Below are 72,089 nucleotides of genomic sequence, written 5' to 3' on the forward strand. Positions count from 1 at the left end.
CTCTTGTAGACCGTTTGGTTCAGGCATTCCCAGCACACCACGGCGTTGATGGTTCTTCTAACACGAGGCTTAGTGGGCAACATGGCAGAGGTGTTAGAGGTGCACAAATCCGAAGTGGCGTTGGACAGAAGGGTTTTATGACCAGGTTGTTGACATGACAGGTACTGCTGCATCGATTCAAACTGACAGGAGACAGCATTTGTCCAGTATGGTTACAAACTACTTTTCCGCCCTTATCGATGTACTCCCTCACAGGTCATTCCCCTTTGATTACTGGGCATCTAAAATAGACACCTGGCCTGAATTGGCAGAATATGCATTACAACAGGAGCTCGCTTGCCCTGCTGCTAGTGTGCTATCCGAAAGAGTCTTCAGTGCGGCTGGTTCAATACTGACCAAAAAAAGGACACGTCTGGCTACCCAAAATGTCGATGATCTAACCTTCATTAAAATGAACCAATCATGGATTTACAATTATTTGGCCCCACCTTCCCCTGCTGACACGTAGCTTGCCTGAGAAATGTCTTGCTTTTGGCCTCCTCTTACTGACTGCTCTAATTCCTCCATTTGCAGCTGCTGAATGTCCACCATAGGCCATTTTTATACCTCCCTTATTGGGCTGACTCCCCCCACAGGGCCGTGGTCACCACCTGGCGCAAGCACCCGTGCGAGTGCCGTTTGCCTGGACAGGTGGGTGTGCCCACTTTGGGCGACGGCACTGGCACAGGGTCCCTCATAGTACAATGAAGTGTCTCTGACGGTGGTGGTGCACAACTAACGTCAGACACACTGTCATAATATGAGGGGCCCTGCGCCAGTACCGCCGCCCACGAGAGAGTGCACCCCCTGGTCGAACAGTGCTCTACCATTTGCAATACTTACCTTTCCCTGCTCCACCACAGTGTAGTCTGTGCAGATAAATCCTTCAATGGCACTGCCAATACAAATTTGTGGAAATAATAGATGATAGTTAAAATATACAGGGGCCCTGGCCTCCATTTAGACCATTTAATACTTTGCGCCTACTACCACTGTCTGCTACTCAGCAGAGGAGCCCACCCTTGTACCTAGGTATGCCACCTGTTTACTTATGACCAATTTTTTGGCTGACATCTAGCCCACTTTATTGTTTGAGCCTACTAACTTAGTCTGCTATTCCTTACAATTGTCCTCCGCTGATCAAAGCAATGCCACCAGTTTAGTCCTGTTACCAATTTTGAACTGCATTTAGCCTACTTACTGATTTGGGCCTACTCACTGTGTCTGCCTCTCATTACAGTTGTCCTTCACTGCACAAAGCTATGCATCCTGTTTAGTCCTATTACCAGTTTTGAACTGCATTTAGCCAACTTATTTAGGCCTACTAACTGTGTCTGCCTCCCATTACAGTTGCCCTCCTCCGCTGAACAAAGCAATGCCGCCAGTTTAGTCCTGTTACCTATTTTGAACTGCATTTAGCCTACTTACTTTTTTTGTGCCTACTAACTGTGTCAGCCTCTCATTACAGTTGTCCTCCTCCACTGAACACAGCAATGCCGCCTGTTTAGTCCTGTTACCAATTTTGAACTGCATTTAGCCTACTTATTTTTTGGGGCCTACTAACTGTGTCAGCCTCTGATTAGAGTTGTCCTCCTCCGCTGAACAAAGCAATGCCACCTGTTAGTCCTGTTACCAGTTTTGAACTGCATTTAACCTACTTACTGATTTGGGCCTACTCACTGTGTCTGCCTCTCATTACAGTTGTTCTCCACTGCACAATGCTATGCCACCTGATTAGGCCTTTTACCAGTTTTGAACTGCATTTAGCCAACTTATTTAGGCCTACTCACTGTGTCTGCCTCTCATTACAGTTGTCCTCCACTGCACAAAGCTATGCCGCCTGTTTAGTCCTTTTACCAGTTTTGAACTGCATATAGCCAACTTATTTAGGCCTACAAACTGTGTCTGCCTCTCATTACAGTTGTCCTCCTCCGCTGAACAAAGCAATGCCACCTGTTAAGTCCTGTTACCTATTTTGAACTGCATTTCGCCTACTTACATTTTTGGGCCTACTAACTGTGTCAGCCTCTCATTACAGTTGTCCTCCTCCGCTGAACAAAGCAATGCTGCCTGTTTAGTCCTGTTACCAATTTTGAACTGCATTTAGCCTACTTACTGATTTGGGCCTACTCACTGTGTGAGCCTCCCATTACAGGTGTCCTCCACTGCACAAAGCTGTGCCGCCTGTTTAGTCCTTTTACCAGTTTTGAACTGCATATAGCCAACTTATTTAGGCCTACAAACTGTGTCTGCCTCTCATTACAGTTGTCCTCCTCCGCTGAACAAAGCAATACCACCTGTTAAGTCCTGTTACCTATTTTGAACTGCATTTCGCCTACTTACATTTTTGGGCCTACTAACTGTGTCAGCCTCTCATTACAGTTGTCCTCCTCCACAGAATACAGCAATGCCGCCTGTATAGTCCTGTTACCAATTTTGAACTGCATTTTGCCTACTTACATTATTGGGCCTACTAACTGTGTCAGCCTCTCATTACAGTTGTCCTCCTCCGCTGAACAAAGCAATGCCGCCAGTTTAGTCCTGTTACCTATTTTGAACTGCATTTAGCCTACTTACTTTTTTGGGCCTACTAACTGTGTCAGCCTCTCATTACAGTTGTCCTCCTCCACTGAACACAGCAATGCCACCTGTTTAGTCCTGTTACCAATTTTGAACTGCATTTAGCCTACTTACTTTATTGGGCCTACTAACTGTGTCAGCCTCTCATTACAGTTGTCCTCCTCGCTGAACAAAGCAATGCCGCCAGTTTAGTCCTGTTACCTATTGTGAACTGCATTTAGCCTACTTACTTTTTTGGGCCTTCTAAATGTGTCAGCCTCTCATTACAGTTGTCCTCCTCCACTGAACACAGCAATGCCGCCTGTTTAGTCCTGTTACCACTTTTGAACTGCATTTAGCCTAATTACTTTTTTGGGCTACTAACTGTGTCAGCCTCTCATTACAGTTGTCCTCCTCCACTGAACACAGCAATGCCGCCTGTTTAGTCCTGTTACCAATTTTGAACTGCATTTAGCCTACTTACTGATTTGGGCCTACTCACTGTGTCTGCCTCTCATTACAGTTGTCCTCCACTGCACAAAGCTATGCCGCCTGTTTAGTCCTTTTACCAGTTTTGAACTGCATTTAGCCTACTTACTTTATTGGGCCTACTAACTGTGTCAGCCTCTCATTACAGTTGTCCTCCTCCGCTGAAGAAAGCAATGCTGCCTGTTTAGTCCTGTTACCAATTTTGAACTGCATTTAGCCTACTTACTGATTTGGGCCTACTCACTGTGTGAGCCTCCCATCACAGTTGTCCTCCACTGCACAAAGCTGTGCCGCCTGTTTAGTCCTTTTACCAGTTTTGAACTGCATATAGCCAACTTATTTAGGCCTACAAACTGTGTCTGCCTCTCATTACAGTTGTCCTCCTCCGCTGAACAAAGCAATGCCACCTGTTAAGTCCTGTTACCTATTTTGAACTGCATTTAGCCTACTTACTTTTTTGGGCCTACTAACTGTGTCAGCCTCTCATTACAGTTGTCCTCCTCCACAGAATACAGCAATGCCGCCTGTTAAGTCCTGTTACCAATTTTGAACTGCATTTTGCCTACTTACTTTATTGGGCCTACTAACTGTGTCAGCCTCTCATTACAGTTGTCCTCCTCCACTGAACACAGCAATGCCGCCTGTTTAGTCCTGTTACCAATTTTGAACTGCATTTAGCCTACTTACTTTATTGGGCCTACTAACTGTGTCAGCCTCTCATTACAGTTGTCCTCCTCCGCTGAACAATGCAATGCCGCCAGTTTAGTCCTGTTACCAATTTTGAACTGCATTTAGCCTACTTACTGATTTGGGCCTACTCACTGTGTCTGCCTCTCATTACAGTTGTCCTCCACTGCACAAAGCTATGCCGCCTGTTTAGTCTTTTTACAGTTTTGAACTGCATTTAGCCTGCTTATTTAGGCCTACTAACTGTCTCTGCCTCTCATTACAGTTGTCCTCCACTGCACAAAGCTATGCCTCCTGTTTAGTCCTTTTACCAGTTTTGAACTGCATTTAGCCTACTTATTTTATTGGGCCTACTAACTGTGTCAGCCTCTCATTACAGTTGTCCTCCACTGCATAAAGCTATGCAGCCTGTTTAGTCCTTTTACCAGTTTTGAACTGCATTTAGCCAACTTACTTTATTGGGCCTACTAACTGTGTCAGCCTCTCATTACAGTTCTCCTCTTCCACTGAACACAGCAATGTCGCCTGTTTAGTCCTGTTACCAATTTTGAACTGCATTTTGCCTACTTACTTTATTGGGCCTACTAACTGTGTCAGCCTCTCATTTCAGTTGTCCTCCTCCGCTGAACAAATCAATGCCGCCAGTTTAGTCCTGTTACCTATTTTGAACTGCATTTAGCCTACTTACTTTTTTGGGCCTACTAACTGTGTCAGCCTCTCATTACAGTTGTTCTCCTCCACTGAACAAAGCTAAGCCACCAGTTTACTCCTGTCTCGAACATTAAACTGCATTTGGCCTACTTGTTTGGTTGGGCCTACTAACGGTGTCTGCCGCTGCTTGTTGTTCTCCTCCACTGAACAAAGCTGAGCCACCACTTTAGTCCTGTTTCGAATATTAAACTGCATTTGGCCTACTTGTTTGGTTGGTCCTACTAATGGTGTCTGCCGCTCCTTGCTTTTCTCCTCCACTGAACAAAGCTGAGCTGCTACTTTACTCCTGTTTCGAATATTAAACTGTATTTGGCCTACTTGTTTGGATGGGCCTACTAACGGTGGCTGCCGCTGCTTGTTGTTCTCTTCCACTGAACAAAGCTGAGCCGCCAGTTTACTCCTGTTTCGAATATTAAACTGCAATTGGCCGACTTGTTTGGTTGGGCCTACTAATGGTGTCTGCCGTTCCTTGCTTTTCTCCTCCACTGAACAAAGCTTAGCCGCCACTTTACTCCTGTTTCGAATATTAAACTGCATTTGGCCTACTTGTTTGGTTGGGCCTACTAATGGTGTCTGCCGCTCCTGTTCTCCTCCACTGAACAAAGCAGTGCCGCCTGTTTACTTCTGTTACCAATTTTGAACTGCATTTAGCCTACTTTATTATTTGGGCCTATATCTGTGTTTCCTCCTCATCATGCCCATTGCCCAGCCACTGCTAGATGAGTCTGCTGGTACATTGGCCCCAACCACTACATTCCCCTTGCACTCTACACAGCCAGAATCTGACCCTGCTGAAAGTCAGGTTCCCCTTCCCGCATACTATACCACCTTACACGGGGACAAAGAGGAAGGTGCAGATGAAAGTGCAGGTTCCTTCATCAGGTGGGGGGGCATACTCGTTGGCGACGTCAATGGCACAGGGCCCCTCATAGTACGCAAAAGTGTCTCTGCCGGTGGGAGGCGCCACCACTATCAAACACACCGCCGTACTTTGAGGGGCCCTGTGCCAGTGCCAATGCAAACGAGTGGGCCCCCCCCTGCTTGCTCAGGATCACAGCACTTGCAAAGTTTAAATACTTACCTCTCCCTGCTCCACTGCAGTGACGTAGTCCGCGTTTCCTGGGCCCACGAAAAACTTGAGGCAGCCCTATCCCCCCACAACTTTAGCCAAATGACCCCCAATTTTCAATGCCTTACTATTATTATTAGGTAAATTAAGATTGACAAGCTTAAGTAACAAGAATTGATGTTTTTTGGCATTAAAATGGGCACTGTAGGTGTTTTCCTGTCCTCCACTCACTGCCGACTTTGATTCCCCATTGACTTGCATTGGGTTTGGTGTTTCGGTCGGCCCCCGACTTTTCGCAATAATCGGCCGATTTCACCGAAACCCGACTCGATCCTAAAAAAGTATAAGTCGCTAAAATGTATCCCATTCAGTCATCAGTCAATTTTTACCATTAGTGTTTATCAGATCATAATTTTAAGAACTCCTAATGCAATTACAATTACAGTATGTCCTCAGTGTATATCTTCAGTGAAAAACAGTGAATCCTAAAGTAAAGTATGACTTGTCAACGATACTTGAATCCCAAATTTAAGAAACACAAATATATAGTATAAATATTCATACACTGAAATATACTTACACACAGTGGTGTAACTAGAGTCCGATGAGCCCGGTGCAAAATTTGGATGTGCCCCCTCCTTGCATGTTGGTCAGATGTATGGGCACTTGTAGCTTTCTAAATCCTTTAGAGACATACATGTCTCTCCCCCATAATGTAATAATTTCCCTCGTCTTGTACTAATGTTCCCCATTCTGGGCAACTAACTGGTATATTGTCCCCTATCCAGTAGTAAATGTCCTCATTCCCCATTCAATAGCATTATCCCCATTCTCCATCTAGTAGTAATGTCCTCATTCCTTATCCAAGGCCCATCCTGTAATATATGTCTACCATTCCGGGTTCATCCTGTAATATGTATCCTACATCCAGGGACCCATCCTGTAATATATCTTCCCCATCCAGGAACTCACCCTGTAATATATGTTCCCCATCCAGGGAGCCACCCTGTAATATTTGTTCGTCATCCAGAAATACATCCTATATGTCCTCCATCCAGGGCCTATCCTGTAATATATGTCCCCCATCCAGGGGCCCATTCTGTAACATATGCCCCCCATTCAGGGGCCCATTCTGTATTATGTCCCTCATCCAGAGGCCCATCCGGTTATATATGTCCTCCATCCAGGGCCCATCCCATAATATATGTCCCCCATCCAGGGGCCCATTCTGTAACATATGCCCCCCATTCAGGGGCCCATTCTGTAATATATGTCCCCTACGAAGAGGCCCACCCTGTAATATATGTCCCCCATCCAGAGGCCCATCCTGTAATATATCTCCCCCCATCCAGAGGCCCATCCTGTAATATGTCCCTCATCCAGAGGCCCATCCGGTTATATATGTCCCCCATCCAGGGCCCATCCTGTAATATATGTCCCCCATTCAGGGGCCCATTCTGTAATATATGTCCCCTATGAAGAGGCCCACCCTGTAATATATGTCCCCCATCCAGAGGCCCATCCTGTAATATATGTCCCCCATCCAGAGGCCCATCTTGTAATATGTCCCTCATCCAGAGGCCCATCAGGTTATATATGTTCCCCATCCAAAGGCCCATCCTGTAATGTATGTCCCTCATCCAGAGGCCCATCCTGTAATACATGTCCCTCCATCCAGGGGCCTATTCCAAAATATATGTCTCATATTCTGAGACCCATCCTGTAATATATGTCCCCCATTCAGAGGCTCATCCTGTTATATATGTCCCGCATCCAGAGGCCCATACTGTAATATATATGCTTCATCTAGGGCCCATCCTGTAATTTATGTCCCACATCGAGAGGCCCATCCTGTAATACATATCCCCCATCCAAGGGCCCATTTTGTATTATATATCCCGATTCCAGGGACCTATCATGTAATATATTTCTTGGCTTATTTCTTTAGACTTTCCCATGATGATACACAAATAAGCAGTGTGTTTCAGGTGTGTCCCTAATTAACTCAGATGTTGCAAAAAAAAATTAGAAGCTTCCAAAACACATTGCATCATCATATAGGCAGTCCAGAATTGTTTAAAGGCATAGTAGTAATCTTAGTGTATGTAAACTTTTGACTTTGCGGTAATAAAAATGCCTTAAAACATTCTCTTTCTCATTATTTTGGCATTTGGCAAATATTAATAATTATGGTAATCCTAACTGACCTAAAATGGGAAAGGTTTTTCTGATTTAATGTCAGACATTGAGAAAAACATGCATATGTGTCTTTTTTTGTATTGTGAGGGGTTGACACGCTTAGTTGCTTCTTCAAGTAGACAGAGGAAGACTTTGATAGTGAAACACCTGCTGGTTTATTAAAGTCAGTATAGACCAAGGCAGGGTTCAGAAAACATAAGCAGAGCCTTCCTGGGTAAATGGAAAACAAAACAAACAAAGTTCAACAGAATCCTTTTTCTCTGCACACCTCCCAACACACCACCCAGAATGTCTCTCTTGTTTAGGCACATGATCGTGACATCACCGCAGGTCCTGCTTAGTACACATGCCGGTGTCAGCTCTGGGATATGGTGAGCATTTTCCCTCCCAATACAGAAGCAAAAAGAAAAGAAGCCAGCACTGCTGAAGGTCAAAACGCAATTTCCAAAGTGCATATGCACATAATAAATTCTGACTGTATTTCAAATATGAGATATTTAGCAAATAATTGATCAATTCTTTGAGCTACCCCGCCACTTCACGGCAATCTCATAATGGGGCAGTCCTAACTCTACGTTTTTTATTACATTGTGCCATTACGGCCTCCTAAATGTATTGAGAGTGAGAAAAAAAAAAAAAAAAAAGGACAAGCCACATTATATAACATTACATGACAAACTGTACCTGGAGCATTGACAGAATCACTCCCTTAGTGCCAGGAAGGCGAGCGCGGATAGAGGCCGATCAGGTCCTGTGCTGACATATCAGATCTGGCCCCCACACTGCCAACCCAACACCAAAGTTAAAGGATGAAACTGGCTGAGGCACAGCTGCCTAATTAACTAGAGCCTGAGGCAGGGCAGGGCTGCTGTGTGTGTGTGTGCACAGCAGCCTATCAATCATAGTGAACCCAGACAGAATGGCGCATATGACCTAGCGTGCGCGGCAACAGTGGTGGTCAGCCACTATTATGTGCATATGCACTTTGGAAATTGCGTTTTGACCTTCAGCAGTGCTGGCTTCTTTTCTTTTTGCTTCTGTATTGGTATGTGGTTGACCACCACTGTTGCCGCGCACGCTAGGTCATATGCGCCATTCTGTCTGGGTTCACTATGATTGATAGGCTGCTGTGCACACACACACACAGCAGCCCTGCCCTGCCTCAGGCTCTAGTTAATTAGGCAGCTGTGCCTCAGCCAGTTTCATCCTTTAACTTTGGTGTTGGGTTGGCAGTGTGGGGGCCAGATCTGATATGTCAGCACAGGACCTGATCGGCCTCTATCCGCGCTCGCCTTCCTGGCACTAAGGGAGTGATTCTGTCAATGCTCCAGGTACAGTTTGTCATGTAATGTTATATAATGTGGCTTGTCCTTTTTTTTTTTTTTTTTTCTCACTCTCAATACATTTAGGAGGCCGTAATGGCACAATGTAATAAAAAACGTAGAGTTAGGACTGCCCCATTATGAGATTGCCGTGAAGTGGCGGGGTAGCTCAAAGAATTGATCAATTATTTGCTAAATATCTCATATTTGAAATACAGTCAGAATTTATTATGTGCATATGCACTTTGGAAATTGCGTTTTGACCTTCAGCAGTGCTGGCTTCTTTTCTTTTTGCTTCTGTATTGGTATGTGGTTGACCACCACTGTTGCCGCGCACGCTAGGTCATATGCGCCATTCTGTCTGGGTTCACTATGATTGATAGGCTGCTGTGCACACACACACACAGCAGCCCTGCCCTGCCTCAGGCTCTAGTTAATTAGGCAGCTGTGCCTCAGCCAGTTTCATCCTTTAACTTTGGTGTTGGGTTGGCAGTGTGGGGGCCAGATCTGATATGTCAGCACAGGACCTGATCGGCCTCTATCCGCGCTCGCCTTCCTGGCACTAAGGGAGTGATTCTGTCAATGCTCCAGGTACAGTTTGTCATGTAATGTTATATAATGTGGCTTGTCCTTTTTTTTTTTTTTTTTTCTCACTCTCAATACATTTAGGAGGCCGTAATGGCACAATGTAATAAAAAACGTAGAGTTAGGACTGCCCCATTATGAGATTGCCGTGAAGTGGCGGGGTAGCTCAAAGAATTGATCAATTATTTGCTAAATATCTCATATTTGAAATACAGTCAGAATTTATTATGTGCATATGCACTTTGGAAATTGCGTTTTGACCTTCAGCAGTGCTGGCTTCTTTTCTTTTTGCTTCTGTATTGGTATGTGGTTGACCACCACTGTTGCCGCGCACGCTAGGTCATATGCGCCATTCTGTCTGGGTTCACTATGATTGATAGGCTGCTGTGCACACACACACACAGCAGCCCTGCCCTGCCTCAGGCTCTAGTTAATTAGGCAGCTGTGCCTCAGCCAGTTTCATCCTTTAACTTTGGTGTTGGGTTGGCAGTGTGGGGGCCAGATCTGATATGTCAGCACAGGACCTGATCGGCCTCTATCCGCGCTCGCCTTCCTGGCACTAAGGGAGTGATTCTGTCAATGCTCCAGGTACAGTTTGTCATGTAATGTTATATAATGTGGCTTGTCCTTTTTTTTTTTTTTTTTTTCTCACTCTCAATACATTTAGGAGGCCGTAATGGCACAATGTAATAAAAAACGTAGAGTTAGGACTGCCCCATTATGAGATTGCCGTGAAGTGGCGGGGTAGCTCAAAGAATTGATCAATTATTTGCTAAATATCTCATATTTGAAATACAGTCAGAATTTATTATGTGCATATGCACTTTGGAAATTGCGTTTTGACCTTCAGCAGTGCTGGCTTCTTTTCTTTTTGCTTCTGTATTGGTATGTGGTTGACCACCACTGTTGCCGCGCACGCTAGGTCATATGCGCCATTCTGTCTGGGTTCACTATGATTGATAGGCTGCTGTGCACACACACACACAGCAGCCCTGCCCTGCCTCAGGCTCTAGTTAATTAGGCAGCTGTGCCTCAGCCAGTTTCATCCTTTAACTTTGGTGTTGGGTTGGCAGTGTGGGGGCCAGATCTGATATGTCAGCACAGGACCTGATCGGCCTCTATCCGCGCTCGCCTTCCTGGCACTAAGGGAGTGATTCTGTCAATGCTCCAGGTACAGTTTGTCATGTAATGTTATATAATGTGGCTTGTCCTTTTTTTTTTTTTTTTTTCCTCACTCTCAATACATTTAGGAGGCCGTAATGGCACAATGTAATAAAAAACGTAGAGTTAGGACTGCCCCATTATGAGATTGCCGTGAAGTGGCGGGGTAGCTCAAAGAATTGATCAATTATTTGCTAAATATCTCATATTTGAAATACAGTCAGAATTTATTATGTGCATATGCACTTTGGAAATTGCGTTTTGACCTTCAGCAGTGCTGGCTTCTTTTCTTTTTATTTTCCCTCCCACTCTATGGGCGATGAAAACTGAATCTCCGAGCTCTAAAAAATACTCGGAGGTCACCCGAGCGTGCTCGGGAAATCTCGAGTAAGGCTTCTTTCACACTTCAGTTGTTTGGTGTCAGTCAGCTCCGACATCGTGACGGATCGACGCATCCGTCACAATTGTTGGTAAAACGGTTCCAACGGATCCATTTTTCTGATGGATCAGTTATACTGATCCATCACAAAAATGGATCCACTGGAACCGTTGCGACCGTTTTTACATCCGTTGAAACCATTTTTTTGACGGATCCGTTTTTTAAAAAGGGAGGATCTCAATGTGATTGGCTACTGGAAACTACTGGAAAACTATATATACTGTGTATCTACACCACATCTTAGAAAGGTTGTAGAGAAAGTGGCAAAGATGGAAGGAGTACTGGCGAACATTGCGAAGATCTGTGCGGATTTTACTTTTGAGGCAAATCGGTTGGCAGTCATCGTTCGAGACAAGGAGGAAGAAAGAATGCGCATCCTGCGGCAGCGGCGGAAGAGAAGGCTGTGGTTCCATCCCATCACAGCCCAACGCATGACCCGTGGTGTTTATTCCACACTTTACATTGAATTGAGGGAAAACCCTCAGAAATTTTTCAACTATGTGAGAATGAAAGCCGAAAATTTTGAAATTGTATTGGGCCACGTGGAAGACTCTATACGAGACGAGACACCCAGATGCGCTTCTCCATATCATCAGCGGAGCATCTCATGGTGACTATTCAGTAAGTTATTTTTTTTTTAAATGATTCTCATTCATCAGACTTATAACTGTAATGTTGTTTTTTGAAGTTTTTATTAATTATTGTATTTTCCTTTTGTTAACAGATTCCTTGCAACTGGAGAGTCGTTCTCATCCCTACATTTTCAGTTTAGGCTTGGGATATCTACCATCTCAGGGATCATCAGAGATACCTGCCGGGCATTGTGGGAGTGCTTACAAGCAGAATATATTCCAGAGCCATCACAGGAGAGGTGGCTGGAGATTGCACAAAATTTTCAACAAATATGCCAGTTCCCAAATTGTGTCGGAGCAGTCGATGGGAAGCACATAAGGATCGTCAAACCTTCTGGCTCTGGATCAGAATTTTACAACTATAAGAAGTACTTTTCAATTGTATTGATGGCCATAGCCGACGCACACTGCAAGTTTATCGCTGTGGATATTGGTGCGTATGGACGCGCAAATGACTCACAGATTTTTAAAAGTTCACCAATGGGGTATCGTTTGTATGGAGAGACATTTGACTTTCCGCCGCCTAGATCTCTCCCTGGAACCACCGGTCCACCATTACCATTTGTTTGCGTTGGAGATGATGACTTCCAGCTTTCCCCACACTTGCTTAAACCCTTTGGAAGTAGTGGACTGACCCAGAGGAAGAAAATTTTTAATTACCGCTTAACCAGAGCACGAAGAGTAGTGGAATGTGCCTTTGGCATCTTAACTGCTAAATGGAGAATACTACTAACTGCAATTAAACTGCAGACTGTAACTGTCGATGATGTGGTGAAGGCTTGCGTGGTATTTCACAATTTTGTTTTATCAAAAGAACATGTTTCCCTGGAGGATAATGTGTCAGAAAGCACCTTGCGGGATTACCACAACACAACTTTTCGCAGTCCAGTAGCAGTCTCTAGAATGCGGGACAATTTTGCAGACTACTTCATGTCTCCTGCAAGATCAGTTGACTGGCAGTATGAAATGGTGTAAAAAAAAATTTTTTCACACTTCTAAATATACCATGTTTTTGTTTGGTTACAAAACCTTTGTACTTTAACCTCACAGTATTGTATGTTTTGAACCGGTACCCTTTACACAATTTCTACTGTTACTATTACCATAACCTTGGTGGTTTTAATACAGTTCTTAAAAAAAAAGAGAAAGACAATAAAATTGTTTTTCAACCAAAAAAAGTTTTATTTATTTACAAGTTTTTACAGGTTCTCATAATTTGGGGTGGAGATAGTTTCGGAGGGGCTGACAGGGCGGGCCACGTCGATAGGGGATGACACGACATCACGGGGAGGAACAGAAGTGGAATGGGTGGTGAAAACATGAGGTTGGGCAGGGAGTTGAGGTACAGATGTGGTCTGTGGGAGGTATGGTGAAGGTGTTGGTGGGATTGGGAACGGTGAAGTTAAAGGGGAAGAATGGAAAGGGGAAGGTAGGTACTGGGAAATACTGAGGGGGAAGGAAGGAATGGCGAAGGAGTAGAAGGAGGATGGACAGGAGGAGGATGGACGGGAGGAGGATAGACGGGAGGAGGATGGACGGGAGGAGGATGGACGGGAGGACGATGGACGGGAGGATAGACGGTGGCTTGAGAGGGGAAAGGTGTTGAAACATGAAGGGTAGGTTAAGGGGCTTGGGACATCGCCTGCGCTAGAGCAGTGTGGCAGCCTTGCATCACATGCATCTGCAGGTCAGGACTTAGATTTTCCATGTGCCTGAGGACTGACTGAAAAAAACAGTGTCTTGGTGACTGGTTTGCATCTAAATGCATCCTATCCAGACGACTGCTGAGTTCCAGTATGCTTTTGTTAACCATATTGTACCCAGCAGATGTTTGCTCACCCAAAAGCTTGATGGCACTCTGGAAGACTGCATTTAGATGCAAAAAGCGCATAGCTCCTTTCCTGACCTCTCTGTTGCTGCCGTCCTGACCCCAAAGGTGGTCTAGATGTTGCAGCAGTGTCAGAGGGGTGGGGTAAAGGGAACTCTAACTCATCACCTGCAGCTTCAAGTGACGAAGTCCGCCCTGCTGCTCCAGCGCTGGCGGATGGGGCCGAGGGATCAAGCAAAAGGGAAGGTGCAGATACAGAGGGGTCGACGTGGTCCCCGGTGGCAGACTCCTGGGAGATCGCTCCAGAAGGGTGCAACTCTGATGCAGGCTCCCGAGTGCTGCAAACAGTGCTGTTAAAGAAGAAAAAAAAATAGTATCTTGATATTACAATTGCCCTTGCTGCCAAGAAAAATTGAAGGTTACACATTTTAACAGTTTGACTGAAAACATGTGGTGTTGAATATTTACCTTCTGCTCAGCAGCGTCGACCGGAGGAACGACAGGGCTCTGGCATGTTTGTACCTGCTCCTGCGTCCTCTAGATCCACTCGGGGCCTGCATCTCCTTGTTAAACTCCCTCTTGAAGCGATCCCTGAGTGACTGCCACCGCACGATAACCCTGTTACCTGGAAAGATAAAGCAAAAATTGGTTACTATACAACACATTGAATCATGCTAACATAAGGTAATGAAGTGTGAATACTTACGCGCTAGATCCTGGGCCCCAGCATCGAGTTCCTCCCAGTTATCCAGAACATCACTGCACACTTCCTCCCATAGCCGTCAGATGACGAACTGGTCAGCATGGCGGCGGTCCGACATGTTCCATAGTGGCTCCCGACTTTGGACCGCTTGGATGAGGGTGTCCACATCAATGCCCTCCTCTTCCTCATCCTGTTCAGGAGCACGCTGTCAAGCAACAAAAAAATAAGAATAAAAAGGGAAAGATTATACCACATGAATTTTACAGTTTACTAAACACCAAACCAAAAAAGGAACTTACTCTTTGGTGACCGCCGCCATTAGCATTCCGACGACTATGGGAGGTGCTTTGAGGAACTCTACGTCGAGCCCCCGATTGTGAAGACTAATAAAAACAATAAATTAAATAAATAAATAAATAATGTGCTTGGATGGAGGCATATGTACTGTGTGTGTGCTGTGCTGAATGTTTGTGTTGGGTGTAGTGCATTTTATGTGAGGATCTGTCTCTGCAAAACTTACACTATGCGCTCCCGCTCCTCTCATTTCTCCACCCTGCCCGTCTCCTTCTGGAAGCCCCTCTGCTTCATCTTCCTGTGAAAACAGAATAAAAACATATAGGGTTCAAAAACATGGTACCAGAGATGTACCCAAAAAAAGTTTTGAAGAAAGAAAAAAATCACCTCAGGTGGCTGACGATGTGAGGGGGGGCTCTCAGAAGATGACATTATGGTCCCTGTTTGTAACTTGGGGGCCTGCCTGCGTCTGTCTTGGGTGCCTCTTGGTCCCTAGAATCTGCAAGTATAAAGAGAGTTCTAAGCTACTATACAAAAGGATAGACGCAGCTTTCGGGACTTTATACTTACATCTGTTTTCAAAACTTGGGGGGCCTGCCTTCGTCTATCTTGGGTGCCTCTTGGTCCCTAGAATCTGCAATTCTCTTGGTCCCTAGAATCTGCAAGTATACAGAGAGTTCTAAGCTACTATACAAAAGGATAGACGCAGCTTTTGGGACTTTATACTTACATCTGTTTTCAAAACTTGGGGGGCCTGCCTGCGTGTATCTTGGGTTCCTTGCTTGGTATCACTAAAATCTTCCAAATTAAAGACAGTTTTAATTAGAATGATTATGTATTGGTATGCCAAATTACATTCCTCCCCCCCCCTAAAAAAAATTTGACCACACCAAAAAAAAAAAAAAAAAAATGATATGCTTGATGCACAAGCTGGCTGCAAAACCCTCCACCTCCTGTTTCCCCAAAAAATTCCTTGAAAGCAACACCAAAACTACTTCAATCTTGATATGCGCCATGCGCATGTTGATAAAGCTACCCCACCCCCTCCTCCAGACACAGTTTCAACCTTATAAAAAATTTCCCTCATTCAAAGTTAAAATACCAATACCCAAAAATGATAATTATGGTAACCCTACAGTTACTATTTTCTAAAACCAGATAACATTTCCTATACCAAAGGTTTGCATTCCGCATTTGTATATAGAACCTCAAACACCTTTATTTATTTACCATTTTTTAATTTATCTTGAAATCATACTACGGACAGTTTTGTGTAATTTTTATTACAATTTTTTATTTTTATTTTTTTTTTGGAAAGTAGGAGCTACACTGCTCTTTATTTTAAATACCAGTACAGTATGTTAATGTATGAAAAATAACAAAAATGCGGGACACACATCGCATGTCATTTATACACACCACACACATGTCACAGCACAGCCATTCAAAATACCAGCACAGTATGAAAAATAAAAACATGCAAGGCGGGCAGTCGGGCACACACCTCACACGGCATTTATACACACACATGTCACAGCACAGCCATTCAAAATACCAGCACAGTATGAAAAATAAAAACATGTAAGGCGGGCACACACACACACATGCTGGATGGCAGTACTCACATAGCAGTCTCTGGCAGGATCTCTCTTGCTGGCAGGGTCTGTCTCTCTTGCTGGCAGGGTCTCTCTCTTGCTGGCAGGGTCTCTCTCTTGCTGGCAGGATCTCTCTTGCTGGCAGGATCTCTCTTGCTGGCAGGATCTCTCTTGCTGGCAGGGTCTGTCTCTCTTGCTGGCAGGGTCTGTCTCTCTTGATGGCACATTGAGGAATGAGGCCTACCTGTCCTGTTTATATAGTTTTGGGGTTGCCTGGGCAAAGTATCTACTTTTTGGAGCATGCTCAGTTGAAAAAGACGGATTGGGGCGACGGATCCGCCAAATGACTGTTCGCGATGGATCCATCGCGGACCGCCAATTAGGCGTAGACAAAAAAGTTACAATGTCCGTCAATGTCTAGACAACATCCACCAAATTTTGATGGATCCGTCGCATGGCGGATGGAACGGACGACCATCCGCCACAATCCGTTGCTAATGCAAGTCTATGGGAAAATAGCGGATCCGCAAAAAAAAAATGACGGATCCGCTATTTGTGGAAAATGGCGGTTTTAGACTGACGTCAAAAAACTAAAGTGTGAAAGAGGCCTTACAAGTATATTCGCTCATCAATGGTCACATAAAACCAGCCCATTGTAACTTTAGCATTAACCCTCTCAGCACTTAGCGTGCTGGAGGCAAAAACAATCTGGTTCTACATCGCTGACTATAGAGTATGCATGTGATAATGTATAGAAAAACCTGGCACTCAACGTAATGCTTCATAAATAAAACCTCTCACAAAGCATTAAGTTGCGTGCCAGGTTTTTCTATATATTATCACATGGTGTAAGAACCTACCTGAGCACAGCTATTAGTAGTGCACACATATTTATCCTATATAGAGTATGCAGTGACACGTATCTCCCTTCATACACTGTGCCAGTGAATCTGTCACATACCCCCCCCTGCCCAAAACCGCTAGCACAGATACTAAGCAGAGAATTTGGAAGAGAGCATCCGCGTTGCATGTAACTTCCCTGGCCTATGCTCCACGTGGAACGTGAAGTCTTGAAGGGCTAAGAACCACCTAGTCACCCTGGTGTTCTTACCCTTCTTTGCTCTCAACCATCTCAGAGGAGCATGGTCCGACACCAACTTAAACCTACGGCCTAGCAGGTAGAATTTCAGTGTGTCTATGGCCCATTTTATAGCTAAACACTCCTCTCAACTATGGTGTAATTCTTCTCACAAGAAGAGAGTTTCCGGCTCAGAAGTAGGATGGGGTGCTCTTCTCCATTTTTTTCCTGTGACAGCACGGCTCCCAACCCAACTTATGAAGCTTCAGTCTGGCCTACATTATCTGCTAAAGTCTGGTGCGACCTGAACCAGATGCTTGCACAGAGCCCGCTTGAGTTCTTGAAATGCCATCTCTGTATCAGGAGTCCATTTCACCATCGTTGACTTGGTGCCCACAAGGAGATCTGTTAACTGTGTGGCAATTATGGAAAAATTTGAGATAAAACTCCTGTAATACCCCATAATCCCATGAAACGCCCTCACTTGCTTCTTGGAGAGTGGTTGCGGTCCCCAGTTTTATTCAACTGGTGCTTGATTTCGCCTCTCCCAATGATGTAACCCAAGTACCTTTCCTCTTCTTGCCCTATGGCACACTTCTTGGGAATTTATGGTGAATCCTGCTTTCCTCAATGCATCAAGGATTGCCTGTAGTATTGGCAGGTGCAAACTCCAGTCGGATGAAAATAACAATGTCATCCAACTAGGCTGCAGCATATTTCTTGTGTGGAGCCAGGAATCCATCGCCCTCTAGCAGGTAGTTGGCGTTCCCTGCAGTCTGAAGAGCATCCTGGTGTACTGAAAACACCCATCCGGCATCGAGAAGGCCGTCTTCTCCTTGGCACTCTGGGACATGGGGATCTGCCAGTACCCCTTCGTCAGGTCAAGGGTGGTGATGTACCCTGTGGGCCCAAGTCACTCAGTGAGTTCATCCACGCAGGGCATCAGGTACACATCAAAATGGGACACCTCATTGAGATTGTGGTAACCAGGGTTGAGCGACCTTTACTTTTATAGGATCGGGTCGGGTTTCACGAAACCCGACTTTTTCAAAAGTCGGGTCGAGTGAAAACGGCCGATCCTATAAAAAAAATAGGGGTCGGGGTCGGCCGAAACTCGAAACCCAATGCAGTGCATTGGGTTTCCAATGGTTCCCAGGGTCTGAAGGAGCGGAAACTCTCCTTCAGGCCCTAGGATCCATATTTAAGTGTAAAATAAAGAATTAAAATAAAAAATATCGCTATACTTACCCTCTGACGGGCCCTGGTACTAACCGGGAACCTTCCTTCCTTAGAATCAGCCTTCCATGACCTTGCGGTGACGTCACGGTGACGTCGCGGCTTGTGATTGGTCCGAGGCCGCCCATGTGACCGCTCGCACATCAAGGTCCTTGAAGGTCAAGGTCCTTGAAGGGCTGATTCTTAGGAAGGAAGGCTGCCGGAAAGAAGCAGGGCATGTCCGAGGGTGAGTATATACCTAATAGGAATATACTCACCCTCGGACATGCCCTGCTTCTTTCCGGCAGCTTTCCTTCCTAAGAATCAGCCCTTCAAGGACCTTCAGTGACGTCACGGTGACGTCGCAGCTTGTGATTGGTCGCGCGAGCGGTCACATGGGTGGCCGCGGACCAATCACAAGCCGCGACGTCACCGTGACGTCACCGCAAGGTCATGGAAGGCTGATTCTAAGGAAGGAAGGTTCCCGCTTAGTACCAGGGCCCGTCAGAGTGTAAGTATGGCGATATTTTTTTATTTTAATTCTTTATTTTACACATAAATCTGAATTCCGATACCAATTCCCGATATCTTAAACATATCGGGAATCGGTATCGGAATTCCGATTCCAGATTCAGAAGATCGCCGACTTCATGGCCGACCCCACACAGGGGTCGGGTCGGGTTTCATGAAACCCGACTTTGCCAAAAGTCGGCGACTTCTGAAAATTGCCGACCCTAGTGGTAACCATTACAAAACCGCGACTCGCCATTGGACTTTGGTACGATGACGATGGAACTTGACCAGCCACTTCTTGATTCCTCTATCACCTGAGGTCCAGCATTCTCTTCACCTCCTTGGAGATTATCTCCTGGCATGCTTCGGGGATTCTGTAGGGTTTGATGTTTTCCCTTACATGCGGCTCTGTTAGCACATCATGTTTCACGACGTGTGTGGGTCCTGGCAACTCTGAGAACAGCTCGCGGTTTTGCTGCAGCAGTTCTCGACATTGTTGCTTCTTGTCCAGTGTTAACTTCTCAGCAATCATGACCCCCTTGCCCTTGCCTTCGGGACGAGCCCCCAGGCAAAAAGCTTCCAGCAGTTCATGGTCCTGCCAAGGTTAGAGTAGGTTCACATGGTATACCTGTTGCTGCTTCCAGTGTTATGACCCCAATGGCGAGGGTCTCAGAGAAACAAGTAAGTCTGCGAAGTACAAAAATCCAGCTCATAGGGCAGTGGTAACTGGGTTGACCATATATCTACTCCTAACGCCAACACTAGAAGTAGCCGGGGAACATGCCTACGTTGGTCGCTAGATGTCTCGCGCCAGCCGGAGGACTAACTACCCCTAGAAGAGGAAAACAAAGACCTCTCTTGCCTCCAGAGAATAGACCCCAAAAGTTGGATACAAGCCCCCCACAAATAATAACGGTGAGGTAAGAGGAAATGACAAACACAGAGATGAACTAGGTTTAGCAAAGAGAGGCCCACTTACTAATAGCAGAATGTAGTAAGATAACTTATATGGTCAACAAAAACCCTATCAAAAATCCACACTGGAAATTCAAGAACCCCCGAACCGTCTAACGGCCCGGGGGGAGAACTCCAGCCTCCCTAGAGCTTCCAGCAAGGTAGGATACAGATTATGTACAAGCTGGACAAAATGCAAACAAAAACAAATAGCAAAAAGCAAGAAAGCAGACTTAGCTTAATCTAGCAGGAACCAGGATCAGTAGACAAGAGCACAACAGATTAGCTCTGATTACAACGTTGCCAGGCATTGAACTGAAGGTCCAGGGAGCTTATATAGCAACACCCCTGACCTAACGACCCAGGTGAGCATACAAGGGATGGCAGACATTCCCGGAGTCAAATCACTAGTAACCACTAGAGGGAGCCAAAAAGGTAAATTCACAACAGTACCCCCCCCTTAGTGAGGGGTCACCGAACCCTCACCAAGACCACCAGGGCGATCAGGATGAGCGGTGTGAAAGGCACGAACCAAATCGGCCGCATGCACATCAGAGGCGACCACCCAGGAATTATCCTCCTGACCATAGCCCTTCCACTTGACCAGGTACTGAAGCCTCCGCCTGGAGAGACGAGAATCTAAGATCTTCTCCACCACGTACTCCAACTCGCCCTCAACCAACACCGGAGCAGGAGGCTCAGCAGAAGGGACCACAGGCACCACGTACCGCCGCAACAAGGACCTATGAAATACGTTGTGAATGGCAAACGACACCGGAAGATCCAGGCGAAAGGATACAGGATTAAGGATTTCCAATATCTTGTAAGGACCAATAAAGCGAGGCTTAAATTTGGGAGAGGAGACCTTCATAGGAACAAATCGAGAAGACAGCCATACCAAATCCCCAACGCGAAGTCGGGGACCCACACCGCGGCGGCGGTTGGCAAAACGCTGAGCCTTCTCCTGTGACAACTTCAAGTTGTCCACCACATGACTCCAGATCCGCTGCAACCTATCCACCACAGAATCCACCCCAGGACAGTCAGAAGGCTCCACATGTCCCGAGGAAAAACGAGGATGGAAACCAGAGTTGCAGAAAAATGGCGAAACCAAGGTGGCGGAACTAGCCCGATTATTAAGGGCAAATTCAGCCAACGGCAAGAAGGTCACCCAATCATCCTGATCAGAAGAGACAAAACACCTCAAATAAGCCTCCAGAGTCTGATTAGTTCGCTCCGTTTGTCCGTTAGTCTGGGGATGAAAAGCGGACGAAAACGACAAATCAATGCCCATCCTACCACAAAAGGATCGCCAGAACCTGGAAACAAACTGGGATCCTCGATCCGACACAATATTCTCAGGAATGCCGTGCAAACGAACCACGTTCTGGAAGAACACAGGAACCAGATCAGAAGAGGAGGGCAGCTTAGGCAAAGGAACCAAATGGACCATCTTGGAGAAACGATCACATATCACCCAGATGACAGACATGCCCTGAGACACCGGAAGATCAGAAATGAAATCCATAGAGATGTGTGTCCAAGGTCTCTTCGGGACAGGCAAGGGCAAGAGCAACCCGCTGGCACGAGAACAGCAAGGCTTAGCTCGAGCACAAGTTCCACAGGACTGCACAAATGACCGCACATCCCTTGACAAGGAAGGCCACCAAAAGGACCTGGCCACCAGATCTCTGGTGCCAAAAATTCCCGGGTGCCCTGCCAACACTGAGGAATGAACCTCAGAAATGACTCTGCTGGTCCATTTAGCAGGCACAAACAATCTGTCAGATGGACAAGAGTCAGGCCTACCAGCCTGAAATCTCTGCAACACACGCCGCAGATCAGGAGAAATAGCTGACAAAATAACTCCTTCCTTAAGAATACCCACAGGTTCAGCGACTCCAGGAGCATCAGGCACAAAGCTCCTAGACAGAGCATCGGCCTTCACATTCTTAGAACCTGGTAAATACGAGACCACAAAGTCAAAACGGGAGAAAAACAATGACCAGCGGGCCTGTCTAGGATTCAGGCGTTTAGCAGACTCGAGATACATAACATTTTTGTGATCAGTCAAGACCACCACACGATGCTTAGCACCCTCGAGCCAATGACGCCACTCCTCAAATGCCCACTTCATGGCCAACAACTCCCGATTGCCCACATCATAATTTCGCTCTGCCGGCGAAAACTTCTTGGAGAAAAAGGCACAAGGTCTCATAGTAGAGCAACCAGGGCCTCTCTGCGACAAAACGGCCCCTGCCCCAATCTCCGAAGCATCCACCTCCACCTGAAAGGGAAGTGAGGTGTCAGGTTGGCACAAAACAGGCGCCGAAGTAAACCGGCGTTTCAACTCCTGGAAAGCCTCCACGGCAGCAGGAGCCCAGTTAGCTACATCAGAGCCTTTCTTGGTCATATCCGTCAATGGTTTAACAACGCTAGAAAAATTTGCGATAAAATGACGGTAGAAGTTAGCAAAACCCAAGAACTTCTGAAGACTCTTAACTGACGAGGGTTGAGTCCAATCATGAATAGCTCGGACCTTGACTGGGTCCATCTCCACAGCAGAAGGGGAAAAAATGAACCCCAAAAAGGGAACCCTCTGTACACCAAAGAGACACTTTGAGCCTTTAACAAACAAAGAATTTTCACGCAAAATCTTAAAAACCATCCTGACCTGCTCCACATGCGAGTCCCAATCATCAGAAAAAAACCAGAATATCATCCAGATAAACAATCAAAAATGTATCCAGATACTTCCGGAAAATGTCATGCATGAAGGACTGAAAAACAGAAGGTGCATTAGAGAGCCCAAATGGCATCACCAAGTACTCAAAATGACCTTCGGGCGTATTGAATGCGGTTTTCCATTCATCGCCTTGCTTAATGCGCACAAGGTTGTACGCACCACGAAGGTCTATCTTGGTGAACCACTTGGCACCTTTAATCCGGGCAAACAAGTCTGACAACAGCGGCAAAGGATACTGAAATTTGACAGTGATCTTGTTTAAAAGCCGATAGTCAATACAAGGCCTCAAAGATCCGTCCTTTTTGGCCACAAAAAAGAATCCCGCACCAAGAGGGGAAGAAGAAGGACGGATATGCCCCTTCTCAAGAGACTCCTTGATATATGAACGCATCGCGGTATGTTCAGGTACCGACAAATTAAACAGTCTCCCCTTAGGAAACTTACTGCCAGGAATCAAATCTATTGCACAGTCACATTCCCTATTAGGAGGCAGTGCACTGGACTTAGACTCGCTGAAGACATCCTGATAATCAGACAAAAACGCCGGAACTTCTGAAGGCGTAGAAGAAGCAATAGACAAGGGCAGGGAATCTCCATGAATTCCATGGCAGCCCCAACTTGACACCGACATTGCCTTCCAGTCCAAGACTGGATTATGGGTCTGTAACCATGGCAAACCCAAAACAACCAAATCATGCATCTTATGCAGAACAAGAAAACGTATCACCTCCCGATGTTCGGGAGTCATGCACATGGTAACCTGTGTCCAAAACTGCGGTTTATTTTTTGCCAAAGGCGTAGCATCAATACCCCTAAGAGGGATAGGATTTTCTAATGGCTCCAGAACAAAACCGCAGCGCTTGGCAAATGACAGATCCATCAGACTCAGGGCAGCACCTGAGTCTACAAACGCCATGACAGGATACGATGACAGTGAGCAAATCAAAGTTACAGATAGAATAAATTTAGGTTGCAAATTACCAATGGCGACAGGACTAACAACCCTAGTAAGACGTTTAGAGCATGCTGAGATAACATGTGTAGAATCACCACAGTAGTAACACAAGCCATTCTGGCGTCTATGAATTTTCCGCTCATTTCTAGTCAGGATTCTATCACATTGCATTAAATCAGGTGCCTGTTCAGACAACACCATGAGGGAATTTGCGGTTTTGCGCTCCCGCAACCACCGGTCGATTTGAATTGCCAGGGCCATGGAATCATTCAGACCTGTGGGAATGGGAAAACCCACCATCACATTCTTAATGGCTTCAGAAAGGCCATTTCTGACATTTGCAGCCAATGCACACTCGTTCCACTGGGTCAGCACGGACCATTTCCGAAATTTTTGGCAATACACTTCAGCCTCGTCCTGGCCCTGAGACATAGCCAGCAAGGCTTTTTCTGCCTGAATCTCAAGATTGGGTTCCTCATAAAGCAAACCGAGCGCCAGAAAAAACGCATCAATATCAGCCAATGCCGGATCTTCTGGCGCCAGCGAGAAGGCCCAATCCTGAGGGTCGCCCCGTAAAAAAGAAATAACAATTTTCACTTGCTGAGCGGAGTCTCCAGATGAACAGGGTCTCAGGGACAAAAACAATTTACAATTATTCCTGAAATTTCTAAATTTAAATCGGTCTCCGGAAAACAGTTCAGGAATCGGTATCTTAGGTTCTGACATAGGATTTCTGATAACATAATCTTGTATGCCCTGCACACGAGCAGTAAGCTGGTCCACACCTGTAATCAAGGTCTGGACATTCATGTCTGCAGCAAACACAAGCCACTCAGAGGTAAAGGGGAAAAGAAAAAAAAATGAGAAAGAGAAAAAAAAACTCAGAATTTTCTTTCTTATAATCCCGCTTCTGCAATGCATTTAACATTTAATACTGGCCTGACAAACTGTTATGACCCCAATGGCGAGGGTCTCAGAGAAACAAGTAAGTCTGCGAAGTACAAAAATCCAGCTCATAGGGCAGTGGTAACTGGGTTGACCATATATCTACTCCTAACGCCAACACTAGAAGTAGCCGGGGAACATGCCTACGTTGGTCGCTAGATGTCTCGCGCCAGCCGGAGGACTAACTACCCCTAGAAGAGGAAAACAAAGACCTCTCTTGCCTCCAGAGAATAGACCCCAAAAGTTGGATACAAGCCCCCCACAAATAATAACGGTGAGGTAAGAGGAAATGACAAACACAGAGATGAACTAGGTTTAGCAAAGAGAGGCCCACTTACTAATAGCAGAATGTAGTAAGATAACTTATATGGTCAACAAAAACCCTATCAAAAATCCACACTGGAAATTCAAGAACCCCCGAACCGTCTAACGGCCCGGGGGGAGAACTCCAGCCTCCCTAGAGCTTCCAGCAAGGTAGGATACAGATTATGTACAAGCTGGACAAAATGCAAACAAAAACAAATAGCAAAAAGCAAGAAAGCAGACTTAGCTTAATCTAGCAGGAACCAGGATCAGTAGACAAGAGCACAACAGATTAGCTCTGATTACAACGTTGCCAGGCATTGAACTGAAGGTCCAGGGAGCTTATATAGCAACACCCCTGACCTAACGACCCAGGTGAGCATACAAGGGATGGCAGACATTCCCGGAGTCAAATCACTAGTAACCACTAGAGGGAGCCAAAAAGGTAAATTCACAACATTCCAGCTACTGGGCTGGTGTTCCTTGTAATTCACATCCCTGAGTTTTTCCATGATCTCATACCGGCCTTGCCAATTTGCCAAGAATTTGCTCTCCACCGTAGGGATAAGTAGTAGCACGCAGTCCTGGGCTGGAATTGCCTTAGCCTCACTGATCGGTTGTATACTGTTGTGAATTCTGCTCTTGGGCTCCCTCCGGTGGTTGTTAGTGGTAGTGCAGTGGTCTCTGGATTATAGGCCAGGGCAGGTGTTTCTGCTTATTGCAGCTCTATTAGGTATTTAGGTTTGTAGGATCCATCAATCCCTGCCAGTTGTCCATTGTATCTTGGAGGGATTGCATCTCTGTCTGGCTCCACTGCCCTGCTGTCATTTCAGCTAAGTGCCTTGTTTTGGTTCTCTGTAGCACGCATGCAGTGTGCTTTTATATGCCGTGCAATCTATTGTGTTTTTGTCCAGCTTGACTTGTTTGGATTTTTCTGTCATGCTGGTTTCTCTGGAGATGCAGATATACATCCTATGTCTTTAGTTAGATGTAGTAAATAGTATTTTCTGCTGTGGAATTTTCTAGTGTTTTAATACTGACCGCTTAGAACTCTGTCCTATCCTTTCTATCTAGCTAGAAGGGCCTCTTTTGCTAAACTCTGTTTTTTCTGCCTGTGTACGTATTTCCTCTTAAACTCACAGTCAATATTTGTGGGGGGGCTGCCTATCCTTTGGGGCTCTGCTCTGAGGCAAGATAGAATTTCCCATTTCCATCTTTAAGGGTATTTAGTCCTTCGGCTGTGTCGAGGTGTCTAGGCCTGGTTAGGTACATCCCATGGCTACTTCTAGTTGCGGTATCAGTATTAGGATTGCGGTCAGTACAGGTACCACCTACTCCAGAGATAGTCTCATGCGGCTCCAGGGTCACCGGATCATAACAGTATACCCTCACTTGGGCCTCCTGTGCCTGGAGAAGATGTTTCCTTACGAAAGGCATTACATGTGCCATCCTTTCTTGCAACTGAGCGACATGCTCAATGACACTTCGATGCGTGACATCGTCTTTCCAGGTTTCCTTGGCAATATCCAGTGGCCCTCGTGGATGTCGGCTGTACAGCAGGAATGGGAGCAGATAGTCCCAGTCCTGACTGTCCTTCTCAATGACCCACTTGAGCATGTCCTTCAAGGTCTTGTTGAAGCGATCCATCAGCCCATCAGTCTGCGGATGGTAAGCGGAGGCTCGCAGCTGGGCAATCTGGAGGACTCTACACAGCTCCTACATCACTTTGTTCTTTAACGAGGTCCCCTTGTCCGTCAACATCTTTTTGGGCAAACCGGTCCTGGCAAAGATAATGACAAGCTCCAGGGCGATACTCTTAACTAAAGCGTTCCTCAGTGGCACTGCTTCTGGGTACCGGATCGCGTAGTCCATGACCAATAAAATGTACTGATTGCCGCGTGAAGATTTAATGAGGGGACCTACCAGGTCCATAGCAATCCTCTTGAAGAGGCTTCAGAAGTGAGAAGTAGGAGCACTTATCTTACAGGTGGGCAGGACCTACAATAATTCAGGATATATTGCAACACCCTGGCTAATAGAACCGCTGTATCACTCTCTCCTGCGTTTTCTCAACCTCCAGATGTCCACCCAAAATATGTGAATGAGCCATGTCTAAAACCCTCTCCCGGTACGGTCCTGGAACTAACAACTGCTCTACTATCTCTCCTCCCCTCAGTTTGGTCACTGATACAATAACTCACCATGCACTGCAAAATGAGGGAATCTGGTGTCAGCCCCGGCTCTTAAGCAACCACATTACATACATTCACATTCTCAAATGCCCCCTTCAATGTAAGGTCCCAAAGTTGAGCAGTCCCAAAGTTCTCTTCAGGCACCTCTAGGTTAGGGAAGCTGGGCTCCTCTGTTACTGTCTCGTCTTCCTCTCCAGCGAGGACACATAGTGGAAACTCTTTCAACTCTGATTTTGACAGAGTCTCCTTCAGGGGTCTGGCTTTTGACTGGGACATTCTGTATAGCCCAAGCTTTCCACAAGTTCCAAAACAGAGCAAAATCCTGCTCAAGGATGACAGTATGGATTAAGTCTTTTAATACCCCAACCTCATGGGACTTATCACCACAGTCTGTTCCCATGGTTACACAGGCTACACGGTAGTCCTTGGCATCTCTGTGTATGCAGCAGACACCCACAAACTTGTTAGGGATTAACTGGTGGGGCAGTGCAGCACTGATTAGGGTCACTAGACTTCCAGAGTCCAACAGTCCCAGAACTATTACTCCATTGACAGACACGACACACGACTGGGGACCCTCGCCGGGTTGACAGTCCACACTGCAGGCCAGATAGGCATAATAGGAGCAGCACCTGCCTAAGCTGCAGTCCATGGGTTCAGGGGACATATGACACCGGGCGGCTATGTGTCCAGGATTGTTACCTGGCCAACAGACCACATCCTTCACAACAGCTTTATGGGACCCCTCAGTAGGATTGGGATGTCCACCATTCATGGGTCTATCCACCTTCCGTGATGAGCCTGCCCCCTTTTTGGTATCCCAGTACGGGGAAGTAGCGAGGGCTGGTCCACTGAGGGATTTCTCTACAGCCTGGTATCTCTCAACCAGGCCAACCAAGTCATCTGCATTATGGGGGTCGTCCTGGGAAACCCAGGTCTGTATTGGCCTGAAGAGGGAGTGGACAAACCTGTCCATCACCACACGCTCAACCAGTTGGGCCAAAGTGGAAGTCTCTGGCTGCAGCCACTTTTGCACCAGGTGCAATAGATAAAACATCTGGGAGCGTGGGACTTTGTTGCCAGCATATGTCCAGTGGTGGACTCTTTGAGCCATTACAGACATTGTCACTTCCAGGTGTGCCACAATTTCAGTTTTTAACCCCTTAATGACCGCCAAAACGTCTTTTAACTTACCTGAGATATAAGAGAATAGCTTCCACATACAGGTAGCAACCCAGCAGCTGTCAGCTGTACACTATAGCTGACAACTTGCTGCATTAGCCATGATCAGTGTTTGCACCGTCCAAATCTGTTTAACCCCTTAGATGCTACTGTCAACAGTGGCTACATCATATAAATGGTAAACAGAGAGTGGGGCTTCGTCTTTATCCCAATTGGTGCCCTCAGATCATGATTTTGTGGCCCCGATGTTTGCAATGGCAATTTATGGCCAAATAGTGGCCTTAGAGTCTGACGGCTGTTGTAACCTGTTCAGAAGTTAGCGGCATTTAGGTGGTAAAAATACACATTTTCATTTCTGTCATGCCACTTTGTATTGCTTCCTGAAAATCACCTGAATGGCTAATAAACTACCTGACTGCAGTTTTCAATATGCCGGGTGGTGCTGTTTTTAAAGTGGTATCACTTTTGGGGGTTTCCCAGTAAATGAGACCGCTAAAGGCACTTCAAACATGGATAGGTCCCTAAAAAAATTCATTTTGTAAATTTCCCTGAAAAAATGAAAAATTGCTGCTACATTTTTAAACCTTCTAAAATGCTAACAAAATAAAAGAACATTTTACAACTGGTGCTGATATAAAGCAGACATTAGAGAAATGTTATTTATTAATGTTTTGCTGTGGTATGACTATCTGGATTAAAGGGATAATCATTCAAAGTTTAAAAATTGCTATTTTTTTTTACATTTTTCACAAATTTCTGATATTTTTTTATAAATAAACATAAAACAAATTGACCTAAATTTACCATTATCATAAAGTACAATATGTCCCGAAAAAACACAGTCTCAAAATCACTGGGATTTGTTGAAGCGCTCCAGAGTTATTACGACATAAAGTGACTCTGGTCAGATTTAAAAAATTTGGCTCCGTCACTAAGGGGTTAATTTGCCATACTTTTCATCCTGGAAGGCTAAGTCGTAATATGCCTTTTGGGGTTCGCTAGTTAAATAGCGGTTGCTGCTGTACCTGGACGAGATGTTTCACAAGCTCCTCCATGCTGCCAGAAGACTCGCTCTGAATGGTGGATTTCACCCAGGACATGCGTTCATCCTCAGCCTCTATGTGTGTTCCTGGAATTCTGCCCACACTCAAAACACTGTGTTTGAGGGGTTAACACGCTTAGCTGCTTCTTCAGGTAGACACAGAAAGAATTTGATAGTGAAACACCTGCTGGTTTATTAAACACTGCATAGACCAAGGCTGGTTTCAGGAAAACAAAAGCAGAGCCTTTCTGGTTTAACAGAAAGCAAAACAAAGTTCAACACAGTCCTTTATCTGCAGGTTCCACCTTCAGACACCTGGCAATGTCCACCATTCCTCCTGGAGCCACGTGAGAGTGTTTCCTCTCCCAAAACACCACCCAGAATGTCTCTCATGTTCAAGTATTTAACCAGGACCATGTAATGATCACATGATCGTGACATCACCGCAGGTCCTGCTAGTATACATGCCGATGTCGGTTCTCCAAGAGGGGATATAGTGAGCACCCTTCCTCCCAATCGAGGAATGCTCACATAAAACCAGCCCATTGTAACTTTAAAATTAACCCTCTCAGCACTTAGTGTGCTAGAGGCAAAAACAATCTGGTTCTACATCACTGACTATAGTATACACATAAATATGTGATTCTTCAGAATTTGTACTAGTCTATGCCTGATGAAGAGACCTGTGTAGTCTCGAAAGCTTGCAATTTGTTACCATCTTTTCAGTTAGCCATTAAAAGGTATCAACCACTGAGGACTCTCAATTCTAAATATTTTTCTATAGTATACACAGTGACATGTATCTCCCTTCATACACTGTACCAGTGACTATGTCACAGTATGTAAACTTTTAGTTTCAACTGTGCATTTTATATCTGGTCTATAACTTTTGGCAAAGATTATTTCAAGTAGTAACCCACACACCCAAATCCTATCACTGCTTGTTCATGTTATTGAAATGCATGGAATCCTCAATGGCTTCTCAAGGTAAATTCACTAACGGGGTTGTCTGTTTAAAGCAATTTTCTGCCCATGTAAAAAAAATTATTGAGCTTTACTTACCCTCTACTGATTCAGTGCTGTGTCTCTGCAGCTGGCTGGGTCTATATTGTTTACCTGCAGCGGTGAAGTCACACTGAGAGCACTGCAGTCAATCACAGTAGATGTAGTTCCATCTACATCATCAGAGCTGCTGAGCTCAGTAATAGGCTGCAGTGCCATCAATATCTTGTCACTGCCTAAGTCAAATTATAGAGACAGGAGTAGCAGTGCAAACACAGCACTGGATTTGGGGAATATAAGTAAAGCTCACTTTGTTTTTTTTTACACACAACATAGTTGAACCTGCAGGAAGAACTTGCCTGAAAGGCGACAACTTCTTAAAGTACCAGACGTCTTCCCAGCACATCTACAATTTCCTCTACTTTCCTGAAAAATTTCAGTTAAACAAATATAAAGTCAGTCTTCAATTTTCTTAACATGCTCTGGTTTTTGAGGCAGCACATTTCAAGCTTTAAAAGTTCTCTGTCAAAACATCCCGCAAGCCGGAACAATTTCAAACCAATGAAAAATGGAAGAATAAATTTCATTTAAAGGGTTTGTCTCATTATCCTATCTTCAAGATTGTACTGATCCCCTGCCTCCTGGCTTCTTACTTGCCAAGGAGTAATTCACTTCTGATAAAAAGTCAGCCCTGCAGCGTGGCCAAGATGCTTACCAAAACAGTTCACTATGGCTAGTTTGACACTAGCGTTTGGCAGGGCTGCAGACGAAAGCCTTCTTCCTCCGTGAAGCACTGCCCACTGCCGCTCCTCTTCCTTCAGCTCCGCCTACGTTTGCATGAGTCCTGCCTACCCTATCTTTAACATTGGGTACGCAGGTCATATGGATGTATGCGGATGCCTCTGCATGCATTGTCTTGACGCTGTGCTGACCTGCGTCAAATGTAACGTGTTGCATTTTGTTGCAGTCGGCACAGCTTTAAAACTACGCATGTGGTGGCATCCGCATACATCTACATTGCCTGTATACCCAATGTTAAAGATAGGGTATGCAGGACGCATGCAGACGTAGGCGGAGCTAAAGGAAGAGGCAAGGCAGTGGGTGGGGCTTCACGGAGGAAGAAGGCTTTTGTCCGAAGCCCTGCCGAAGTGTGAAACTAGCCCAACAGATGCTGCTTGCAGAGGCAACTTTGCAATATCGGAGGAGCACACTAACACTGAGGTTGGCTAGATACAGCCAGCTTTAAGGTGCACCTCTGCATATCAGACAGTTTACAAACATGCATTCCTTACCTATGCAACCAACTACCTCTAATAGACTGGATAGATGGCTGGTAACCTTGGTAATGAGCTGTAAGCTATATAATTAAAAATCCATCCATTCTTTACAATAGAGAATATTTTTAATAGGAGGTAAATTGCAATGTTGCTTATTTTACCCATTTAATAAAACGAGACAACCTCTTTAATTGATATTCTTCAATGAAACCTAGACTGACATGCTATATAAATCTTATTCACAAACTAGACTACTTATTTGATCATGACCAGTTAAAAGTAAGAAGTCTAGACAGTATGGTAATTTCAATACCCATAATCCTACTAGGCCACAGAATTTGACAGCTTTTCCAGCACAAATTTATCATTTTAAAATTTGGTCAGAACAGTAAATTCAGGGGAAAATAAAGAACTAATAAAGGGACGATACTGCAAATTGGCCAGATGTCAATGGCTTGATCTTTCAAAGTGTTGAAATTAAATAAAATGGTGTACATTTTCACATATTTTAAACCTCTGTCCAGAATACTAATTAGAGATCTATCCATTCCAATAAGGAAACTGATTGCAACAAAGCAAGCTTATTCACATACTGTATATACACTTTCTATGTTCAATCCAAGGATACCGTAAGTAAAAGAGATTATCCTTAATTAGCTTGTGGCACACAATTTCATACAAAGCACCTAGGCTCTCAGGGTAATGCACTGCCGATAATGATGATTAGTGTTGAGCCACCCCCCTAGTGTTCGAGTTCGGTTCCTCAAATTGGGGCGTGTTTGACGAATGTTCGTCGAACATTCGACGAACACCGTCGAACCCCATTGAAACCAATGGCAGGCAAACACAAACACATACAAACACATAGAAAACACATAGAAAACACCTTAAAAGGTGTCCAAAAGTTGACAAACTGCTCAGAAGACACAACAAACACATGGAAAAGTCACAAGTACATATAGTCATGCGAAAAGAAAAGAGGTGGTGGAGTAAAAGGAGGAGGAGACACAGATATAGGCATGTCATGCCCTTCTAAAAGCATGACAGGCTGGAGTAAAAATCTAATATCAGCCTACCAACACCCAGACGTCGTGACAAAAAAATTTAAAAAAGAAATATCTTTACGTAGAATGGCGGCGGGTCCATTCAGAACACTTTCCTTAGAAGATGTAGTGGTATCCCCGTTGGGAGTCATGCCAAAAAAGGAACCCAATACATTCAGACTAATCCACCATTTGTCATATCCAAGGGGCAGGTCAGAAAATGACAACATTGACGCAGAACCAAGTATAGCACTATATACTGTACCTCCTTTGACGAGGCAATCAGGCGGGTCAAGAAGTTGGGAAGGGGCACCCTAATGGCCAAAACAGACATTGAGGGGGCATTCCGATTACTACCTGTGCCTCCGAATAGTGTCCGCCTATTGGACTGCTTCTGTGAAGCAGCATACTACATAGATCGCTGTTTGCCCATGGTGTGCCCCTGCTCACTATTTGAGGCATTTAGTTGCTTCCTCGAATGGGTCGTCATGGACGTTTCTAAGGGGGAACATATTATCCATTACCTCGATGACTTCTTATGCCTGGGCCCAAAAGATTCGCCACAGTGTGAATACACGTGGTAGTCCACCTGTGAGAAGGAAAGAGCTGGAGGGAGAGCGGACACCCCAGAGCCGAGGGGTTAGATTGAGAAAGGAAGAAGGCGGTGTAGCTTGCTTTATGGGTGAGGTACTCTGCTGAGTAGCAGAAACTTCTACTAGGCCCAAAAGGATTTCCTGGGCTAGATGCAGTTAAAAATTAGTTCTTAGATAAACAGGACGTGTAGCTTGCTTCATGGGTGGGGTACTCTGCTGAGTAGCACAAAATGCAACTAGGCCCAAAATGATTTCCTGGGCTAGATGCAGTTAATAATTAGTAATTAAATAAACAGGCAGTGTAGCTTGCTTCATGGGTGGGCTACTTTGCTGACTAGCAGACACTGAAGCTTTGGAGCAGACCTCTGAATCCCAGGCCATAGTATGAGTAAACAGCTCTGCAGACTCAACCATCTGTGTTACCCCAAGCCATAGTGTATGTAGTTTCTAAAGGTTAAAAATGGGGGGGAGTGACCCCACCCACCTGGAATTGACGATGCCAACATCATGTAAAACACAGCAAGGGGACTCAAAAAAGAGTCTCCATTTTCTCCAAAAATTGGGCCACAGACTCCACTTAAGTGGCATCAATTTCGCCAGAGTTTCTTAAAATGGTTGGTGAGGTGATTTTCCAAAATCATCAAGCTTTTAGTCTTCCCAGAATGACACAGGGGTAGAAAAGTCCTTGTGGATCCAGGATTTGTTCATCTTGATGAACGTTAGTCTGTCTACATTGTCACTGGACAGCAGCGTGCGCTTATCTGTCAGCACACCACCAGCAGCGCTGAACACACATTCAGAAAGAATGCTGGCTGCGGGGCACGACAAGATCTCAAAGGCATGAGTGGCGAGCTCAGGCCATTTTTCCAGATTGGAAGCCCAAAATGAGCAAGGGTCCAGTTCCACAGTCATGGCATTGTTGTTAACTTGGAGGTACTCCTGTACTAGCCTCTCTAGGCGTTGGCTATGCATCAGACTTCTTGTCTCCTGTGGCCTTGCAAAGGATGGTCTAAAAAATTCTTGAAACGATTGGAAAAAATTGCTGTTACCACCAGATATGATGTTACTGTTATGGTTTGAGTGATGACTCGACAGTCACACGGTTGGCAAGTTAAAACTCAGAGATTCACTACATGCACCACAGGTGTTTTGCGGAAAAGCATATGTAAGATTCTGTAACAGTCTCTGCTGATAATCCTGCATGCGTGAATCCCTTTCTATGGCAGGAATTATTTTGCCAAATTTACTTTTCTAAGAGTGTGGCAACCCAGTAGTCGGCATTACTTCGGATTCTGACAATCTGAGGGTCATGTTACAGGTAGTGCAACAAGAAGGCACTCATGTGTCTTGCGCATCCAGGAGGACCAAGTCCTTTTTGTCTTGGTGGCGGCAAGGTGAGAATCATGCTTCCTTCCTCTTCCCTCTCCCCCCAACCTCGCAGAGAAATTTGATCAAGGTCTCCCTCATCTGATGAGTCTTCCATTCCCAGAGCCAGTTCGTCCTCCACTTCTTCCTCGGCTCCTGCACCTTCCTCAACAGTTTGGCTACTACCATGCACCCTCAGTAATCCATCTCCCCCACCCTCCAATGCCAGCCGCCTTGGTGCTGCCGACCGTCTGGACCTTGGAGATATTATCCTTTCCGCATACAACTCCTCCTGTTCCTCCTCCTCCTCTCGTCCCACCACCTGACTCCAAATACTGTTTAAGATGTGCTCCAGCATGTAAATGACCAGAATAGCCATGCTGATAATGGCATCATCAGCACTAAACATCTTCGTCGCTATTTCAAATCTGTGCAGAAGGGTGCATAGGTCCCTGATCTGAGACCACTCCTGCAGTGTGATTTGCCCCACCTCTGGATCTTGTTGGCCCAGGCTATTCGTCATACGTATTGCACCAGGGCTCGTCGGTGCTGCCACACTCGCTGCAACATGTGCAGAGTTGAATTCCACCTTGTGGGCACATCGCATTTCAGCCGGTGAACTGGCAGGCCCAACGACTTCTGTAGAGATGTAAGTCATTGAGCTGTGGGATGCGAACGGCGGAAGTGAACACACAGCGACCGTGCCCTCTGCAGAAGCCCATCTAGTCCGGGATAGTTGGATAAAAATTGCTGGACATCCAGGTTTCAAAACGTGAGCCATACAAGGCACATGTGTGAACATGCCCCGGCGAAGGGCCGCACCCAGGTCTTCAGCATTGTTGCACAGGGCCTTCCCTGGCTGCACGTTCAGTGGAGACAACCATTGATGGAACTCAGCTGTGTGAATATCATTTCCCAGACATTTCAAGGTAAGCACCGCCTGATGCCGTTGAGCCCTGGTGACAGCATAGTAAGGAGGTGTGCAGGATTCCTTCTGTGCAGTTAGAATACTGGTGGCATTACCAGACAGGCTTTGGGTGCAGGTAAAGGACCAAGAGGAGGTTGAGGAGGTAGAAGCAGTGGAGGAACTTAGAGATACAGAGGATCGACGCGCAACTCGTGGGAACCGCAAGACTTGGACAGCAGCCCCTTCTCCTGATGTCACCATAGTTACACAGTGCCCAGTCACTGACATGTAACGCCCCTGTCCATGTCTACTCGTCCAAGTGTCTGTGGTGAATTGCACCCTGTCACACACAGAGTTTCTCAAGGAAGTGGTGATGTTGTGTACGACATGCTGGTGTAGCGCAGGCACAGCTTTCTTTGAGAAGTAGTGGCCACTGGGCATCTGGTACTGGGGCACTGCGATGTTGATAAGTAGGGTTGAGCGAAACGGGTCGATCATTTTCAAAAGTCGCCGACTTTTGGCTAAGTCGGCGTCTCATGAAACCCGATCCGACCCCTGTGCTTGTCGGCCATGCGGTACGCGACTTTCGCGCCAAAGTCGCATTTCAATGACGCGAAAAGCGCCATTTCTCAGCCAATGAAGGTGAACGCAGAGTGTGGGCAGCGTGATGACATAGATCCTGGTCCCCACCATCTTAGAGAAGGGCATTGCAGTGATTGGCTTGCTGTCTGCGGCGTCACAGGGGCTATAAAGGGGCGTTCCCGCCGACCGCCATCTTACTGCTGCTGATCTGAGCTTAGGGAGAGGTTGCTGCCGCTTCGTCAGAAGCAGGGAGAGCGTTAGGCAGGGTCCACTAACCACCAAACCGCTTGTGCTGTAGCGATTTCCACTGTCCAACACCACCTTCGGTGTGCAGGAACAGTGGAAGCTATTTTTTTTTTTTTTCCTCAGCGCTGTAGCTCATTGGGCTGCCCTAGAAGGCTCCGTGATAGCTGTATTGCTGTGTGTACGCCACTGTGGAAACCAACTGCTTTTTTCAAAGCACATATCCTCTTGTTCCTTTCTGCACAGCTATCTTTTTTGTTTGTCCACACTTTTTATTTAATTTGTGCATCAGTCCACTCCTATTGCTGCCTGCCATACCTGGCTTAGATTACTGCAGGGAGATAGTAATTGTAGGACAGTCCCTGTTTGTTTTTTTTTTGGTTTTTTTGTGGGAGATTAAGATTGGCATTTCTGCTACAGTGCCATCCCTGTGTGTGCCATCTCTCACTGAGTGGGCCATAGAAAGCCTATTTATTTTTTCCATGATTTGTGTTCTAAATTCTACCTCAACACAAAAACACTACATCAATCAGTGGTAGAAAAATATTGGCCTCAGTCAGGGCTTGTGTGCCACTGCTGTGTGTGCTATCTCTTATTCAGTGGGCTATAGAAAGCCTATTTATTTATTTATTTTTTTTCTTATTATTTGGTTTCTAAAGTCTCCCTGAAAAAAAAATAAATAAATAAAAAAAACAGTGGGAGAGTAATATTGCCCTTTCAGCTTGTGTGCCAGTCTTGACTCCTGGGTGTGCCACCTCTCTCTCTCATTCAGTGGGCCATAGAAAGGCTATTTATTTTTTTGTTTTTTTTAATATTATTTGGTTTCTAAAGTCTCCCTGAAAATAAAAAAAAACTTAAAAAAACAGTGGGAGAGTAATATTGCCCTTTCAGCTTGTGCGCCAGTCTTGACTCCTGGGTGTGCCACCTCTCTCTCTCTAATTGTGGGCCATAGAAAGCCTTTTTTTTTTTTTTTTTTTTAAATATTATTGGGTTTCTAAAGTCTCCCTTAAAAAACAAAAAATACATAAAAAAACAGTGGGAGAGTAATATTGCCCTTTCAGCTTGTGTGCCAGTCTTGACTCCTGGGTGTGCCACCTCTCTCTCTCTCATTCAGTGGGCCATAGAAAGGCTATTTATTTTTTTGGTTTTTTTAATATTATTTGGTTTCTAAAGTCTCCCTGAAAATAAAAAAAAACTTAAAAAAACAGTGGGAGAGTAATATTGCCCTTTCAGCTTGTGCGCCAGTCTTGACTCCTGGGTGTGCCACCTCTCTCTCTCTAATTGTGGGCCATAGAAAGCCTTTTTTTTTTTGTTTTTTTTTTAATATTATTTGGTTTCTAAAGTCTCCCTTAAAAAACAAAAAATACATAAAAAAACAGTGGGAGAGTAATATTGCCCTTTCAGCTTGTGTGCCAGTCTTGACTCCTGGGTGTGCCACCTCTCTCTCTCATTCAGTGGGCCATAGAAAGGCTATTTTTTTTTTTTTTTTTTTTAATATTATTTGGTTTCTAAAGTCTCCCTGAGAAAAAAAAAAAAATAAATTAGGTGGGAGATTAATATTGACATTAGTGCTTGAGTGACAGTCCTGCGTGTGTGTCATCTCTGTGATTTTGTGCCACAGAAAACAGAGTGTGTAACATTGTGCCTGATTTTCCTTGTGGTCTCACCAACCTGTTAAGGGATATTGAAATCATACTGAAGTTATAGCTCACCGTGTAAGTTGTTTGACAGCAACAAATAAAGTTACTTTGGTTAAGATTTTAAAACAATGAGGAAGTCTGGTGCAAGAGGTCGTCGTGGGCGTTCATTGTCAGCTGGTAATGATGGTAGTGGTAGTGGAGCATCAGGTGGTCGTGGGGATAAAAATATTCCACCTAAGTCTGGAGCTGTGGAGCCAGTTTCGTCGTCAGGCTACACAAGGCCTCGAACGCTCTCTTTTCTGGGAGTAGGAAAACCGCTTTTAAAGGCGGAGCAGCAACAGCAAGTTTTGGCTTACATTGCAGACTCAGCCTCTAGCTCTTTTGCCTCCTCTTCCGAAACTGGTAAATGTAAAAGCAGCGCGTCGCTTGTGGATGTTCACGGTCAGGGACAAGTCGCTTCCTTGTCCTCCTCAGCAAAAACTACAACAAGAGAGAAGGATGCAGCAGGTGACACAACGGGTCACTCCATGGAGCTCTTTACACATACCGTCCCTGGCTTAGAAAGTGAAACATTTAACAGGCCATGCCCATTACAAGTAGATTCTGACATGGAGTGCACTGATGCACAGCCACAGCCAGAGTACTATGCTGCTCCTTTGACTCAGACCACCACATTGCCCTCTCAGGGTACAGATCCACAATCAGACCCTGATGAGACTATGTTGCCCCGCCACGAACGCTATACCACCGACCGACACAGTGACACAGACGAAGTTGCACACGAGCTCGAAGAGGAGGTAATAGATGACCCAGTTATTGACCCCGATTGGCAGCCATTGGGGGAACAGGGTGCAGGCGGCAGTAGTTCAGAAGCGGAGGTGGAGGAGGGGCCGCAGCAGGCATCAACATCGCAACAGGTTCCATCTGCCGGGCCCGTATCTGGCCCAAAACGCGTGTCAAAGCCAAAACCTGTTGGAGGACAGCGTGGCCATCCAGTTAAAGCTCAGTCTGCAATCCCTGAAAAGGGATCCAAGTCTAGGAAGAGTGCAGTCTGGCATTTTTTTAAACAACATCCAACTGATCAGCGCAAAGTCATCTGTCAAAAATGTTCAACTAGCTTAAGCAGAGGTCAGAATCTGAAAAGTCTAAATACTAGTTGCATGCATAGACACTTAACCACCATGCATTTTCAAGCCTGGACTAACTACCAAACGTCCCTTAAGGTTGTAGCACCCTCGGCCAATGAAGCTAGTCAGCAACGCAACATCCCTTCCGTCACTGTAAGGCCACCATTTTCCGCACCACCGGCAGTATCTGTGCAGGTTTCTTTGCCAGCCAAAAGCAGTCAGGGTCAGGGAACCACCAGTTTTGTAGGAGGAAATATTGCATCTAGGGCACCGGCGGAAACAATACCGTCTCCAACCGTCTCTCAGTCTGCCATGTACACCGGCACACCCGAAAGTTCCACGATCTCCAGCTCTCCAGTCCAGCTCACCCTACATGAGACTCTGGTTAGAAAAAGGAAGTACTTATCCTCGCATCCGCGTACACAGGGTTTTAACGCCCACATAGCTAGACTAATCTCGTTAGAGATGATGCCCTACCGGTTAGTTGAAAGCGAAGCTTTCAAAGCCCTGATGGAGTACGCTGAACCACGATACGAGCTACCCAGTCGACACTTTTTTTCCAGAAAAGCCATCCCAGCCCTGCACCAGCATGTTAAACAGCGCATCGTCCATGCACTCAGGCAATCTGTGAGTACAAAGGTGCACCTGACTACAGATGCATGGACCAGTAGGCATGGCCAGGGACGTTATGTGTCCATCACGGCACACTGGGTGAATGTGGTGGATGCAGGGTCCACAGGCGACATCAATTTAGGGACAGTTGTGCCTAGCCCACGGTCTAGGAAACAGTTGGCTGTAGGCGTTCGCACCCCCTCCTCCTCCTCCTCCTCGTCCTCCTGCAGAAGCTACAGCTCTTCCACAGAACGCAGTCTGCCAACCACTCCATCGGCAGATGACACTGTTGCACACCAGTTGTCCCATTATGGGCCAGCTACTGCCAAGCGTCAGCAGGCTGTATTGGCTATGAAGTGTTTGGGCGACAACAGACACACCGCGGAAGTTCTGTCCGAGTTCTTGCAACAAGAAACGCAGTCGTGGCTGGGCACAGTAGATCTTGAGGCAGGCAAGGTAGTGAGTGATAACGGAAGGAATTTCATGGCTGCCATCTCCCTTTCCCAACTGAAACACATTCCTTGCCTGGCTCACACCTTAAACCTGGTGGTGCAGTGCTTATTGAAAACTTATCCTGGGTTCTCCGACCTGCTCCTCAAAGTGCGTGCACTTTGCTCACATATCCGACGTTCGCCTGTACACGCCAGCCGTATGCAGACCTATCAGCGGTCTTTGAACCTTCCCCAGCATCGCCTCATCATAGACGTTGCAACAAGGTGGAACTCAACACTGCACATGCTTCAGAGACTGTGCGAACAGAGGCGTGCTGTTATTTATTTGTGGGAGGATACACGGGCAGGCAGTAGGATGGCAGACATGGAGTTGTCAGGTGTGCAGTGGTCTAAGATACAAGACATGTGTCAAGTCCTTCAGTGTTTTGAGGAATGCACACGGCTGGTTAGTGCAGACAACGCCGTAATAAGCATGAGCATCCCCCTAATGCGTCTGCTGATGCAAAGTTTGACGCACATAAAGGAGCAGGCGTCTGCACCAGAGGAAGAGGAAAGCCTTGATGACAGTCAGCCATTGTCTGGTCAGGGCAGTGTACAGGACGAGGTAGCGGGCGAAGAGGAGGTGGAGGACGAGGAGGATGATGGGGATGAGTATATTTTTAATGCCGAACCTTTCCCGGGGGCACAGGAAATTGGTTGCGTGTCACGGCCGGGTTCTGGTTTTTTGAGGGACACAAGTGACGTAGATTTGCCTGCAACTGCCCCTCAACCAATCACAACCGGAGATTTGACAACTGGAACTTTGGCCCACATGGCGGATTATGCCTTACGTATCCTAAAAAGGGACACACGCATTACGAAAATGATGAACGATGACGATTACTGGTTGGCCTGCCTCCTTGATCCACGCTATAAAGGCAAATTGCAAAATATTATGCCACATGAGAACTTGGAACTAATATTAGCAACCAAACAATCAACTCTTGTTGACCGTTTGCTTCAGGCATTCCCAGCACACAGCGCACGTGATCGTTCTCACACGAGCTCCAGGGGGCAGCAGACTAGGAGTGTTAGGGGTGCACACATCAGAAGTGGCGTTGGACAGAGGGGTTTTCTGACCAGGTTGTGGAGTGATTTTGCTATGACCGCAGACAGGACAGGTACTGCTGCATCAATTGAAAGTGACAGGAGACAACATTTGTCCAGTATGGTTACTAACTATTTTTCATCCCTTATCGATGTTCTCCCTCAACCGTCATTCCCATTTGATTACTGGGCCTCCAAATTAGACACCTGGCCAGAATTGGCAGAATATGCATTGCAGGAGCTTGCTTGCCCGGCAGCAAGTGTCCTATCAGAAAGAGTATTCAGTGCTGCAGGTTCAATACTGACCGAAAAAAGGACTCGTCTGGCTACCCAAAATGTTGACGATCTAACATTCATTAAAATGAACCACAACTGGATTTCGAAGTCTTTTGCCCCACCTTGCCCGGCCGACACCTAGCTTTCCTATGAAAAGCTCTTGCCTGTGAATTACTTTTCTAATGTCTAATTTGCTGCAGCTGATTGTACAGTATACGACATGTTTACACCTCCCTAAATGGCAAAACTCCCCACACGGGGCCGTGGTATCGCGACTTGGCGCAAGCACCCGTGAGACTGCTGTTTGTCTGAAGAGGTGGGTGTGCTCGCTTTTGGTTGACGGCATTGCTACTGGGTCCCTCATAGTACAATGTAGTGTCTCTGGCGGTGGCGGTGTGCACCCAACGTCAGACACACCGTTGTAACATGAGGGGCCCTGGGGCGGTCCCGCCGGCCTCAAGAGAGTTCCCCCCTACCCCAGCTCAAAATGTGCTCTACCACGTGCAAAATTATGTCGCACAGCTCCACCAATCTTTAGTCTATTCGCTGACATCATTCAATGTCTGGCACTGACAATACAAATTTGTAGACATCTATGATGCAACTTAAAGTAGTCTGTGTCTGTGTCCTATATTGGCACCATTAAATAGTTACTGCCAAATTACTATTTCAGAAACTCAGTAGATGAGCCCACCCCTGTACCTAAGTATGCCACCTTTTTTTTTGTTTTGGTTGTTTTGCGAGACATTAACATCTATTTATATTTTGGGAGTACTGGGACAGACACTCCTTGCACTACTCCTCCACTCACCACCAAGCTGCCTGTGTATCCATGTAACCGCTGTAAAACTGCCATGAGCCTATTGTTTGTAATTTTAGGCCTTTGATAGCCTGTCTGCGGTCCCTACTTTAAATACTCCTCCACTCATCACCAGCTGCCTGCCCGTGTATCCATGTAACCGCTGTAAAACTGCCATGAGCCTATTGTTTGTTATTTTAGGCCTTTGATAGCCTGTCTGCGGTCCCTACTTTAAATACTCCTCCACTCACCACCAAGCTGCCTGTGTATCCATGTAACCGCTGTAAAACTGCCATGAGCCTATTGTTTGTTATTTTAGGCCTTTGATAGCCTGTCTGCGGTCCCTACTTTAAATACTCCTCCACTCACCACCAAGCTGCCTGCCCGTGTATCCATGTAACCGCTGTAAAACTGCCATGAGCCTATTGTTTGTTATTTTAGGCCTTTGATAGCCTGTCTGCGGTCCCTACTTTAAATACTCCTCCACTCATCACCAGCTGCCTGCCCGTGTATCCATGTAACCGCTGTAAAACTGCCATGAGCCTATTGTTTGTTATTTTAGGCCTTTGATAGCCTGTCTGCGGTCCCTACTTTAAATACTCCTCCACTCATCACCAGCTGCCTGCCCGTGTATCCATGTAACCGCTGTAAAACTGCCATGAGCCTATTGTTTGTTATTTTAGGCCTTTGATAGCCTGTCTGCGGTCCCTACTTTAAATACTCCTCCACTCACCACCACCAAGCTGCCTGCCCGTGTATCCATGTAACCACTGTAAAACTGCCATGAGCCTATTGTTTGTTATTTTAGGCCTTTGATAGCCTGTCTGCGGTCCCTACTTTAAATACTCCTCCACTCACCACCAAGCTGCCTGTGTATCCATGTAACCGCTGTAAAACTGCCATGAGCCTATTGTTTGTTATTTTAGGCCTTTGATAGCCTGTCTGCGGTCCCTACTTTAAATACTCCTCCACTCATCACCAGCTGCCTGCCCGTGTATCCATGTAACCGCTGTAAAACTGCCATGAGCCTATTGTTTGTTATTTTAGGCCTTTGATAGCCTGTCTGCGGTCCCTACTTTAAATACTCCTCCACTCACCACCAAGCTGCCTGTGTATCCATGTAACTGCTGTAAAACTGCCATGAGCCTATTGTTTGTTATTTTAGGCCTTTGATAGCCTGTCTGCGGTCCCTACTTTAAATACTCCTCCACTCACCACCAAGCTGCCTGCCCGTGTATCCATGTAACCGCTGTAAAACTGCCATGAGCCTATTGTTTGTTATTTTAGGCCTTTGATAGCCTGTCTGCGGTCCCTACTTTAAATACTCCTCCACTCATCACCAGCTGCCTGCCCGTGTATCCATGTAACCGCTGTAAAACTGCCATGAGCCTATTGTTTGTTATTTTAGGCCTTTGATAGCCTGTCTGCGGTCCCTACTTTAAATACTCCTCCACTCATCACCAGCTGCCTGCCCGTGTATCCATGTAACCGCTGTAAAACTGCCATGAGCCTATTGTTTGTTATTTTAGGCCTTTGATAGCCTGTCTGCGGTCCCTACTTTAAATACTCCTCCACTCACCACCAAGCTGCCTGTGTATCCATGTAACCGCTGTAAAACTGCCATGAGCCTATTGTTTGTTATTTTAGGCCTTTGATAGCCTGTCTGCGGTCCCTACTTTAAATACTCCTCCACTCACCACCAAGCTGCCTGCCCGTGTATCCATGTAACCGCTGTAAAACTGCCATGAGCCTATTGTTTGTTATTTTAGGCCTTTGATAGCCTGTCTGCGGTCCCTACTTTAAATACTCCTCCACTCATCACCAGCTGCCTGCCCGTGTATCCATGTAACCGCTGTAAAACTGCCATGAGCCTATTGTTTGTTATTTTAGGCCTTTGATAGCCTGTCTGCGGTCCCTACTTTAAATACTCCTCCACTCATCACCAGCTGCCTGCCCGTGTATCCATGTAACCGCTGTAAAACTGCCATGAGCCTATTGTTTGTTATTTTAGGCCTTTGATAGCCTGTCTGCGGTCCCTACTTTAAATACTCCTCCACTCACCACCAAGCTGCCTGTGTATCCATGTAACCGCTGTAAAACTGCCATGAGCCTATTGTTTGTTATTTTAGGCCTTTGATAGCCTGTCTGCGGTCCCTACTTTAAATACTCCTCCACTCACCACCAAGCTGCCTGCCCGTGTATCCATATAACCGCTGTAAAACTGCCATGAGCCTATTGTTTGTTATTTTAGGCCTTTGATAGCCTGTCTGCGGTCCCTACTTTAAATACTCCTCCACTCACCACCAAGCTGCCTGTGTATCCATGTAACCGCTGTAAAACTGCCATTAGCCTATTGTTTGTTATTTTAGGCCTTTGATAGCCTGTCTGCGGTCCCTACTTTAAATACTCCTCCACTCACCACCAAGCTGCCTGCCCGTGTATCCATGTAACCGCTGTAAAACTGCCATGAGCCTATTGTTTGTTATTTTAGGCCTTCGAAGCCTGTCTGCGGTCCCTCCTTCCACTAGGCCTCCACTGACCAGACCACTGCTGCCCGTGTACCCCTGGAACCAATTTTAAAGTGCCTACAGCCAGCCCATTTTATTGTGTTAGACCTTCGAAGCCTGTCTGCGGTCCCTCCTTCCACTAGGCCTCCACTGACCAGACCACTGCTGCCCGTGTACCCCTGGAACCAATTTTAAAGTGCCTACAGCCAGCCCATTTTATTGTGTTAGACCTTCGAAGCCTGTCTGCGGTCCCTCCTTCCAATAGGCCTACACTGACAAAGGTACACCTGACAACAGACACATGGACCTGTAGGCATGGCCACGGAAGGTTACGTGTCCTTTGTGGCTCAATGGGTTAATGTATTGGATGCATGGTCCACACAGGGGACAGCCTGCTAAGTCTGTATGCAGTCCCTAATTCAAGTTGTCCTCAACTGAATAAAGCTGAGCTTCTACCTTCTGGCTCTCATTAAGTGTTTTTTAAAAAACAAAATGGTGGTTCCGGCCTACTAACGGTGTCTGCCCCTGCCTGGTGTTGCCCTCAACTGAATAAAGCTGAGCTTCAACCTTCTGGCTCTCATTAAGTGTTTTTTAAAAAACAAAATGCTGGTTCCGGCCTACTAACGGCTTCTGCCCCTCCCTGGTGTTGCCCTCAACTGAATAAAGCTGAGCTTCTACCTTCCGGCTCTGATTAACTGCTGTTTTTAAACACATTGCTGGTTCCGGCCTACTAACGGTGTCTGCCCCTGCCTGGTGTTGCCCTCAACTGAATAAAGCTGAGCTTCAACCTTCTGGCTCTCATTAAGTGTTTTTTAAAAAACAAAATGGTGGTTAGGGCCTACTAACGGCTTCTGCCCCTCCCTCGTGTTGCCCTCAACTGAATAAAGCTGAGCTTCTACCTTCCGGCTCTGATTAACTGCTGTTTTTAAACACATTGCTGGTTCCGGCCTACTAACGGTGTCTGCCCCTGCCTGGTGTTGCCCTCAACTGAATAAAGCTGAGCTTCAACCTTCTGGCTCTCATTAAGTGTTTTTTAAAAAACAAAATGGTGTTTAGGGCCTACTAACGGTGTCTGCCCCTCCCTGGTGTTGCCCTCAACTGAATAAAGCTGAGCTTCAACCTTCTGGCTCTCATTAAGTGTTTTTTAAAAAACAAAATGGTGGTTAGGGCCTACTAACGGTGTCTGCCCCTCCCTGGTGTTGTCCTCAACTGAACAAAGCTGAGCTTCCACATTCTGGCTTTCGGCCTATACTATCAGATATTAAACTGCATTTGGCCTACTAGTGTGGTTAGGCCCTTGAAACAGTGTCTTCTGCTCTTGGGTTTGCTACTCCACTGAACAAAGCAATGCCGCCTGTTTAGTCCTGTTACCAATTTTGATCTGCATTTAGCCTACTTTATTCTTTGGCCCTATATCTGTTTCCTCATCATCCTGCCCATTGCCCAGCCACTGCTAGATGAGTCTGCTGGTACATTGACCTAGACCACTACATTCCCCTTGTACTCTACACAGCCAGAATCTGACCCTGCTGAAAGTAAGGTTCCCCTTCCCGCATATTATACCACCTTACACAGGGACAAAGAGGAAGGTGCAGATGAAAGTGCAGGTTCCTTCATCAGGTGGGGGGGCATACTCGTTGGCGACGTCACTGGCACAGGGCCACTCAGAGTACGCAAAAGTGTCGCTGCTGGTGGGAGGCGCCCCCGCCATGCAAACACACCGCCGTACTTTGAGGGGCCCTGTGCCAGTGCCAATGCGAACGAGTGGGCCCCCCCTGCTTGCTCAGGATCACAGCACTTGCAACGTTGAAATACTTACCTCTCCCTGCTCCACCGCCATGACGTAGTCCATGTTTCCTGGGCCCACTAAAACCTTGAACCAGCCCTACCCCCACAACTTTTGCCAAATGACCCCCAATTTCCAGTGCCCAACTATTATTATAAAGTTAATTAAGATTGACAAGCTTCAGAAAACAAGAATGGATGTTTTTGGCAGTAAAATGTGCACTGTAGGTGTTTTCCTGGCCTCCACTCACTGCCGGCTATGCTTCCCCATTGACTTGCATTGGGTTTCGTGTTTCGGTCGATCCCCGACTTTTAGCAATAATCGGCCGACTTCACTCGACTCGACTCTGGACTAAATCGGGTTTCACAAAACCAGACTCGATCTTAAAAAAATGAAAGTCGCTCAACCCTATTGATAAGGTCTCAAAAATCCTCTGTGTCCACCAGGCGGAAAGGCAGCATTTCTGTAGCCAACAGCTTGCAGATGTGAAATTCAACCTCTTAGCTTTGTCATGGCTAGGAGGAAATGGTCTTTTACTTGTCCACATCTGAGGGACGGAAGGCTGGCTGCCGTGCTTAGACACGGTAGAGTAGGGTGTCCCTGGCAAACTGCTGATCTGTGAGGAATGTGCAGGCGGAGATATTATGGTGCCTTGATCAAAATGTGGTGGTCTCGATATCGGAGAGCGCTCAACACCAGCAGGTGTTTCCACTTGCAAATGTCCTGATGACCTGCCAATCACACTGGCTGTTGCAGGTAAAGAGGTGGAAGGTTTGCGTCCAAAACCATGTGCGACTGCTGTCCCCACAGTCACAGAGGATAAAGAGGCCAAGGATGCACTTGATGGGGCAGACGGTGGTTTGCCCGGCCCACTAGGCTGCATTGTAGCACAGTGAGCTTCCAACTGCAATTTATGCCTCATATCCATGTGACGGTTCATGCATGAAGTACTCAAACTATTCAATTTTTGGCCTCTACTGAGATTTTGGTGATCTTACAGACAACATGTGTTGGGTCATCCTTTGCGATCTCAAAAAATGCCCAGGCTATGCAAGGCTTAGAGCCGATGCGACCTGAAGAGCCACCACGACTTGTGCTCCGAAGCACAGTTGTGGTAGAGGATGCAGTTGTTGACGTGCTTCCAATACTCCGTCTCTGTCCAGGAAGGCACAACTTAACCTCATCGTCAGACTAGTCACTAGCATCCTCCTCCACCTCCTCTGCTGACCTCATGGAGTGACGGACTGTGGGTTGACAGTAAGTGGGGTCTCCAACCTCGTCATCATCACCCTGTGTGTTCTCACACCCTTCGTCCTCAGAGCCAACCTCTTCCTGCCCTGACCGAAAAGTCATGTTTTCACTCCAATCAGGTATCTCAGTTTCATCATCATCTTCCTCTTTGTCTCCACCAACAGGAGTTACAGTTTGGGAACGAGGGTCTACATTATGCTCAGAACCGTCTTCATCTGGGCCTGGATCCGACTCACAAAGATTCTGGGCATCAGTGCAGATCATTTCCTCGTCTGGATTCACAGAAGCTCTGGAGCAGACCTCTGATTCCCAGGCTATAGTATGGGTAAACAGCAGACTCAACCATCTGTGTTACCCCATACTCAGATGGGCAGCTGGAGTCTTGGGAGCTGCGAGGAAGCAAGTGCGATTGGGGTGACACCTCTGAGGACTGGAGTATTTGTGATGTTGAAGTTGAGGTGGAGGAGAGCCCACTTGAACGAGCACTTGATATCCATTCACGCACCTGCTGTTTTTGTGTCTCATCTGGAATTTGTAGCAATGCTCATAGCGATGGTCATAAGAAATGGATCATATCAGATTGTCCATGAAAAGAAGTGGACATCTTACTTTGACTGGAAGATGGTCTTTTTTCTGCAGCTGTTACTGTTTCTTTACCACCTACCCCACGGACACAACTTTTTTTTCCCCTTTCCAACACACCTATTCCCCCTTCCACCAGCAGCAGGCCTTTTGCCACTCATTTTGGTGCTTTACTAATAGGCAACTCTGTATCTGTAGTTGTTGGCACAAAAAATTATGGATGCAAACCTAGCAGAGCTGAGTGGTCAAACTGTGGTACTAGGCCCAAAATGATTTGCTGGGTCAGATGCAGTAAACATTTAGATACACAAATGGTGTAGCTAGCTTCACAGGTGGGCTACTCCACTGACATGCAGACACTGCTCCTAGGCCCAAAACGATTTACTGGGTTAGATGCAGTAAAAATTTAGATACACAGGCGGTGTAGTTAGCTTCACAGGCGGGCTACTCTGCTGACGTGCAGACACTGCCCCAAAGCCCAAAATGATTTACTGGGTTAGATGCAGTAAAAATTTAGATAAAAAGGCGGTGTAGCTTCACATGCGGGCTACTCCGCTGATGTGCAAATACTGCTCCTAGGCCCAAAACGATTTACTGGGTTAGATGCAGTAAAAATTTAGATACACAGGCGGTGGTGTAGTTGGCTTCACAGGCGGGCTACTCCGCTGACGTTCAGACACTGCTCTTAGGCCCAAAACGATTTACTGGGTTAGATGCAGTAAAAATTTAGATACACAGGCGGTGTAGCTAGCTTCACAGGCGGGCTACTCAGATGACTACCAGACAATGCTACTAGCCCAAAAGCATTGGCTGAGCTACATTACACCAAATACTGTGACAAACACTTGCACAGCACTGGCACAGACCTGCCTGGCAAAAAGTGCTATGAACTGCTGTAACCTACCCTGAAAAGGGCTGATATTACAACTAGTCCTGACTCCCGACTCCCTTAACCTATCTCTCAGAAAATTTGCTTGCAAAAAAGACTCTGAGACTGTATAGTGCCCCCAGCAGCAGCGGTGCCGTCTAACACTAAGCTGCAGCAGTGAGGAAATGGTGGCGATGTGGAAAATGGCTGGTTCTTATAGGGCAAGGACATGTGGCATACACAGCCAATGACATATGCCCTTGCTTGTGTGCATCACATGCACATTGCTGTGTGTGTGTGCACTGCTGATAGGCTGAGAGACTGCACCACCCCACTGTAAATGCAGGAAAAAAAAATGGAGATCGGCATTATTTCAGCACAGATCTATACCCCGCCACCCCACCCACTATACACTGAAACAGTCCATTAACAATGATAAACAGTTTTAATGTGCAAATCAAGCTAGGCTTTTGGTGAACGAACAGTTATCGAACAGAAACTCGAACAGCCAAATTTTAAGCAAATTGTTCGAGTTCGTCGAACGACTCGAACACCGACCAAAACAGCTCGAATTTGAAATTGGCGAACAGTTCGACTCGAACAACGCTCATCTCTAATGATGATCTTTTACGCTGACCATCATTTTGGATAAAATAATAAGATAATTTTACCACATGAATGAGCATTTTACTAACAGAAACTACTTCTGTGGTGATGACCTGGGGATTCTGAGTCATAAAGTTTAGATCCCAGTATAAAGTGTGGTGGTTCAACTCATATGGCGGTACATGGAAGCAGAAAACAGGAACACTGTCTCTTTAAATCTTCAGTTGGTTCATTGTATGGCGACATAAACCATCAAGAAGGGAAAAATAAACACAGTCCTTCAGGAAAAAACAGGAAAACACAAAGAAAACAAAACGCTGTAGCACAGTCCTTACGTATGCGGGTAGCAGCCTGTTCTGGAGCAACACAGGTTTAGTCTTTCCTCCGCAATACACAAAACCACTGGAGATCCTCTCTCCAGCCTTGCTGAACAAAGACTGCCTCTGGAGCCCAGCTATTTAAGCCCCAGACCACACCCTGGGGTGGAGATAAGGTGGACATCCTCCCATCTGCTCTATGGATGTCCACATGAAAGGCAGCCCATTATGGAAATTAGCTTAATCCCTCATGGTACTTAGTATGCTAGAGGAAAATACTATGGGTTTCACATCACTGATGCCATTAAGCGTAGTGACACATATCTCCCCTTCAGTACTTTACCAGTGATTTTGTCTTAAAATGTAAAGGGGGTATACCAGGAAATTCCTTAGACAATGCCTCTGGGTTTAGCCGAAACCTAAATCTGTAACCAACTCAATAGGTCCACATTATCCATAAAAAAAATACAGAAATGTTTGAAACTTCAAACTTTGTAATGATTATGAAAAATACCATATTGGCTGCTATAGAGTTTGGAAATTAAAGTTCTTGTTTTGGACTCAATAAAAGTTGGTCTACTTTGTTATGCTAAATGATTTAATGATTATATATTTTATGCAATTCAATTGTCATATATTACGGAATCAAGGAATAGAACCATGCGTTATTGTGATGTGTTTATGTTACCAATTCCCCAGCTAAGGTTTATTTATCTTATGAACACTATCCTAATTTTACTTTGGGATGTCTTATCTAGGATCATTTAATTTCTTAGTTTGCAAATCTAGCCTTTGTATCCATGGCAATCAACAAAGTCGATATTGTATGATTTTTTTTTACCATGTCTAGACAACAGTCATATAGAGTACTTATGAAATATAATTCTTGGAAACAAAAGATTAGCATTGGAAATGTATCACTTGTACAAAAAGCAGGTAAAGCATGATATAAGTAATGGGTATCATTAAAAAACTATGATTGTCATTTGTATAGCACAAAAGTCACAACCAATGCTATCCAATGCTTTATGCAAAAACTATATTTAAAGGTCTTCTCAATGCTGACTTAAAGAGGTTGTCTCATCTTTAGAAATGGTTAAGGAAAACGACTCTGCAATTTGCATCTTGTTAAACATTCTTTCTGCTTACCAGAATAGGGTTGTTTCAATGTTATACTTTACCGTTCTTTGCCTACGTTTTCAGGCATCTCTACAGTTTTTTAGAGGGGTCTGGTTTCCTAGACGAAGATCACAGCACTTTCAAACTCTTTGCTATACAGCTTGCAAGTGCTGCTCTGAAGCTGGTTAGAACATTAGAACATAAGATTCTGCCAGCTTTAGTTACCCTGAAATCTGCAGATGCAGAGGCAAAGCTACTTCTACTTCAGCATCAAAATTGAATAGTATGGACCATTGACACAATCAAGTCGTTGAACTAATCTGTCATTCATCAATAGCGCATTGTTGCAAGAAAGCAGTAAGTTGGTAGATAAGTAAGTTGGAGAATAGTGAACTCTTGAAGTTGAGGAAAACCCTTAAAGGGAATCTGTCATCATGAAATCACAGTCCAATCTGCTGGCACAGTATTATAGAGCAGATGATGTGGGGTAGACTGATATATAGTTTTGAGAGAAAATTTTCAATATATCCCGTGTTTAATTCATTTAATTCTCTGCTCTTTCTGGAGTTTTCAGCCCAGTGGGTGTCCTACTAATGATTGGTAGCTTTTTTTTGTATAAGTGTGCATACTGAGATACCTGTCAGTCACTGATAGGACCGCCCACTGGACCCAAAACTCCAGAAAGAGCAGAGCTAAATGATGAAAACACTAGATAGACTGTATATTGAATCTTTTCCATCAAAGCTACACAGCTCTCCCTGCTCTATAACACGGTGCCTGAAGAATGGACTGCATTTTCATGGTGACAGGTTCGCTTTAAATAAAAAAGCTAATGAAGGATTTTAAAGATATGCTGTAAAGAATCTTTACCTTGACAGATAATTGTACATTGCATTTTGAATGCTCTATGTGCAAGGTACAAATTACTGCTCATTTATTTGTATTATTCCAGCAGTTGAGAGCTTTTATTTTAAGGGTTAGCAATCATATAAAAACATTTCCTTGAAGTATGTTGCAGTTGAAACTGTTAAAATAAAACTAGTTGCTTCAGATCTGTTTTCTTTAAACCGGGTGATATTGCGATGTAGAGATGTGAGCAATAACTCATTTTCTAAGCATCCCTGCAAGGGAAGTGTGGTATTACATGGTTTCATGCAATGAAAAGGTGACTCTCTTCTAATAGGCCATATGGAACAGGCCGTCTACATAGGACATTCTATTGAGCTATTGATTTTATTAATTACCTGTAGGATTGGCATTTTCATTTGGGAACATCATTATTTATTAATTCCACAAGAAGTCAGTAACAATGGTGCAATAAAAAAGAGTAAAGAAACCTTGGACAAAACCACAAAATAATTTTGGAGAGCCATTTATTTTTGTCAAAATTTCAAAAGTACAAAAATCCATGCATTGATATTAATATATTGATTAATCATCCTTGTGGCTCTCAATATTTAGTTACAGGTCTTACAGAAAAAAAATAGATTTATCACTGTATGATACAAGACTTGTAATTCCTTATGTTAGAATGAATTGATATCTCCTGAAGGTCCTGGAGTGAAGAGCACCTGCCACAAGAGGAAATATATGCAATTATGTACTGAACAGGATGTGGTCATATGTCAATCTTGAATCTATAAGTTAATAGGGTGTAACAAGGTGGCACGGGGTGGTAGTCATGGGCAAGTCCATTAGGCAACAGTCAGCGAGCACCTCAGCCCCTTTGCACATGAAAAGACAGTTCTAGTCCCAGCCCTATGTCACAGTTGATTACCTCTGTCGCATGGCTGCTCTCCATGCTGGAACGGCGTTCTCTGGATGCACCACGTCACACTTTTTACAGTGGCACCTTTTTTAATGAAGATGAAGTGGAGAAGAAGAGAACAATTCCTGAGCTGCCTCTATTCAAAGATGCTGTTCCATCGGCAACAGCAGCAGCTGAAGCATCAGCTCCCAATCAGTTCCTGGGAGCTAACAGTCTCTTGGAGGGCACCTCTTTAGTCCTAGTGCCAGGGGTCCTTTCTGTCCCAGACGGGGACACACGTCCTGCCACAGGTAAACCTCCCTGGCTCTGCTCAGGAGACAGGATCTTCCTATCTCCTTGAGGCTGCAAGTCCGGCCCACCAAATTAACTCTTGCTATCCCTGACTATAGCATACAGTTTACACAATATAGAAACAGAGGAGCATTACACATAGCATTGATAACACAGCAATACATTACAGGACAGTATAAGAACATACAGATAGACCATCCAGGCACCACATGAGACAAGGGAGAGGGGCAGATGAGGGTCCCCGCCACCTCCTTACAAGGGTGCTCATAGTGAGATGAGCACACCTAGGAATGGGTATCTTCAGTTGGTGCTCATACATCATCATAGGTATTGGTCCAGTTTTCAATTTGAAATTAGTAAAGCCCCCTTGACATCAATGCAGATTTTGTCAGATGAAAAAAATATTAGAAATTAAGAGAATTAAATTTCTGTGGAATTTTTTTTTTTTGTTCCAAGAGGAACAATAGCTTCTAGTGGTGTGTTGCAGCAGCTTATCACCCCTAGAATCATCCTTTGGGTGCTGAAATACAACATTCTCAATCACTTTTTACCATGATATCTATTGGGGGGAAAATTGACCTCCTGTTTCTACATAGAGCTTAGAAGAAATCAGCTAGTCAATTTATAATCTTGTGATGTCTTAGACCTAATAGAAAAGAGAAGAATTAGCTGGGTAGAAGGGAAACATTAGCAATTGTAAGTACATAGTGCTATATAATATGATTGCAATATAGTAAAAGGATAAAAACATTGCTGAGAGTGCTTTGTTAAAGTTTAAATCGACCTCGAGATTGTCTTAAAATTGCCTTGCAATACTTAGCTTCTTAAGAGCAGGAAAAACATGGACTACTGGATGGGCAGGATAGGTCTAATTCACCAAACAATCGGTGTATGCTGACTCTTGAGAGGCAAATGCCATACTGCATTTAGGACAGAACGTCTAAACACCCACCTGGTCATATGTGTGTCAGTGGATTAGATGAAAATAGAATAGATGAGTGATAGGTAAAGAAATAACTAGCTCTACTTTTCCAGTTGCAGAATTAGAACATGAATACACTAGTTACACCAGATGAGTTGATACATCAGGCTATAATGAATAGACCTGCAAATCATAACCACAAACAGAGATTTTCAGAGTGGAAAGCGCTGTGTGAATGTGTTCAGTTCACCTCTTTGGAGTTCCGATACTTAGTCTCTGGAATGTGAATTGATTTGACAGCCTATAATTTATTAAATATCACAGTGAATATACTATCTGATGCACTCTCTCGGGGACATATTGTTCAGGATGGGATTTTTGACTACAGATTAAATGTTCTCTTTCACTCATCTCTTTTCCCTTATTCATACCCCATCCAAACCTGTAAGCATTATCTCACACATTCCTGAAAGTAGAGCTAACAATATGTAACTTGTATATAGCTGCACAATATTGTAGATATTCTCTCTGTTATAAAAACAAAAGTATGTGTTTACATATTTTATACACAATGTCATTTCCAGAATAGGTTTTTTGCATCATGGTATTTTGCTGCAATGTTATATGTAACCCTTTATTCGTCAAGTTAAAGTTTGTCACATCTGTACATGTCCACTGGATCCACTGGGAAATTCACACAAAGGCAAGTGCTTGTATTTTGAATAGTGTCATCGATGTCTGCTGTAACTTATTTAACTGGTGGCATCACGACATATCACACTGAGACATGACTGTGGCTGGCTGCAGCAGAGACATCAGTATGGATAGCACATCATCACTGTGACCAGCATTTGGCATCAGCATGGACAACACGTCGGTGAGTGGCCAGGAGGATTTGTTGTCCTAGGGATAAAACTTCATGTAACAAGTTTTTATAACTCGCATAAAATATGATTACAAGCATTATGCGGAGAGATAAAAAAATGGACAAGATCACAGCGCAATAAAACCTTATTTTTCATCATATCATAATACATATTTCATTACTTACCCAACCCGGTTAAGGAGCTGTGCTAGTTTTCAACTCCCATCTTTGAGGCAGGACGTAGGCCCGATTCACTAAGACTGGCGTTTTGTATGCCAGTCTTATTGAAAGGAGCTGGAGTAAGATGCACCAAATTAGGAGGTGGTTTCAACTGTTGTGTGTCAACACTAGAAAAGTATGTCATAATGGTGTATATTACTGTTGTAAATTGCACCACTTTTGGTGTGTAAATTTGTCTTGTGTGATTGACTAAGTCCCTTTGTGTGCCTTTTCCCTGGGCCACCTCTATGCTGTGTTGCTGAGTGTGCTGTGGTGAGGGAATTAACGGTGCCACAATATTAACCATGATTTTTTAGCATATTTTGCACCCCTTCCCCAAGATGGTAAGAAGGCCTTTGACAATAAACTACCTCTGTCTTATTCATTGTCTTGACTAACTGATGGAGATAGGTAAGTGCAGCACTTAGCTATCTCTGTCAGTCCAGTAGATGAAGTTCCCTCAGACATGTTCGACTTTGAGGTCCATTTATTGTTAACCAAATTGAGGAAGAATAGGACCTCTGTCAATTAGACAACTATCACTTAACATGTGGATAGGTCATGAATGTTTTTGGTAATTAAACTCGTGTAAAAGAGGATTATGCTTTCAGAAACCCCCTGTCCAAAAGTGTGTTTTTTGTTTTTTTTAAAAACTATGTTTTAATTACCTCATGTCTAACACTGAGCCTCCACCACTGCTTCTGGTGACTATTATGGTCTTTAGCACTGCAGTGAATCATTTAGCTAACGATTCTGAACGATTCATGCTGCTTATTTAGACATCACCGCCAAGCTGTTATTGGTTTTAATGCTGTCGACGTAACATTAGCACTGCAGACAATAACCGAGGCAGCTGCAGAGATTTTGTACTGGACACAGGGAGGTTGGGTAAAGCACAGTTTAAAACAAAACTGCACCTATGGACAGGGATTTTCTGAAAATGGATAACCCCTTTAAATAGTTCAAGACCAAGCCATGTTCCTGACAGTCACATTTATTTTTTTTTCTGTACATGAAAGTAGTTTTTCCATCTTTTTACTATGCATGGGGCCTAATATGTTATTTTCAAATGTTATTCTTTTTTTGCTGAAATCAGTCTGAAAATAAAGAAAATTTAAGTTTTTCACATTTTTTATTTATTTCTTATGACCACAAAGGACCACCGAAATACATTTTTAAATGTATTCCCTTTCCATAACAATTACTTTTATAAATCAGAATATTTTTTCCATTTTGGGCCAGAGATGTACCAGCGATTTTCAATTGGCGGTGACTTTTTTTTTTATTTTTCCCACTGCTTTTTTCATATATTTTGCCTCTTGTTAGATCATAAAAGATCATTGTGGGACATTTCAGCACTGAAATACTTTTTTCTCATATCTGATATTGGCTACAGTTGGAACTAGAATTGTTACAGTAGAAACTCAGCCTCCTGTCTGCATAGGGCTCCTAGGACCCTGGATTTCCTGCTCTCTCCCTACACCCAGTGATCACAAGATCCCTGGATTCAGAGGAAGAAGAGCCATCAGCACTTCCTATTATGTGCAGTATGCGCAAAGATTGCTCAGCAATGTGTATACAGTGATTGGGAAGACAGAGATTGTAATAAACCATCTATGCCTTTTCTATTGGGAGTCTGGCTGTGTCTGACAGCCAGCTAGCTGCTCCCTGAGCTGCATGATGTCATACAGTTCCCCTACTATGTAGTAATGTTTTAGAATGTCACTGCAGAGTAGAATGCAGATCTCCCAGAAGTTTACAGTTTATGGGTGGTCCAGAACTAGTTGGTTGATGTTGACTTAACTCTGCACCAAAACATTGATAGCAATTTCGATGCACAGTTTTGTCTCTTAAGGCATATTTTAAGGTATGCTCCCTCTTACACTAAGCAGGATATTTTGATGAGTGTGGTCTGGAAAGTATATAAAACATAAATGTGATGAAAGACATACAAAAAAATTCTGCAAATAGATTCTGTACCTGCATGAAATTCACTTCGAGCCACTGGAGCTTGAATTCGCACTAACGACAATTTCTAAATATACCCTATTTTTTTCTGTCTACCAGATTATATGTTACACTCTCTGTGATTTCATTTTCAGAACCTCTGCTTCAGTAAATGTAAAAGTTTCTCACCTATGAAAATAGGTTCTACTACATTCCATAGCAGTGACATTATTGGAAACTACGTCAACTATCTGTAGTTATTTTACTGTTATTTATAAAAGTTGTATCAGGAACATTTTTATATCTCTACATTACAGAAAACGGAATGGCATACATTGTCTGCATTGATACACATGTATTCTTCTTGTTCTTTTAGACCAGGTTTCTCAGAACACAAGTATTCTCCTAATACTAAGCAAGACTCAGTTATCTGTTTCCAAGCATCACATTAATACTATGTAAAGACATCATGGTCAGTTGACTCAAATAAAATGTAACTTTTGTTCTTTACACTGAAATCCTTTAAATCTAACATGAATAATACAATAGGTGGTTTAAGTAAAAATTGGCTTTTAGTACCAAAGACGCTGATAAGAAAATCTAAACTTTATGTTTAAAGCAAATCTTCTCCTGGTATGTAGAGGATAAATTGTTTTTGATCATTTATTTTAGTTTCTTGTGGGCTTTTGCTATAAAACTATTGTTAAAGGATAGGGATATTGGACAATGTATGATGAGACGTATATATTACTACTGTATAACTGAATGTATCCTACATTATCCCAAAAGTCTAACTGATCTAGGCTAAATAATAAAATCATTCAGGTTTTACTTGCAGAAATCATTCTTTAGTAAAAACTGAAAATAAATCCTCACAAAGTGTGGGATTTGTTTCCTTAGTTCTTTGAAATTTATCATAGTGGTGTATTCAAAAAATAATTCGTAGAAGTTGCTTGAAGTCTGCAGTTTTGCCCAAATTATTTTATAGAGAATCTAGTAAAAAAGTCCAAATTAAATAAGACTTACCATGAGAAATAATCTTTATTAATTCCTCTGCTGATCTAAAGCTAAGAAAATAGGTGTGCAACATGTTCCCATACTGATATAAATACCAAGCCCCAAGTAAACCTAAGGAATAATAAATATTACAAAAATCCAAGCTTCTGCACTGGAGAACAGTGACCATACTCTTCTCTCAGCTGAAGTAAGAATGTGCAGGCATCAATACTTGTTATTAGACATTAATTGTGTGTTTAATTTCCCAGAGAAGCATTGTGTAGCCTATAAATCTTAACTGGGCAATCTCCACCAGTAGAAACCTTACCCCCAAAATCCTGTGTCAAATGCCTTTCTCTTTGCCAACCAGTTTTCTTGCTTTGCACTGCTGAGTGGCAAAGTTTTGGAAATAAATGCCAACAAATAGAGATTCTTATTTGGCTGCATATTCTTAATCACGTGGAAAAGCTCCTTGAAAATGTGATCTTGGCTTTTAGGCTTACAACATCAAATAGGTGACACTGGAGACTCTTGTATCTTCTTCTATGAAGAGGCACTTTGCATATTTAATTTCCCAGGAGTGCATTGCATAGCATATACATCTCCCTAAGCCAGATTGCCACACTTCGCTAGGAGAAAATTTACCTACTAAGTGTTCTTTAGTATTATTATTATTATATATTTATATAGCACCATTGATTCCATGGTGCTGTACATGAGAAGGGGTTACATACAAATTACAGATATCACTTACAGTAAACAAACTAACAATTACAGACTGATACAGAGGGGAGAGGACCCTGCCCTTGCAAGCTTACATTCTACAGGATGGTGAGGAAGGAGGCAATAGGTTGAAGGTTGCAGGAGCTCCGGTGTTGGCGAGGTGGTAGCTCTGGTACTGGTGAGGAGGCAGCAGGGTCAGTGCAGGCTGTAGGCTTTCCTGAAGAGGTGGGTTTTCAGGTTCAGTCTGAAGGATCCGAATGTGGTTGATAGTCGGATGTGTTGGGGCAAAGAATTCCAGAGGATGAGGGATATTTGGGAGAAGTCTTGGAGACGGTTGGGTGAGGAGCAAAAAAGTGTGGAGGAGAGAAGGAGGTTTTGGGAGGACCGGAGATTACGTGAAGGAAGATATCGGGAGATTAGTATAGAGATATATGGAGGAGACAGGTTATGGATGGCTTTGTAGGTCAGTGTTAGTAATTTGAATTGGATACACTGAGGGAATGGGAGCCAGTGAAGAGATTTGCAGAGGGGGGAAGTGGAGGAATAGCAAGGTGAGAGATGAATTAGTTGGGCAGCAGAGTTAAGGATGGACTGGAGAGGTGCAAGGGTGTTAGCAGGGAGGCCGCAGAAAAGGATGTTGAAGTAGTGGAAGCAGGTGATGATGCAGGGCAAGCACAAGCATTTCAGTAGAGGAAAGGATGGATTCTGGAGATATTTTTGAGCTGGAGGCGACAGGAGGTGGAAAGAGCTTGGATGTGCGGTTTGAAGGACAGGGCAGAGTCAAGGGTTACTCCGAGGCAGCGGACTTCCAGTGCGGGGAAAGCGTGATTTCGTTTATTGCGATAGATAGGTCAGGTAAGGAAGATCTATGAGATGGAAGAAAGATGATGAGTTCAGATTTGTCCCCATTGAGTTTGAGGAAATGAGAGGAGAAGGAGGAGGATATGGCTGATACACTCCAGGATTCTGGACAGCAGAGAGATGACATCTGGGCCAGAGAGGTAGATCTGAGTGTCATCAGCATAAAGGTGGTACTGGAATCCATGGGACATTATGAGTTGTCCCGGGCCAAATGTATAGATTGAGAAGAGTAGGGGTCGTAGAACAAAGCCTTGAGGAACTCCAACAGAGAGAGGGTGGGATGAGGAGGTAGTGTGGGAGTGGGAGACGCTGAATGTGCGGTTGGAAAGGTATGAGGAGATCCAGGATAGGGCGAGGTCTTTGATGCCAAAGGAAGAGAGGATCTGTAGTAGGAGGCAGTGGTCAACTGTGTTGAAAGCAGAAGACAGGTCTAGAAGGAGTAGTATAGAGTATTGACTGTTAGCTTTGGCTGTAGTTAGGTCATTAGTAATTTTGGTCAGGGCTGTCTCAGTTGAGTGATGGGGGCAGAAACCAGATTGTAGATTTTCAAAGAGCAAGTTAGATGAGAGGTGGGAGGAAAATTTAGCGTGGATGTGCTGCTCCAGGAATTTGGAAACGAATGGGATCAGTGATATTGGGCAATAACTGGACATACCAGTTGCATTGAGGGTTGGCTTTTTAGGGATAGGTGTGATTGTGACATGTTTGAAAGCAGAAGGGAAGGTACCAGAAGTTAGTGATAGGTTGAAGAGGTGGGTTAGGGATGGGATAAGAGTGGCGGTGAGGTTTGGGAGCAGGTGGGATGGGATGGGGTTGAGCCCACAGATGGTGAGGTGCGATTTGGAGAGGAGACAATTAAGCTCCCCTTCAGTGATGTTAGATAGGGAGGTTATGGGGTTTGGGAATTGGACTGGTATACAAAGGGGTTGAAGTGGTTGAACAGTGAAGACTTGACTTGTTTGGTCGATCTTATTTTTAAAGTGTTTGGCAAAGTCCTCAGCAGAGATGAGGGAGGTTAGAGGGGGCAGTAGGGGGCAGAGGAGGGAGGTGAAGGTTTTGAATAACTGTTTGGGGTTGTAGGATAGGGAAGATATGAGGGTTGTGAACTAGGCCTATTTAGCAGAGGTGAGAGCAAATTTGAAAGCGAGTGATGCCTGTTTGAATGCAGTGAAGTGGTCTTGCGAATGTGTTTTCTTCCAATGCCGCTCTGTAATCCTGGACACTTGCCGGAGCTTTTTAGTGGTGTTATTGTGCCAGGGTTGTCTGTTGATATGTCACACTCTGCCATGAACGAGAGGGGCAACCATGTTAATAGCTGATGCAAGAGTGGCATTGTAGAAAGCAGTGGCACTGTCTGTGTCATGGAGTGAGGATATGGATGCCAGTGGTAGTATAGAGTCAGAGAGTGTGTGGGTGTCTAGATGTGTGAGGTTTCTGTGGGGGTGCGAATGTTGCTGGACATTGTTGAGGAGGACAGGGATGACAAAGTGAGCAGATGGTGGTTGAGCAGAGGGAGAGGGGAGGTGGTGAAGTTAGATAGAGAGCAGAGATGGGTGAAGACCAGGTCTAATGTATGTCCGTCTGTGTGGGTAGCTGTGGAGGACCACTGAGTAAGTCCAAAAGATGAAGTAAGGGACAGAAGTTTGGAGGCTGTTGACTGAAGGGTATCAGTGGGGATGTTGAAGTCACCCTTGATGATAGTGGGAATGTCAGTGGAAGGAAAGTGAAAAAGCCAGGTAGAGAATTGGTCAATAAAGGCAGTGGCCGGACCTGGAGGTCGGTATCTGTTGGCCACTTGGAGGTTGGAGGGAGAGTAGATGCAGACAGAGTGGACTTCAAAAGAGGGGAGGATAAGAGAGGGTAGAGGTGGGATTGGGTTAAAGGTGCAGTTAGAAGAAAGGAGAAGACCCACTCCTCCACCATGTCTGTAGCCGGGGCGAGGGGTGTGGGCGAAATGGAGGCCGCCATAACACAGTGCAGCAGTGAAGGCGGTGTCAGAGGGTATTAGCCATGTTTCTGTGAGGCCGAGGAAGGCAAGCTTGTGAGAGAGAAAAAGGTCATGAATCACATGAAGCTTATTGCAGATTGAGCGGGCATTCCAGAGTGCTCCAGAGAGAGGGAGTAGGGAGGTGGGCGTCAGGGGCATGGGTTTTATGTTGGAAAGATTGCTGTAGTTTATATTAGATAGAGAGTGGTAGGAGGGGGTAGTAATGGGATGCATGGGCTGTGGGGGTCCAGGGTGGGGAGATATGTTGCCAGCAGTGATGAGAAGCAGCGAAAGGGAGAGCAGGTGAGAGAAGTGAGGAGAAGCGGAGAAAGGTAGAGCAGGTCGGACAAGGAGAGTGGGCGGCTTGTTTTATGTTTTATTAGAACAGATTTGAGGTTGAGGAGCAGGTCAGCAGAGGAGGTCAGATGGGGAGGAAAGAGGGAAGAGGAGATCATTTGGTTAGAGGGTGCTGGGGTTTGGGGATAGCGAAGGAGAGTGAGGATTAGTGGGGCAAACACTGTAAGGGCATATGTAAACATGGTGAAGGAGTAAGATGTGTTAATAGAAAAGCTAGATCCAAGTAATAAGAAATGCTTTTTCAGCAGACATACCTAAAAGAGACAGATACATAGAGTGGGGTCCTATCTCCTGTCATGACTAACTGCCGTTGAAATAGCTGCAGCGTCTCGATACTTTAGCTGCTTTGAGATGCGTGCCTGACCCCACACACATGCACCCCTTGGAATGTTACTAAATTTATAGGACTAAGTTGAGGATCAGGTGAAAGGGATTGTGGGAGCTGATTTGGGATAAATTAGCAATTGGCCAACACACCAGGGGAGGTTAGATTATCAAAGACACTGGGCCTGGCTACATCCATATGCTGTATTATTACTGTTACTAAGCAATAGTTCAAATATGTACTAAACATATGGAACCCCTGCCCACAAAAAGACAGACTATCTACAAAAATGAAGAATTGTACTGTTACATTCTTTTATACTTTTATAAATTTACATAGTTTTAATCTAAGATAAAAATTTTGTTTAAAAATATAACAAAAAAAAACTTTTGGCAACTCAACATTTAGCTCCTACTAGATGTCTGGTGACACACACTGACAAGCAAAAGGGTAACAATATTTTGAACTTTTGACTTTCAGGCTCCATATCTCACCATTCACTACTGCTCTGATAGTGGGTCTACCATCATTTTATAGATAATCATCTTGGTTGTCTCATATATAAATTTGACTTTCAACTATTTAGGATATGATTAGTTATGCAGATGGGTGTCATGTCACTGCATTGTTACTGTTTTGCGCCTAAATTTATTATTTATTATTTATTATTTTGTTTGTATTTTGTAAATCCACATTTGACTTTCATTACTGCCTGAATTTTTCTAGGTATGCTCTCGATCAGATTCAAGCATGTCTTGACCGAAATCTGATCCCAGGGCTAGTGTACATGTTCCCAAATTTGTTGCATACCAGTCGACTCACTTGGGTATGTATACAGTTTTCTCTTCAACTCTACCCACAAATTAGGTTGAGGTCAGGGGACTGGGGAGCTAATCCAGCTCCTCTACTTCAATGTCTTTGAACCATTTGTTTGCCAATCTTGACGTATGCTTTGGGTACTTGCCCTGCTGGAACACTGTGTCGCCCTTTTCATACCCATAGTACTCAAGTGTGCGAAGTAACTTGCCTTGTAGGATACTCACGTATAGCTCAGCATTGAGACCATCATTGATCCTGTTTAAGTATCTAATACTTTTGGCAGTGAAACGTCATTATATCATCAGGTTTCCTCCATCGAACTTGATAGTTCATTCAATTACCCTATCGATTTGCCACTTTTCCCCTTCTGTCTTCTGGACCCATTCACACCCATCAAAGCCTAATCTATTGTCTTTTGTCTCACCGCTCCAAATCACCCATTTCCAATCTTCTATTGTCTACTTTTTGAACTTTTTTGCAAACTCAAGTCGACGCTTCTTATTATGATATTGAAGTCGAGGCTTCACTTTTTTCGAGCCCCCATTCCTGACTTGTGTTACATGCATTGCACGGTGCTTGCATGGACGTCTGTGAACTCACTATTATGAAACACACAAGCTACCTCCATGGCCTTGTTTGTAGCACCGGAATCGAGTTGTTGACTCAGACTTGTTCACTCTGATATTTTGCCTGGGCATCCACCTCATGGCTTTTTAAGGGATGGACAGACTTTATTTTGTATTTTTCTGTCATGGAAAAAACATGATGCAGTCAATTTTCTGGGCCGAGAGACAGCTACCGATAAGGTGGATGATGCTGATTCTCTTTTCTTGGGAAATCTTTGTCATGGGTGCTCTTTGATTCATACCAGTCACCTTTCACTTGGGAATCAACATACTGTAGTAACACACTGAGTTATTGGTGAATGTGAGAATAGGATGTAATTTATAGTATACAGGAAGATTTTTCCACCACCAAGAGCAAAACAGTAACAATGCAGATAAATGACAATGGCGATGCAGATAAATGAAAAGAATCTGCATAACTGATTACATGCTAACTAGTTGCAAGTCAAATTTATGCATGAGATAGCCATGATAAATGTAAATAAAATGATGGTAGTCTCAAGTTTGAAGCAGTAGTGGATAGTGAGTTATGAAGCCTGAAAGTTCAAAGCATTGTTACACTTTTGCTTATGCGTGTAGGCGAGTCTTTGCTTCATAAGATATTTTAAAAAAATCCACTAGCATTTATATGACATCTTATATTAATACCATAGACAGCACACTGACTCACACAGGGATCTTTATAAAGTGTGACACAATGAAATTCCCTTTGTGGGTTATGTGCTCTAGTATAAGAAAAAATCATAAGAATGCTAGGGGATTTTTTAAAATTTTCTGGAAAATTAGGGGCATATTGATACAGTGGCATGTCTATAATTTTCAAGGTAGGTTAATTTTAACATTGAGAGATAGAATATCAAAAATAAAATCCAGAAAGTCACATTGTATAAATTGTATACATTTATTTGCATTTTGCTGTGAGAAATAATATTGATCCCCTACCAACCATTAACCCCTTTGGGACATTCACCATACTAGTCCTGCTCTGCGGGAGGTGCGCTCGCGCACAGAACAGTACTAGCACTTGATTATGCGACCTCACGCTGAGGGCCGTGGCAATCGTGTCTGGGTGTCAGCTGTATGTGACAGCTGATGCCCCGCAGCAATGCCCATGATTGGTGCTAGCACGGATCATGGGTATTTAACCCCTCAGTAGTGACAGCGGCATGGAGAAGGGGCTCCCTGCAAGCTTCCATCAAACAACACAATGCTATGGAGACCCCTAGAACCAAGATGGCCGCGGGTTCCTTCCAGGACCTGCAGGGAGGTGGCTTGCCTCCATACCTGCCTGTCAGATCCTTATCTGATACTCTGCAGTGCAGAGAGTTAGATCAGTGATCTGCTGTAAAATAGCAAAGTTCAATACTGGGACAATGTAATAAAGTTAAAAAAATATACTATAAAGTGTAAAAACATTTTTTTTAAATCTCTAAATAAAAAAATAGATATTTTTCCAATAAACGCTTTTGTTAGGTGTTGACTTCCCGCCGCTGCACAGGGGGAATCTTGAACCATGTCCACTGTGGTCTCCTATTCTCTTCCGGCCTCAGTGGAACCTGCTCAGCAGAGACATTGGTCCCAGCGTCTGGCTCAAGCTGATACTGTGTGCTTGGTTACTGGTAGCTTTCCAGGCTCAGCCTTTGTAACCAGCATTGATCAGCACCAAGCAGGCCTTTCAGGGACTAAGTCCTGCTTTTTTCATACTGAGCATGCCCACGGGATGACCTCCCATTGGATGTCGGGGGTCACATGCTCAGGTCCTGTTGTGGCTCCTATTGGACCATCAGGAAGGTCCCGGAGCGCTACTACTATAAAAGATTTGCATGGCCGCTCGGCCATGTGCTAGTGTAAACTTGCTAATGTGTGTGTGTGGATGTATGCCTGTTGATGGATGAAAGTCCGAATCATTCCCATCCCTAGTGTTGTTGACTGTTTGTGAATGGTGGAAGCTACCTAGCGCCTGACAGTGCTGTCCCGCACATCTAGCACACGATAATGTGTCTCTTAGCAGTGACCGCCAGTGCGGCTCCGTGCACTAATAGTGCACTTTCCTGGCCCAAGTTTGGGTGGTTAGTGGCGTCCGCCAGAGCAGCGCTGCACGCACTCCTGTGCAGTTAATTCTCAGCTCAAGTTTATCTCTGACACCCCAGTAGCGGTGTCGAGGGCAAGAGGTCTAGAGGAACTCTTTCCTTGAGTCTTGGGACAGAGTTCTGTGACGTTTTGCTTGCGCTCTTTGTGCGGTACCGTGGCCCTGTGACTTAAAAGGGTTTGCTTCCTTCATACCGGGTGAAACTAACCCGTGTGTGTATCCATATTATACCGCCATATAGTCCGTCATTACTGAGCAGCAGGTGTCTTTTCTGTACGGTGGACCCCGTTCTGCGAACGCACCTAATATCTCCTCTAATTATTATTTGGTGCGTTCCGGCAGTCCTAACAGCATTTATTTATGTAAATAAAAAAGAAAACAATAAAAGTACACATATTTGGTATCACTGCATCCATAACGATCCGCTCTAGAAAACAGTCCAACTAGTTAAGCCCTTCAGTGTACACCATAAAAAAAATAAAAACGAGGCAAAAAACAATGCTTTATCATATTACCGTTGAATAAAAAGTGCAATAAAACACGATCAAAAAGACTGATATAAATAAAAATGGAACCGCTGAAAATGACATCTTGTCCAAAAAAAACAAGCTGCCATACAGCTCCATCAGCAGTAAAATAAAAAAGTTATAGCTCTCAGACTAAAGTGATGCAAAAATAATTATTTTTTCTGCAAAATATTTTTTTTGTGTAAAAGCACCAAAACATAAAAAAAATAAATGCAGTATTGCTGTAATCGTACTGACCCGAAGAATAAAGCTGCCTTACCAGTTTTACCACACGCGGAACAGTATACAAAAAAAAAAGCAATTCCTGAATTGCTGGTTTTTATCATTCTGTCTCCCAAAAATCAGAATAGAAAGTGATAAAAAAATATCATATGCCCGAAAATGGTACCAATAGAAATGTCAGCTCATCCCGTAAAAAATACAAGCCCTCACATGACTCTGTCGGCTGAAATATGAAAAGATTATAGCTCACAAAATAATGGTGGCGCAAAAACTAGTTTTCACAATAAAAAGCAAATTTTACTGTGTGACAGCACCCAAACATAAAAACCCTATATAAATCTGGTATTGCTGTAATCGCAACGACCCGAAGAATAAAGTCTCAAATCACTTATACCACATGAGGAACTGCATAAACAAAAAATAAAACCAATTCTTCACATGCTGTTGAATTTTTCATTCTGCCTCCCAAAAATCGCAGTAAGGTACGGCGCACATTTATCCTGCACTCTGAGCTGAGTGCTTACATCGGAGTGTCCATGTAAATGTCTGAAATACATGATTCAGACAGAACCTCTGGCGGAACATTCCCTGTAATGAGTAGTGTTGAGCGATACCTTCCGATATTTGAAAGTATCGGTATCGGATTGTATCGGACGATAGCCGAAAAATATCGGATATCGCCGATACCGATACCCGATACCAATACAAGTCAATGGGACACAAATATCGGAAGTGATCCTGGATGGTTCCCAGGGTCTGAAGGAGAGGAAACTCTCCTTCAGGCCCTGGGATCCATATTTATGTGTAAAATAAAGAATAAAAATAAAAAATAGGGATATACTCACCCTCTGACGTGCCCTGGTGGTAACCGCTGCAACCGGCAGCCTCCGTTCCTAAGAATGAGCGAGTGAAGGACCTTCGATGACGTGGCGGCTTGTGATTGGTCGCGTGACCGCTCATGTGACCGTTCACGCAACCAATCGCAAGACCGCGACGTCATCGCAGGTCCTTCACTCGCTCATTCTTAGAGTATATCCCTATTTTTTATTTTTATTCTTTATTTTACACATGAATATGCATTCCGAACCCGAGTCCCGATATCGCAAAAATATCGGAACTCGGTATCGGAATTCCGATACCGCAAATATCGGCCGATACCCGATACTTGCGGTATCGGAATGCTCAACACTAATAATGAGGCAGATAGAGGCACTGTGGACACCATCTGACCTGTAATCCGGTGGTGTCTGTCTTTCTAGGATTGCATAAAAGTGCTGTCGGCCACAGTTTTGTGCACTTCTGAAAAGGACACCAGGCAAAGAGGCCATATTGAGTCCAGAGTAACTCTGCTGCCTTACTATAGTGAATGGATTCATCAGGCATTTCATCTGAATCACGTCACTCAGAGATTTAGATGGAAACCCCAAAGTAAGTGGTTAGTGTAGAGCGCCGGATAAATGTGATCCCAAATGTTCTGTAAAATGTTCCCATTAAAAGCTTCCACTCAATGCACAACAAAAGCAAGTCCCCACTCAGATCTGTCATCTGTTAACGGAAATATAGGGGGCTTCCACTTTATTGGTAGTGTAAGGGGGGGCAGGTTCCCTCTTATACTTCCGTATGACCCCCATGCACTTTATGTACTGTGGTGTAATGTATTATGTTGAGCTGTGTTTGTCTGGTCTTAATGTAATATATATGCTGTATTTGTATTGCAATGTGTATGTTTCCTTTAAATGCTAATTCACTGCTGCTTGTTTTATAGTTAGGGACAGTGAATGGTTAATGTTGGGGGCTGGACTAGCAGCCACGAGGAGAGGAAGCTGTTGCTTCCTCAGAACTGCCCGTATAAGTTGGTCAGGGCAGATGTGCTTTACAGACTGGGCACTGCCAGACCCCCCAGACGGGATAGGTCTGTGGCCCTGGGCTAAGGACTAAGAACTGAAGAATAGGGCTAATGGCTGCAACATGGGCCCCAGGACTCTGAAAGAGCCCCCACTTCTGAAGGGGTAATCCCAGCTCGCGGAATTCCTCTAATCTTTGGCTGCTCCAGCTGATGTAGGTGCAGTGGGAGATCATGACAGGGAGAGAGTAGGAAAGCCAGAGTTGTACTTGTGCTCTTCTACTTCTTCACAACTGTTTATTAAAGAGTTCATTTTCCCTGTTGGACAACAGTAGCCTTGGTGTGCTTTGAAACGTCTGGACTGCTGTGACAAGAAGAGAAAGTAATCTGTGGGGAAACACAGCATCACTCCCGTATTACATGTCCAAGGAAAAGGGGGTGCTCGCTGGACATTTGCTCAGTAAACTCTGTTGATGAACTGTGTCTAAATAGCTCAGCCACAACTACCCCCGGTTGACCTTTTTACAGTAGCACAAAGGCTCTGGAAAAGTGAAATGGCTCCTCACCCACCAAAAGAAATTCAGCAAATTCTCCACTCCCAAATCCAAATGCCCCCCTACCTTTTGAGCTCCAGTGTGCCTAAACTACATATAGCGCCCACATGTTTAGCATTTCATAGTGATGACATCCCACCTAATTTACATTTGTGTGTCTCCAGAAGCATGAGCAGGGCATAATGTACTGGTGACTGCAACGGCAGTTTGCAATTTTTTACATAGCAACATTCACTGCTGCTTGTTTCTGGAAAATACCCATGGAGTCAAAATCGTCACTACATCTGTAGATAAAGTCCCAAAGGGTTATAATTTCCAAAATGGGGTCACTTGAGGGGGATTCTGCTTTTCTAGCACTTAGGGGATCTTTATATGGAATCCACAAATTAGTCTTGGAAAATCTGCGCTCCAGGAGGCAAAAAGCGCTCCGTCTCTCCATATGGCAAAGTAGTACTGTACAGACACATATGGGGTATTTCTACATTCAGCAGAATTTATGGGACAAATTCTGGTGCTATTTTTACCAATTTCCCAGTGTGAAAATGTAAAACTTGGGGCTAACACACAATCTTGGTGATAAAAATGTAAATTATTTTTTCTTCACTGCCCAATGGTATAAAAGTTTGTGACACACCTGTGGTGTCAATATAATCACTGCACCCCTAGATGAATTCATTGAGAGGTTTAATTGGTAAAAATGTGTCACTTATGGGGGGTTCTGCTGCTCTGGAACCTCAGGGGCTCTGTCAATATACCAATGCACCCTCAAACAAGTGCAGCAAAATCTGCACTGTAATATGGCACTACTTCCTTTCTGAGCTTTGCACTGTGTCTCAAACGTAGTTTTCAACTACATATGAGGTATTGGTGAACTGATGAGAAATTGCCCAACAAACTTTGGGGTCCATTTTCTCCTTTTGTCCTTGTGGAAATACAAAATGTGTAGCTAAAATAGATTGTTGTGGGAAAAATGTGATTTTTTTTTATTTTCACAGCTTAACGTTATAAACTTCTGTGAAGCACCTGGGGGTTCAAGGCGCTCAATACACATCTAGATAAAGTCCCAAAGGGGACTACTTTTCAAAATGATGTCACTTGTTGGGGTTTTCCACTGTTTAGACACATCAGGGGCTCTTCAAATGTGACATGGCGTCCGCTAATTATTCCATCAAATTTTGCATTCAAAAAGTCAAATGGCGCTTCTTCCCTTCCATGCCCTACTGTGCGCCCAAACAGTTGGTTTCCCCCACATATAGGGTATCGGTGTACTCAGGAAAAATTGCACAACAAATTGTATGTCGCAATTTGTCCTTTTACCCTTATGTAAATGCTAACTTTGGAGCTAAAAAGATTTATTTGGAAAAAATGTGACTTTTTTTATTTCCACAGCTCTACGTTATAAACTTCTGTGAATCACCTGTGGGTTCAAGGTGCTCAATACACATCTAGATAAGTTCCCTAAGGGGTCTAGTTTCTAAAATGGTGTCACTTGCTGGGGATTTCCACTGTTTAGGCACATCAGGGGCTCTCCAAACAAGACATGTCAACCGCTAAATATTCCAGCATATTTTACATTCAAAAAGTCAAATGGCACTCCTTCCCTTCCAAGCCCTGTAGTGTGCCCAAACAGTAGATTTCATCACATATGGACTATCGGCATGCTCAGGAGAAATTGCACAACAAAATATATGGCCCATTTTCTCCTGTTACCCTTGTGAAAGCAAAAAAATCCAAATGAAATTTTTGTGAAAGAATGTGAAGCACCTGAAGGGTTAATAAACTTCTTGAATGTGGTTTTGAGTACCTTGAGGGGTGCAGTTTTTAAAACGATATTAGTTTTGGGTATTTTATTTCATATAGGCCCCTCAAAGTCACTTCAATTGTGATGTGGTCCCTAAAACAATAGTTTTGTAAAATTAGTTGAAAAAATTAGAAATCGCTGGTCAACTTTTAACCCTTAGGCTAGGTTCACATTGCGTTAATGGGTTAACGCTAATGGACTGTGTTGCACGGCGAAATTGTCACAATTAATGCCGTGCAACGGGTCCGTTAGCGCACCCATTGACAGCAATGTGATTTCTGCCTGTAGCGCATCGCTAGCGCATGCCATTTTCGGCACGCGCTAGCGATGTGCCGTTCTTTTGTGATGGACCTCGGACGCTGCTTGCAGCATCCGAGGTGCGTCCGAGGTCCGGTCCTCGCTAGCACAGATCGGAGATCTGGGCTAGCGGGGACGGCGAACGGGGACCCTAGAGAAACATTGCGTTAGCGCAATCTGCTAGCGCTATGCGCTTAACGGATTGCCCTATCAAAGAAAAAGAAAAAGCATCACTGCAGTGAATCGCACACCTGCAAACAGTAAACGACAATATGTATAAAATACAAACTGTTTTATTAATAGCTCAAAAAACACATCACAAACAATAAAAACATAATTAAAAACATATAAGCACCATCAGAGACACACAGGAAAAATGGACCATAGCACAGTGTAATAACGTGACCCAAAACCTAATGGCTCATGGGGTGTAGCGCAGACCTGTATATATAGTATAGAGACAGTGCCCAGAAAAAGGTACAATAAATGATGCCTAAGCAAACAAAAATATATATATTAGGCACAATGGATAGTCCCATAAAGAAATAGTACCTGAGGATGAGCCAAAGGAAA

This window comes from Ranitomeya variabilis, chromosome 5 (assembly GCF_051348905.1).
Source record: "Ranitomeya variabilis isolate aRanVar5 chromosome 5, aRanVar5.hap1, whole genome shotgun sequence".
In the NCBI taxonomy this organism is placed as follows: domain Eukaryota; kingdom Metazoa; phylum Chordata; class Amphibia; order Anura; family Dendrobatidae; genus Ranitomeya; species Ranitomeya variabilis.